The 72,089-nt window shown below is 41.6% G+C and overlaps 1 long non-coding RNA gene across 1 annotated transcript; it reads left to right on the forward strand.

The window, feature by feature from the left end:
* Nucleotides 1–13,998: 13,998 nt before the first annotated feature.
* Nucleotides 13,999–31,787, forward strand: LOC144583247 (uncharacterized). The gene is made up of 4 exons (XR_013536945.1): nucleotides 13,999–14,560; nucleotides 16,883–16,931; nucleotides 21,272–25,759; nucleotides 26,388–31,787. It is a non-coding gene; the product is annotated as an uncharacterized LOC144583247 (long non-coding RNA).
* Nucleotides 31,788–72,089: the final 40,302 nt, after the last annotated feature.

The raw sequence follows: 72,089 nt of genomic DNA on the forward strand, positions 1-72,089 counted from the left end.
CCCTATGAATGAGTGATCTCCAAAATGACCTGTCCTCAACAGCCCTGCTCAGCTCTGAAAATATTCCTATTTGTGGTAAAATTCAAGAAATGATTAGGAGTTAGGCTTAGCCTTCAGTTCTCATACATGGTCATCTGGGAGCAAATCCCTATCAGCACAATGAAATTTACTTCTGGTTTCATAAGCATAATGTTGTAATTGCAGTCTTACTGGTTTGTAAAGATACTGGCCAAAGTCCCATTGTTTAGCATAGTAAGTTACAGTTAGGATAGGCCCACTGAATCACTCGGGATGTATTATGCTAAAGCCACAGTTAGAATTGGCCTATTTGAATCAGTGGAATCTATGGAGGAGTTGACTCAAAATCCCAGTTGATTCAATGGACCTCCCCTAATTCTGTTTTTGTTTGTTTGTTTTTGGTGTAGCACGAATGTTCTAGCTCACGTGGGTATCAAAAAAGGGGGCTGAGAGAATGACATTCTTCCAAATTTCTGTTGTGGAAGAATTCATTTTAGGATATCATACTTGGCTTTTCATGTCCAGAGACATCTGCTAATTTCTGTACTTTGGGAAGTTTTCTCTTCTAATTAGGAATAACTGGAGAAAATACGGCTATAAACCATTTTTATTTCCGGATTACACGAATTAACGAACAACATAGAAATTGGAACTACCTCTTAAAAGGCCGGATTTGAATCCCTATCCTGCCTTTTAAGTAGCTAGCTGCTCTTTCCTTCTTTCCTTCCTTCCTGCTGTTGGGAGCATTTCAATTGAAGTGAGGACAAAAGAGAGGGCCTCCTTTTCATCTTCCTTTAATTGAAAGCACCTTCATTGCAACCTGAAGTCAACAGAACAAGGAAATCCAACTAACATAAATATATACACATCCTCTCAGCATATCACCCATGGACTTCACTGGACCATACACCCACATAATGACATAGAGGGGTGCACTGTTAACTCGGTGCAACTCATGAAGTCAGATCTCAGATTTGTGGAAATGGTGTAATTGGGCACTGGAAGCAGACCTTCCCCTCCCCTCCCCTTGCAACCCCTCACTTTCCACAAAATGGTACAGAGAGAGAGTTGGGGAACCTTGCTGAATAAGGTTAGATGAGGTCCAGAAAGGAACCTCAAAAGAGAGTTAACATGACAATGGTACTTTTGATTCTTCCTGTTTTGTGGTTATGATTGCAGAACAGGAGGTCTCACACTTTCAACCTTCCATTTTCCTCTCTTTTCATGTAAAATGAACAAATTTACTCTTAGAACGGCTTCAAAAGAAGAAAGTAGGCAGGTGAAGTTTCATCTTGTTCCAGGAGATGTGTAAAAAATTTTAGGGGTACTATTTTTAGAGTAGTGTATTTTTAATTGTATTTTAATTGTTTTATCTTTTTACCATTTTATTGCATTTAAATTGTCGTAAGCCACCCAGAGATCTTTGGATAGTGTGGGTGGCATATAAGATAGATAGATAAATAAGTAAGTAAGTAAGTAAGTAAGTAAGTAAGTAAGTAAGTAAGTAAGTAAGTAAGTAAGTAAGTAAGTAAGTAAGTAAGCAAGTAAGCAAGTAAGCAAGTAAGCAAGTAAGCAAGTAAGCAAATAAATAAAGGAAGCAAGGAAGCAAGCAAATAAATAAAGGAAGGAAGGAAGGAAGGAAGAGAAAGAAAGAAAGAAAGAAAGAAAGAAAGAAAGAAAAGAAGGAAGGAAGGAAGGAAGGAAGGAAGGAAGGAAGGAAGGAAGGAAGGAAGGAAGGAAGGAAGGAAGGAAGGAAGGAAGGAAGGAAGGAAGGAAGGAAGGAAGGAAGGAAGGAAGGAAGGAAGGAAGGAAGGAAGGAAGGAAGGAAGGAAGAAAGAAAGAAAGAAAGAAAGAAAGAAAGAAAGAAAGAAAGAAAGAAAGAAAGAAAGAAAGAAAGAAAGAAAGAAAGAAAGCTCTCCCGCTTAGTTATCTTATTTTTTGCTCTTGAATGGGAATTTCAAGTGGAAGTTAAATATTTATGCCATTTCTCTAGCTCAGGGAAACCTTTCAATTTATATTTTAATGTAAAGGAAGGAAGCATTTATTGTTGAGACTTCTTCCACAAAAAATTACCCAGGGATTTATAAAAGAATTTATGTTCAGGCCATTTGATACTATGTGACTTGAATTTCCTCTTCTGTGGAATATGTTACAGTTGTTCGACAAAGTTTATTCTGGATGCACTTCCTTTGGATGTGGATGACAATACCTTTTATTTTTCCTCTTACGGCAGTTTTAGTAATGCTTTGTGTATCTGCCTGTACAGAGATGTCTATCACATGATGGATAATCTGAGAACACTTTAAACGTGCTCATGGGACTGTTTAGCTCATAAAACTTTGAGCCAAATAAAATAAGGGCACAATTCCAGACACAGTCAAGCACTGTGAAATCCTGTTGATTTCAATGAGAGAATAATGTATTTGCAAAGGACTTTCAAAGTGCTTAATTTTGGCTGGGTTACTATACCCTGTGTGTCTAAGGATCATATGCTGATGATCCGATTTGGTCTAAAAGTAATCTTTTTGTTGTTCCCAGGGTGTCTCATTCGTAACCATCCCCATGGTTGTTGGGAAGGAAGAAAGCATTAACTGTGCATCTTAACACGCAAAAAAATAATTATTTAACACCCCTTTTTTCCGGTGGCAAGTACACAAGACCAATTTTGGATCTCTTTGCCTCTCCCCATCTCCTGTCTCTCTCTCTCTCTCTCTCTCTCTCTCTCTCTCTCTCTCACACACACACACACACACACACACGATGCTCCTTTGCCTGATTAAGAGTTCTGGAAAATTTGAAACATTACACTAGTTTTATGCCACTTTAAGACAATGGCTTAGTTAAATATCACTGCAGTATGTATGCTGTTCCTAATATTGCCATTTTTTTGTAGCTCTTTTGGTGTGATTTCTGAGATCAGTAACTGCTTCTGTGTGAAATTTCTTGATATTGTTCCCAAAGCCCCAATGACTACGGGGACCACTGAACTGTGTTTCATCCACAAGTGAGATGTTTCAATTGCTCTGTACTTGGTTAGTTTTTCCAGTTCTTTATTTCAACTCTGGCATCCCCTTGAAGTGCAATGTCAATGATCCAGATATTTTGTTTTTGTTCTGTTACTAGTTAGGCATCCTTCAGTCTCGAAAGACTATGGTGTCGTGCTCTGTATGGAGGACTTGGAACAGTGTCTAGTGTGGCTGAAGAGGCCAATTCGAGAGTGGCAATCTCTTCCACACTGAAGACAAATCCAATCTGTCCCCTGTCCAGCTCCCTGGTTTTGCTGCTTTTGTGACTTCCTCTTTGCCTCGGCCTGCTGAACAAGGGTCTCTTCAAATTGGGAGAGGCCGTGAAGCACTGCCTGCCTCCAGGCTGAACGGTCAGATGTCAGGGTTTCCCATCTGTTGAGGTCTATTCATAAGGCCTTCAGATCCCGCTTGCAGATATCCTTGTATCGCAGCTGTGGTCTCCCTCTGGGGCGATTTCCCTGCACTAATTCTCCATACAGGAGATCCTTTGGAATCCGACCATCAGCCATTCTCACGACGTGCCCAAGCCAACGTAGACATCGCTGTTTCAGTAATGTATACATGCTGAATATTCCAGCTCGTTCTAGGACTACTCTGTTTGGAACTTTGTCCTGCCAGGTGATGCCAAAAATCCGTCAGAGGCAACGCATATGGAAGGAGTTCAGCTTCCTCTCCTGACGTGCACAAAGGGTCCAGGACTCACTGCAGTACAGGAGTGTGCTCAGGACACAGGCTCTATAGACCTGGATCTTGGTATGTGTCGTCAGCTTCTTATTGAGCCATACTCTCTTTGTGAGTCTAGAGAACATGGTAGCTGCTTTGCCAATGCGTTTATCCAGCTCGACATCCAGGGAGAGGGTGTCAGAGATGGTTGAGCCAAGGTACACAAAGTCATGAACAACCTCCAATTCTTGTGTGGAGATGGTAATAGAAGGAGGTGAGTCCACGCCCTGGCCCATGATTTGTGTGTTCTTCACGCTGATTGTTAGTCCAAAGTCCTGACAGGCCTTACTGAAACGATTCATGAGTTGTTGGAGGTCTTCAGCAGAGTGAGCAACAATGGCTGCATCATCTGCAAAGAGGAAGTCCCGCATGCATTTCAGTTAGACTTTGGTCTTTGCTGTCAGTCTGGAGAGATTAAAGAGCTTTCCGTCTGATCTAGTCCGGAGATAGACACCTTCTGTTGCAGTTCCAAAGGCATGCCTCAGCATGACAGCAAAAAAGATCCCAAAAAGTGTTGGTGCGAGGACACAGCCCTGTTTCACTCCACTTCGGATGTCAAAGGGATCTGATGTTGAGCCGTCAAAAACTACAGTGCCTTTCATTCCCTCATGGAAGGATCTGATGATGTTAAGGAGATGAGGTGGGCATCCAATCTTGGGAAGTATTTTAAAAAGGCCATCCCTGCTAACCAAGTCAAATGCTTTTGTAAGGTCTATGAAGGCCACTAAGAGTGGCTGTTGTTGTTCCCTGCATTTCTCCTGCAACTGTCGGAGGGAGAACACCATGTCAGTGGTGGATCTATTAGCTCGAAATCCACACTGTGATTCTGGATAGACTCTGTCTGCAAGCATCTGGAGCCTCTTCAGCACCACACGGGCAAGCAGCTTCCCTACAACGCTAAGAAGAGAGATGCCACGGTAGTTATTGCAGTCGCCCCTGTCTCCTTTGTTCTTGTACAATGTAACGATGTTTGCATCCTTCATGTCCTGTGGTACTCCACCTTCCCTCCAGCAGAGGCAAAAGATTTCATACAGTTCGGTGGTGATGATCTCCTTACCACATTTCAGCACTTCAACAGGGATGTTGTCCCTTCCAGGTGCCTTGCCAGAGGCGACGGAATCCAAGGCCGCAGTTATTTCTGCTAGGGTTGGTTTGCTGTCCAGCTCTTCCAAGACAGGCAGACACTCAATGTTATTTAATGCTTCTTCGGTTACTACATTCTCTCTGGAATATAGCTCAGAGTAGTGCTGCACCCAGCGTTCCATCTGCTGTGCTCGGTCCTGGATGATCACACCTGTAGCAGACTTCAAGGGAGCAGATCTCTTCTGTAGTGGACCTAAGGCCTGCTTGATACCATCATACATTCCTTTGATGTTACCTGTGTCCGCTGCTATCTGTATCTGAGAGCAGAGCTGAAGCCAATAATCATTGGAGCATCTCCTGGCAGCCTGTTGGACTTGGCTACGAGCAGCTCGAAGAGCTTGCAGGTTGTACTCGCTAGGACAGGTTTTGTATGCTGTTAGAGCTCTTCTCTTATCCTCGATGGCTGGCATTAACTCCTCCTAATGGGCTTCGAACCAGTCAGCCATCTTTCTGGTCTTCTTGCCAAAGGTGGAAAAGGCGGTGTTATACACAGCGGTCTTGAAGTGTTCCCATCGTTCGGGTGCATTTACATTAGCTGGACCTGGAAGGGTTTCCTCAAGTGCTTGGGCAAATTCCTTCACTTTTCTTTGATCGCAAGTCTTGCTGATGTCAATACGTGGTCTTCCTTCCTTTTTCGTGTGATACAATTTTTTTGTTCGCAGTTTTACTCTACTACACACCAGGGAGTGATCAGTATCGCAATCAGCACTCTGGTAGCTGCGTGTGATCATAACACTAGGAAGGCTAGAACGTCTAGTGAGGATCAAATCGAGCTGATGCCAATGCTTGGATCTCGGATGTCTCCAGGAAACTCTGTGTTGCAGCTTCGTATTAAAGAATGTGTTGCTCACACAAAGACCATAATAACAGCAAAACTCCAGTAAGCGTTGGCCATTTTCGTTCATCTTTCCAATGCCAAAACGGCCTAGACAAGTGGGCCAAGAATTGTGATCAGCGCCAACTCTAGCATTAAAGTCTCCAAGAATGAACAGTGCCTCTCTTTCAGGGACTTTTTTGATAGTAGCTGACAGATCGTCATAGAATTTGTCTTTCACTTCTGTAGTGGCTGACAGTGTTGGTGCATATGCACTAATGAGGGTTACTGGTCCTGCTGATGAGTGGAGCTGCAGAGACATGATTCTTTCACTCCCCACAGTAGGTGGAACAATGCATCTCAGAAGGGTGTTTCTGACTGTAAAGCCAACACCATGCTCCCTGGTCTCATTCAATGGTTTTCCCTGCCAGAAGAATGAGAAGTTTTTTTCTTTGACAGATCCCGAGTCTGGCAGTCTTGTCTCTTGCAAGGCAACAATGTCCATCTGCAGCCTACTCAGTTCCATGTCAATGACAGCTGTCTTGCGCACATCGCCTATTTCTTGCAGGTCATCAGGAAAGCCGTAGTCAGGAAAGCCAGGGGTCATTGTCCGTACATTCCAGGTGCCCAGCTTTAGGGCAGAAGTTTTCTTACGATTGTTGCATGGTGCACGGTTATCGATCTGCTTGTCGGGTTTGACCCTAAACCCCACGCACCCCGTGAGGTTAACAGACCGTGGCGAGGTAGCACCTTACTGGCTGGGGGCTGCCCAGCTTAAGGCGGGCGGTATCTACCTATTGAGGTGCAATGACCTCTCCCACCGTCAGAAGTAGCCCCTGGCGTCATGCTCTACACCAATTGAGCAACGACTTATAACCGGTAACTGCTACTTCCCGTGTTGTTTCAACGCTGTACGCAAAGCTGGAGTGTCCTCTCCAGAGCACGAAGCCTGGGTAAGATAATATGGAGGATAGGCTGTTACCCAGGCAGCAAATCCCCCCTCTCCACATCGCTGAAATAGTCCAGTGGAAAGGCAAGAGCCAATACAACTGGTTCCAACGATTTCGCAGGAGTTGGCAGAACAGCACGAATTACCTCCGGGACTCCAGCTCCGGATTTTTCCTTGAGGTTGACTCCTGAAGCCTTTTCCATCAGTGGATATAGCCACAAGGCAGTGGAGGTTTGAATTCAGAGTTTTCCTTCTCCTAGATGGGCTGCCTTCCAGAGCTGACAAGCCCCACCTGCCCGGTTGTTCTGTTACTACTACTGCTATTCTGTTCTGTTACTACTACTGCTATTATTAGTAGTGGTTGCTGTGAAAGGAAAGGCAGTGTTTAGCTATTTAGAGGAGAGAAATGTTGATATGTCTTCCTCTTCTTGTTGACATTGTGACATTGCCATGGAGTCAAATCAAATGTGCTACGTTGTCTCGTGACATCATGTTCATTTTGTGATCTGTGATTGGCTTGAACATTAACACTAGACTAGAGCATCACACATACATTACCTTGGGTTTTCAAATTACAAGGGACAATGGAGCTAAACAGCAATTAAAACCAGCACAGAGAACATGGCTGAAGTGGAAAGGCATAGCTATTTGATCATTACTCCTTTCTCAGTGTGTAAAACAACAGTTTCAATGGTAAACAAACCTTAGGTTCCAAGCACCAAAGCATCATTCCCCAGGAAAGACAGGCATAATCTAATAGGAATGATTAAATGATAACTATTTATTCTGGGGAAGAGCTCAGAATTTCTGCATCCTGCATTTTACTTTAACCATGATATGCTGAATTTCTGCACTAGAGGCAGTTCATGAACTGAGCAGTGGGAGAGCCTCATCCAAATAATTTGAGGTGGGTTGCCTCTTGCTCCACTCACAAGCCGCCTGTGGTCAGCACACAATAGCAGCAACAGAGCAAACAAAGAGACTTCTGTATGCCTTCAAGAAAGCATGTTCACATCTTTCACTTTGAGAAGAATACAACATTGAACTGTGGGGAATTGAAAACAAGCCATACTGTTGAACTAATATTTTTAATTTCTTGATGAGGGAGCATGGAATGCTAGAGTGCAGAATGAGACTCAGCACAGTTACCTCTGCAAATAATTAGCCATATACTATTACCACAGCTGTTCAAAGCCAGATGTTTTTGCTTGTTTAGGGCTCTGAGTGACTTCCTTCCTTTGCAGGGAGAAGAGCCAAGTCTGTCAGGACCTATAAACTCATCCTAAAAAAGGGGAGGCAAGTTCAGAGAGACCTAAATCTGAATCTAGTCATCCAGAGATTCATAACTGAAAGGATTGGAATAAAGTAATCTGCTAGTGAAATTGGGAGTTGTTCTTTAAAGTGACCAGTGCTTTGAGTTTAAAGGGTTAGCTGTAGAAAGACCAAGGACTGCGTCAAAGGTGACAAATTTCCTACCTAGAAAAAAAAAGCTCTATGGAGGAAACAACAACAGAGAACCAACCACACCATAGACTGTAATGTATGACTGTCACAGAAACACGGTTTCCCCACCCAATGAATAGATCCATTTATTTTTGGTCAGGCCAGTTTTGCATATATTCATTTTTAATTCAGTTCGTTTACATATCCACCTCCATTACAAAATCCTCACAAAAATAGTATTTTGTATACATTACGTATACAATATTATAGTATTTAATATAGTTTGCACTTAAGTATGCATTTTCGAACACACTCCTCTAAACAATCTCTAGACTTTGGAAAAGTTAATGTTTTGGTCATTAAATTCCCAAGTCTCCCAGCCACCATGGCCACTACCATATTATTGTGGGAGTTCAAAATGATGGAGTCAAACAAACAAACAAACAAACAAAAACCCCAACAAAACACACACACACACACACACACACACGCACACACACACACACACACACAAACAAACAAACAGCTTTTCAAGGTTGGGTCACATCCTGAAGCATATTGTATTCCAAATTTTAAAAAAATGCAAAAATGTTGTGATGTGAAATGCAAGATATTGTTAAAAGACCAGGGACAGCCAAGCCAGGCGACACAATGAAATGCAACCCAAAATAATATACACTATACAGAATGAACACATTCAGCAAAGCACATAAGGTTGGATCCAGATATTGTCATAAGGTTAATTTAAAGACTCTCAGTTCTTAACCTACCAACAATCTCATAGTTTTAATAGACACATAATTAATGTTGTCTTTTTATAAATATTAACCATCCCCATATCATTTACATTTTAGATTTCTTTCATTCTAAAAATTCTTGAATCCTCTGTTTCAGACTACCCAAGTTCCTTGCAATTTTTAAAGTTATTTCTGTATGTTTCTCCTCACCACTCACACCTATGACTAACTTTAGTTCACAAGCACCATCATCATGACAAATTGTGTTACCCATATGCTTTCATAATTGTGGCCGGTGTGTAATATTATTAATAAAAAGCTTTATTTAAACAGTGTCCTCAAAAGTGCCAATCATTATGCTGCAGGTTATGTTCTGGATGTCTGCAGTTTTGAATTAATTAAGCAAACAAAACATTTTGGAAACCATGATTTTAATTGTTTCCAAGTGAAGCAAAATCTGTCAACCACTTAGATGTCTCTGACTTCCCATATGCCTGATGCATTGTATGACTAATATGAAAATACTGGGAAAGAAAGCTGACCTTGAACATTGTTACTTTCCAGACTGTATGATGGAAGGCCTTGACAGAAAACCAGTGGACGGTGAAACTTGTATGTGATAAATACAGCAAGGGATCAGAGTAGGATTGTGTCCGCTTACTACAGCCCTACTCTGAAGCAAGCCCTCTGGAACATAACATAAATACATGCAATCAGACGGCTGTCATCCATCCAGGTTCATCTCCATAATAGACACAGCAATGGAATACTCCCAGGGCTAAATGTTCAAGATTCGGAACAGAAAAAAAAATCTGAGTATCTGTTACATCTGTCGTTGGACTACAACTCCTATCTCCCATGTAGCACATCTAGCTAGAATGATGGAAACTCTAGTACAACATATCCTGAGGATGATAATTGAGGGAAAGAAGGGAGGCTGGCAGTTAAGCATTCTTAATTTTAAGCTTTCCTTACCTTACCTCAATTCTTACAATGTTGTTGTTGAGAAAATATTTCAACCATCATATAACTCCTGAAGTCCAGTGGTTTCAAGACCTTTTTGAGTTTGCCTTCTAGCCTAAATGGCCTGCAAATGCTCTCTTTAGTCTCATATCTTTTCTGAACCTGAGCCGGCTTTGTAAGATTTTATAGACCTTTTTAATTTCAGTGTATTATATGAAAAGAAATATTGTTGCCTTTGAACGGGCGGGGGGAATCTGGAAGCATTTTATAGCTGATACCTAAAAGCAACACGAAGGTCTAAAGGTATGTATTCGGTTTTATTTTATGGCACAGCGACGAAATTTGGTGCCGCTGTTTGGCCAGTAATATCAGTAATATGTTATCAAGGGGTCTAAACATTTTTATATGGTCATTTTTACTACCGATAAACTAGATCTGTTACATGTAAGAGCTTGATTTGTAGGAAGATTTATTTCAGGAATGGAGCTGAGCTCTGTTTTCTAATCTGGGAAGCTGTGCATGGAACTGAGGGCCTGGCTCAGAGGTATCGTTTCTTTTGGATTTGGACTTTAGCCCAAATTCAGAAATTTTTTTGTAGGCACCTGTGCTGCCTGTCAAATCAAGGTCAGTTTTGGGTGGTGGGCAGGCAGACAATTTAGCTGGTCTTGAGGCAATTGAGGGGGCAGAGGGCAGGAGAGCATGCTAGTGGGGCGTGATCCGGCAGGGGTTGAGGGGGCAGGTGGATGATCAGACTGGTGGGGCCAAGGGGGCAGGTGGATGATCAGGCTGGTGGTGGGGATGATCAGGATAGTGGGGGCGGGGCGCACGATCGGGCAGATGGGCAACTAAGGGGACAGGTGAGTGAGTTTTCCTGCTCCTATCAGGAGCATTCACATACTGTATATGGAATCGATCCCAGTGAATCAATTCCACACCTACCTCAAAATAAACGTGCCTCTGGCAAAGGAGCAGAAAAACCCGCTCCCTTGGCACTCTCCTTCATTCATGCACATACCTTGTGTGAACACCTAGGTTTGAGTTTTGAAAAACAGAACCTGATGCAAGAACATTTTTGTTGTTGTTGTCACTGGAACCAAGCTCTGAGTTGTACTCTGGAGGGCAGGAGGTTGTTGCATGCAACTGAGCTATCCTTCGCAAGACGAAGGACCTGTTGCTGAAGATGGTCCTGTGCTCTGTGGCCCAGGAAGCAGTTTCATGGAACTGACCTGTGTTTTTTTTGTACACTGGGAAGCTGCTCTGCAACCTGGAAAGCTGCACTGTGGGAATCGCAAGGTTCTCTGAGGCTTGCAAAGGTGTTTCAGAGGGTAGGTTCCAACAGAGGCTGCCTCCCTGTAGAGTGTCTGGAGGCAACTTCTGTCAGAATTCATCCTCCCAGGGCCTTTTGCAAGTCTCAGGGAACTTTGCAATTCCCACAGTGCAATGGAGTGCGGCCGTCGCCGGAGGAACAATGTGAGGATTGAAAAGAGGTAGAGGGGCTATTCTATTTCCTGCTATTTTGGGGCTTTTACTCTCATAATTTGGCCTAAGGGGATCCCGCCAAATTATGGAGCTGGACGTTTATTAAATATGACTAGAAGGCTCATGAGTCATGATGACACTGCTCCCTACCTTGTTCCAAATGGTACGAGAGTCCCAAGTTGACACAGGGCCCAGATGCTGCATCTATCAGCTCTCTCCCCAGTTCCTCAGTCCTGCCTATTTTGATGTTCTGCAACATATATACAAACTCTGTTCTCCTCCAGCACCACTCATCGTGAGATTTGTCTCTCTGCCCGAAAGAAGGAATAGTAATTTTCTGAGATTTCAGCTGACACCTTGAGTTTTGGCAAACTCAAACCAGATGCTACAGAGAGTTTATTGCAAGAAGTGGCAGTTTTTTAGGTGCTGAAAGCTGTCTCCTTTTAGCCTATCACAAACTTTTCCAATACTCGTTTGCCAATCTTTGGCCATCAGGAGGTGAACATTGATTAGTTTGCATTCTGATTGCTCGGGTACAATGGTGTGAGAAATTTGTGTAGCTGAAAGACCACTGCGGTTTCTTTCTTTACTTGCATTCTAACTATAGTGTCTGATTTGAATGTAAGTATATAAAACAGGGTGTTTTAAAGAAGGAGTAGGTTCTAATTCCTCACCATTAAACAGTCACCCATTGTCTTATATCTATAATCAGCTGGAATCTTGTCAGGATAGTCACTGACAGAGGCACAGAGATGATGAAGAGTAAAAACTCTCAAGAGAGTTTGTGTTTTTGACTGGCAGGATCAAAAGTTCAGACCTCCCTTCCCGGCTCTTAATGTTCATGTCTCAAGCCTTCATGCTGATGATTAGTTTATAAGAAAGAAAGTCCCAAACTCAGAGGTTTCCCTCCTCAAATGTTTTTTTTTTCAAAGTCAGTATTACCCCTGCCACAATGGCTGGATTCCTTCCAAATAAAGGAAAGGGGTTGAGGCTGACCATTTTCTTTCAAGATAAGCAAGTTTGGTCTTTTCAGTGTATATGATCTGTTTTAAATCTGCAGCCAGAAAAGATAACTGGTCTCTGCATGGGTGCTCATCCAAGTCCAGTTTCAAACAACTTTTGTTTGGAGCATCTCTTGTTTTTGAGTTACCTCGTGGAATGTTGATTTGCTTTGCTGCACAATCTCTATTGCTGCACTCTTGTGTAGTGATAATTATGTAAGTGTTCCCTTACCAAGTTCCTATTGTTTCAATAGATCTTGTCTAGCTGGGATTAACAATTGGAGTTTGGCTAAAGTATTCTGTGCTGGTTTCATTCTGTATCAAGGATGTAAGTGGAAACGGAATAGACTCAGTCTCTTCAGAACATATTAGATTCCAGCTTCTCTGAAGAATCCTGGCAATGGAGTTATTATTCTGTAACACTTCTGCCCACTTGTACCCTGTAATTTAGTCATGGCAGAATCTCCAGTCACTAGTTATATAAAGAATCCCTACTCCCCCCTTTCTCTCTCTCTCTCTCTCTCTCTTAGCTTCTGGACTGCTAACTATTCTGGAATAATAGCTATGGCCTTGTATTTTGAACCTATACTTGCTCCATTCATGCGTTGCTATGGCTGCTGAATTTAGTGTGTGAGGCGGGTATGCTGACTTAAATCATTCTCTCAGCATGATCTAAACTGCATAAATGAGACAGTTACAAATAGATTGAGGTGATCAGCTTGAAAGTTTATGTACTTCACAGTCTAAGATGTCTACATTTGGAAAGGTGATGATTTGCTGCTGAAGTATTTCAAGTACAGAAGTAATCTAAATTTTCAAAGTCTTTCTCTGAAATACATATGCATTTCTTTTTTCTTTTCTTTTTTTTTGTAACATCATTTTTGCCTTTTTGTCCCAGAAAGAAACTCCTGAGGCAACTTATAATGTTAAGATTTAAAGTATTTTTAAAAACTCAAAAACACAATGTAGACTTTTAATTTAACATAATTAAATGGAAGTACACGGTATAAGTCAATATATAAGTCAGTACATCTTTTACTTTAGGTAAAAGAACACTTCATCTGTGATCATCTAAAAAGAGGAAGAATAGCCTATGTCTGTATGAAAAAAATGTGTGTTTTTAAAAAATATTCATATATGCTGTGTAACTAGTTTTGTTATTCCCAAAGCAGAAATATTATGAAGACAGGTATAAAGAACAAGGTAGCCTGAGGTATGAAATGAGTAACTGTTTCCTTGGAATTGATTACACAGAGGCTGCTCAAGCAGCAAAATGATGTTTGAAATCCTCCGCCAGAAGACACAAAGACTTTGTCCCTTTGTCTAAGCAAGGGGGAAAGAAAAGGACAAAAATTAGCAGCTACTCTCAAAACGTAACCAAGACTCTCTTGAAAGCACGTGCAGTTCGTGCATATTGCAGCAGAAACACCACAGTAAGCAAGACAGAGATATCCTGTCTTGTGTAGCAGTAGCAATATCAGTGCCAATAACAACAGTAATAACTACAACAACTGCTACTACAACTTAAATTCAATTATTCAACAAATATCCAGTTTATGAATGTGGGATATTATGGTTGTGTATTGAAAGCACCAGGAAGTGGCTTGATACTGCTGTACAATATTGTGCCTGCTTTGCCAGCAGGAAAACAGATGCCAAGCTTTGCATAGCAAAAGGCAGCCCAAGTGTTGATAACACCAATGGCAGCAATCAAGATGGTCTACGTTGCAGGATATCCTCTTCTGCTCACTACCATTCACAAAGTGACATCAAATAAGGGAAAATCCCAGAAACCATTTTTCCCATCAGTTAACCACAGCTCACCCAAATCTATTGTCAGAGCTATTTTTCAACAAGAGAGAATTGTTGCAAAGAAAGTTAGAAAAATTTGCTTTAAAAGGAAAGTACTGTTAAAACTTTTGGTTTGAAAAGATACAGTAGTTTACTTAAGTCACTGCAAAACAGTTAGCCAGCTCCAGCAGAGCAAGGTCAATGAATTTTAAATTGTCTTGGCAACTGAATACATGTTTTGGTTGTAATTTGTGAACAGAGATAATATTGTGAGGAAATTGGATGAATTATGTTGTACTTCTCTAGGCTGATCCAGATGGCACTTATCTGTATGAGAAAGAAGATTTATTCTGCCCTGCTCCAGGCCACACCAAAGACAAACCACACTGAGCCTAGACATCCCATTCCATTCTTAATTGCTCCTCAGGAGAGATTATCACGAGGAGAAGACTGAGAGAAGTTACATTTGGAGGGTGAGGTTACTGGACAAAGGACTTGAACCATGTTGGGGGAACATGGATTTAAGATCTAGCAAAAAGCTGTTAGGAGCTAGCTATGCACGTATCTGTCTGTCTGATGATTATGATGGAATAGATGCATAGGGATAGAGACTCAGGAGAAAAGCAACTCAATCATGATTACTTAGCTGGAAAATAGTTTTAGGCAGAATTAGTTAGCTTTTATTATTTTTTGAGGGAAGATTACATAGAGCTCACTTAATTATTTGAATATGCATTGCTTATTGCTTTTGCATTGTTTTGAAACTGTACAACTACCTTTTTGAATTCTTTATACTTTTAAAACTAATTTTAATAAACCTTTTTATATTTTACTCAAGTGTGATTCTTGAGGGAAAAGGGGTTTGAGTGTCTAAAGAAGGTGCCTTGGCCAAGGTGCTATGTTCACTAATTGTATTATTTTGGGTGGCCTACTTTGTCGGGTTGGTGTGCTCAGTACAAAGTGCACAATCAAGAGAGTTTCTATATCAGGTAAAGAGACAGGTGGACAAATCTAGGTTAGAAGCTTGTCGATAGTGCTAATTCATGCACCTTCTGGGTCTCACCCAGCCTGGGGTTCAAAGGGTGGTCGTTATAGTACTACAGAAGCTCCTTCACCTAGTGGAATGCCCTCAGGATGTTCCTTACAAATATTATTATAAATAATAGGTCAATGAATGAAAAATTGTATGACCTTATAACACCATCTTTTGGAAAGTGTAAAATCCATGAAATGTAGGAATTAAGATTCCACATTATTGCATATGTAGAAGAAAGATAAGGCAGAATTTCCCAAAACTAGCAGGACTACTCAAAACATAGAAGCTTGCCAATTATTTTGTTTCTAACCTGGTCGCATATCTAGCAATTTCCTACTGTTGAAAAACCTGGGTAAGCAGATAAGAAAAATTGTTTCTGGTAAAAGTAAAGGAAAACATGTGACACATATGTGGAGATAGGACATAGGCAATCTGTGGAAAGGGAAAGCATTCAACACTTTGTGTTCTATTCCACTTTGTGCAACAGGCATTAAAGAACAACAATCAATATATAAAGTAATACATTTTACTTGATATGTTTTTATTTTTAAAAACTTTGATATTTTCCCATGCTTTTTAAGTAAGGTTAAAGATTACTGAAAGTTATAATGCTTTACTAAGAGATGTGGTCTCTGTCTTTGTTCTTATTATGCTATAAGCTCTTATATTTTTAGAACGTAACTCAAAACATTATTTTGTTGATATTTTATTATATTTGTCTTTCTGTATTTTGGATTCAATTCTGACTTAAGTATTTGCCTAATACTTAAATTCAGTTTGATAGTACTTTTCAAACACTTGAAAGACAGTCATACAGAGGAGGAGCAGGATCTGTTCTTGATCATCCCAGAGTGTAGGACATGTAATAATAGGCTCAAGTTACAGGAATCCAGATTTAGGTTGAATATCAGGAAAAATGCCTTAACTGTTAGAGCAGTATGACAATGGAACCAGTTACCTCAGGAGGTGGTGAGCACTCCATTGCTGGAAGCATTCAAGAGAAAATTGGGCAACGGTCTGTCAAATCTGCTTTGATTTGGATTCTTGCCTTGAGGGGGGTGGGTGGGTTGGACTCAATGACCTTATAGGCCTCTTCCAACTCAATTATTCTATGATTCTATGATTTTTGCCTACAGTTTTCTTCATAGCTATGAGACTTCTGGATTTTACAACAGCTCTGAAGAATGTTTTATATATGGAATACAAAGGCAATGTAGATAAATAAAGCCTTTAGAAATAGGTACCGGATTTTTCCGTGTAAAAAGAAATAGATACTGATACATTTTCCTAAAATGATTAGAGTAAAAATTGAGGGTTGTCTTTTACATGCAAGTAAGCCAAGGAGAAAACTGCACGGTTGCAAAACTGCCTACCGAATGTCTCTGCAAACCGTCTGCCTCCAGTCACGAGTGAAACTGCCAATAGCTTGTCTCTGTTTGCAGAGACAGTCACAAGCCTTGCAAATGATGCAAGCTGATGCTGAGGAGAGCATGTAGGCAGTTTCAGCCACATAACTAGCACCTTGACGGGCGGTGGGCCAAGATCCGGAGCAGCTGGCACTGGCTGCAGCAGGCTGGCCATGTTCCTAATGGCTGAGCTGTAGACAGAGGCACAGCTGGGCTTGACTGGAGGCGGATCTGGAGTGGGGTCTGGAGGCACCTCCGTGTCCGGGATTCTCCCCTCCAGTTCTGCTTCCACTGCTGCTCCAGCTGCCACCTGCCAGGTTTCTTTACTTTTCTTCTCTTCTTCTTTTTTGCAGTTTGAGTGGTGGGGCTCAATCACTGGTGTAGGCAGCACGACAGTGACTGGTAAGGATGATGCATAATATCATAGTCCTGGCATGTAAATGTTGCCTAATTACTAAATAAAATGTGTTTCTTTCTGATGTTTAAAATATGATTTCTGAATTTTGCATTAGAAAATTGGGGGGTGTCTTATACATGGAGGATTCTTATATTCAGAAAAAATACAGTAAGTTGTTGTTGTCTGAATGGAAAGATTTATACTCAGTATGGGAGTGGCGAGAGTCCCACTACCCAGAAAATTCGGGTCCTCACCTCAGCAAGGCAGGCATGCATAGGTCCCCAGTGACTGGGGCAATAGTGATGAGGAGGTGGGAGAAACCCTCGAGGCTACAGCCATGGTGGAGCTCCAACTTAAGGAAGAGCAAGACACTGCCAAGGAGGATCAATGAACAGATGCTGCCGACTGGGAGGCATGTGAGGTCCAGGAGATTAGACTAGGGAAAATGTTCTGCACTAAAGGCTGGGAGGTGATCCAGTGGTGTGACCTTGATAATGGCAACTAGTTAGACTTGCTGGTGCCACCTGAGGAGGCTGCCCTCATGCAACAGGATGAGGTACATCAACAAGAGTTGTGATGAGTGTAGAACCAGTGACAGGCCCACCACCACCACCGTAAGCAGCAGGAACACCCTCTTCCAACCAAACCACTCCGTGCCACCACAGCCAGCAAGAGATCTGTGTTGCAGCCATGGCATGATCTCCACCACGTACCCCAGGGAAGCTAGCCAGGTGCACCTGGCATTTGGATCTGGGGGAATTTCTGGGGAGTCCTACGGCTTGACAAGAGAGGGAGCCTATGCCACCCACCTACAGGGGCAGTGGACTATGTGCATATAACACACTTGCGGCACACCCTGCTTAGCCCATCTGTGAGGGGCCTCAATATGCTGGATTAGGAAGAGCTCTGGTAACCCCCCTGGGGTCTGTAGACTAGAGTGTCTACAGACTAGCAGGGAAAAGACTGGGAGTGAAGACAACTACCCAGATCCCTGAAGGCATTTGGGTATGTTGGACCTGTTGGCCCCATAAGTTGGATGGCTTGTTTAAATAGCAGGCTCTTTTTCTGCAACAAGTTTTATGAAAGTATACCATCTCCCAAGATGCTCCTTTGTCATTTCTTGGTATGCTCTTGATCTTCTAGATACATTTTCATTTTACTAATGAAGTCTTTTTCTGATTTATTTATGAAATTATTTACGCAAGCTTTCAGCTTTATCTTTACATGAGTGTATTTTACCCCAAAATAGCAACTCCTTAAGTCCTAGAAGGAGTGATTTATCTTGTCCATAACTTTTAATTTCCAAGATTTCTCTGGGTTTTTCTTGCTTCCCTTGAAACTTCCTTTGGTTGCCCCAAAGCTAGGTGTTCCTCTTGGCGTCTGCAGCTGGTCCAATTTTAGCTCTACTGCCAAATGCAATTTTGAAGTAGGAATTTATCTGACATCTCCTGAGGCCTTCGCTTGTCTGATTGTAATTCACATTTTACCCAGTTGTGCAGCAGGCCTGTCAGCAAGATGTGGAGGGAAAAAATGAGTATATCTACAGATCTGTTTATATATGACCTCCTATAGTTTCCTTCCTGTGATACAAGTTCCAGATTCTGAAGATACGTAATCACCACCATATATGGTGCTTTGGCCTTTCACCAACTGCACATACTGCAGAAGAAACCATGGATGAAGAAATTCAAACAACATCTCAGGGGAAGAATATGCACATTATCTGCAAAGTGTCTGTTCTCAACTCACATGCCAAGCTAAGCCAAGCTATGGTTTGTCACATAAACCACAAACTGTTACTTATACCATGGACAGATGACCAAGCAGACCATAAACTGCTGCTCCCATGTCTGGTCTCTTTCTCTCCCCTTACATTTGTCAGCTCCCATTTGAGAACAGACTATTTAGGAAACAAGCTGATGTCAAGTTGCAGTTCTGGGTTCAAAAGTAACAAGCCAGGAATTAAACAAACCAGAATTGATAAGGCTGCAACAAACCTTGGTTTCCAATTGCCATTTGCAGACACAGATACATGTCCATATAGAAAATATGGAGGCCTTAGATACAGTCTCTCTCCTATTTATCTTCCTGCCCTTTCACCCATCCCCAGAAAGATTAGGACCACACACACCAGAAAGACTACTGTTAATGACGGTTAACGGCCCATGACAATGTGTGGAGAAGGACTGCAGAACTGGGGCTATCCCTCACCTCCAGTCCTTTGTCCATCTAACGAGCTTATTCAGAGCAGGGGGAAGTGAAACCAATGTGGAGGATGTTTCAGGGATCTCCTCAACTCTCCACAGCCTGAAGGAGCTACTTGGATGAGTAGCAAAAAATTTCAACCTAATAAGAAAGAAGTCCAGTTGCCATGACTTAACTTCTAGATAACTTCACCCGGATGAGTGATAATCTTCACAGATATCTTGCTCAAGATGTTTGCTTTTAGTTTATCTTTTGCTTTGCTATCCACACCTCACCTTACTTATTAAGACATGTGAAAATAGTAAAAGTGAACACATATTTCCATCTTGAGCACAGTCCTGACGGTCATCTGACAGTCAAACTAGAGATTACAGAGAATGTCTGTTCTCTGTGATTAACAATTTTCTTTCCAACAACAGGATTTTTCCAAAGATGCCATTTTATAGTAATTGGAATTCAAAAGCAAACCCTTCCACTGGCCAGTCACAAAATTAGTTATGAGACAGATATGACAAAAGACATCTTTCATACTCTAGATACATGCTAAACATTTCATCTCGTTTGACCCTCTGAGATCCAAAAGTTACATATCATCTATCTATCTATCTATCTATCTATCTATCTATCTATCTATCTATCTATCTATCTATCTATCTATCTATCTATCTATCTATCTATCTATCTATCTATCTATCTATCTATCTATCTATCTATCTATCTATCTATCTATCTATCTATGTATCTATCTATCTGTCTATCTATCTATCTATCTATCTATCTATCTATCCATCCATCCATCCATCCATCCATCCATCCATCCATCCATCCATCCATCCATCCATCCATCCATCCATCCATCCATCCATCCATCCCTCTATACACCATACATTTGCATAGAAAATTTAAGCATTTGGCAGTTGATATGTTGATATAACTGAAGCTCCCAATTTTATCCCATGCAGAAACTGAAACAATCACTTTCAGGTTGTTGCTGCTGCTTTATTTGTGGGTTGGTTAGGTCAGGTAGCCCATTCTTCAGCAGTCGTAGGATCAAGGTGCTTCCATAAAGGCCAAGAATAGACAGGGTACGATCTGGGAATGCATGATCTCAGGAACCAGTGGCCAAAATCTAATGGGAGAAAGTACACACACAATTACACAGCAGTTTCCCCCTCCTCTTTAATCTCTTTTGCATGCCTGGTTGTATGACTGGCTGTATGCCCAGTCTTGTAGCCAGTGCAAGATTGGGTGCATGAAGATGAGCCCGCAGGGTGGGAACGTCCTGTACAGTCACCCTTGTGCGATCATGTAAGCAATCCAAATTCTGGCCAGTGTGGACTACCAGATCAAATGTTAGACTCAGCAGTGTGAGCTGGGGTTTAGATCTCAATATAGCCTTGATGCTCAGTGGGTGAACTTGAAGCAGCCACATGTCCTCTCAGGCCCATGTACCTCACAGAGCTGATGTGATGATAAAGGGAAAAAGCTATGTACACAGCTGTGAGCTTCTGAGAAAAACACAGAAGTATGAGGGGAAAAGAGGAACAGGGATGGTAAGGGATCTGGAAACCAGTTCTGTGGAGAAGGGTTGAAACAACTGGGTATGTAGAAAATTTGGGAGAATAACAATATAAATATCTGGAAGGCAGTTCTTGCAGAAGATAAGGTAGATGCTCCACAGGGCAGACTCAAAATCAACTGACAGAAATTTTAACAAAACAGATTTTGGTTCAACCTCTGTAAATTTAACCCAAATCTGTTTTGTTGCCATTTCCATCAACTGGAACCTCTTTAAGTTGAAGATCTTTTACAGTTAGGAATTCTTCAGCAGTGCAACACACTGTCTCAGGAGACAGTGGGCTTTCGTTACTTACAGCTTGGTCAGCAGCTGTAGTTCCATCCTGTTCTCCTGATCCAAAGCCAGGAGTTAGACTAAAATAAATAAATCAAACAAGATCCCTTCTAATTCTATGATTCTGTGAAAGGTGCAGCTTATTGGTTTTTCATGTTGGGTTATCCTACAGAAAAAGCTTTACTGGCCAGACAGGCCAATAAATTTTTGGCTGTTTTGCAATATACAAAAAAGGTCCTTCTTTATCTAATTGTCATTTTGTTCACTTCTTTTCCCCCTGATCCTCAGTGTGCTTCAAATTAGAAGGTAGGAAACAAGAAATCAGCCCAAGAAGAAATACTTTGGTGAGTGCAAAGCAGCTTACATATATTTCACATCTGCCTCTTCCCAATACTTTGATTTATCCCTTCAGCACAGCAGGTTTTCCCCCCTCATGTATTACTTTTTACTTGCCAGAAGTGCTTATATAAACAAATGAGAAATATCAAACCTGCTGAAGCATAGTCTGCTGCCAAACTCACCTTCTTTATTCAACCACCTATGAGAATAATAAATTTGAGCTCATAAAAGTCTTTGGCATCATTGTAGGACGGTGGCCATTATGTAAGAGCTATGGTTTCATCTGACAGTAAAATGGGATCTTTAGATCTTGCCCCTGACATGCAGGCCTGAACTCTGCATGATTTCAGTTCGATCATTTAAAAAGTCCCTGTTTAAAGTATGTGGGATATTGCTTCTTTATCCTGGATTCACAGTGCAAGGAAATGGTCCCACGTTGCCTTGCAAAACCATGCCTGAGTTGCCAGCATGAAAAGCAGTGCCAAGATTTACATGGCAAGGGCCAGCCTGACAATACCAATAGCAGCAGTCAAAATGATCTACAGGATCCCCTTCTGTGCTCCCTGTGGCTCACAGATAGACATGAAGTAAGGGAAAATCTCAGAGCCTGACACAATCGTCTTGTCTACGGTGTCTCATACAAACATTACACACTTGTCGTAGGTGTTCTTTTCAATAGCCTTGGCTGTGACACTTCACTCTCTTTCTCTCTGTGGCTTTCCTCCTCCGTTTTCCACCTTTCTCATTCCTGGTGACTTTCCTCCCCTCTCTTTGTGGCTCCTGACTTTCCTTCCCTCTCCTAGCTCTCTCCCCTTTGGCTCCTCTTCCCCCTCTCTCTTGATCCTTTATCTATTGCTTCTCTCTCTTCCCCCCCCCCCACACACTTCCCATGGCTGCTCTATAGCATCTCTCCCCCCAGCTTTTCCTTTTCTCTCTTTCCACAGTTCCTGTCTCTATCTCTCTCTTTATGGCTCCTCTCTCTGTATATTCAATGATACTTATTCACAAAGCTATAATCCGAATCTACCCTCTTGACCAGAAGTGAGCCCTGTTCATCTCAACAAAACCTCGGTACTTCGTTTCCTGAGACACTGGCAAGATGTTTGGGCAATTGCTAAACAATACTTCAAAAAGCATGGGCAGCCAGAGTCCATGAAATACTGAATAATTCAGAAAATATTTCCTATGTAAAACAAGCATATTAAAGATCACAGACCTTACAAATAATAGGATGGATGGATCAACTTCAATTTAGGATAAAGCATGAGAGAGGGGAAGCATTTTATTTTCAGGAAGAAGAGGCAAGCAGTTAAAATGTGTGGAATTGACTACTTACTGCAATAAGAAAGTAGCCAAATAATTCACTGGAGTTTTTTTAAATTAGTAATTTAAAAGTACTGCCTAAATATCTCCCAATCTGGTAGATTTGGTGTCTACTATTAGTCTGCCCAATGTGATCTGACTTTAAGAACTGGTTCGACAGTGGACTGTCTCCTCATATCAGTAAGGCCTTCTGGAGGGCTATGTTAACTGGTGACACACTCTCAGAGGTGTGTTCCTGTACATCTGTAATGTAACAGTCTAACACAACACAGCAATACTATTAAACCGGTTTCTTTTTCTGCTTATTTTATCTCCTCCTTCCCTGAGAAGTCATGCCATAAGCTATGTTTAATTATGTTTTTAAAACCACCTCATATTTGATGAAATAGGAATCATTAATTACAAGGGCAAGTGGGGGTATAAATTACTCTCTTTTTAATAGAAAAGGGATCACATTTCCATTAGCACAATACTGAGGAATAACTGCTACTTGTTATAAAGAAAGATCAGTCAAATAAGAGGAATACAGCGTGGTGGGAGTGTTTAAACGAACGATCAAAGATCCTCTGCGTCTAGCTATCTATGTGCTGCATCTTATTATTAGGACAAACTTTCCATATCATTCCCACAAACAGTAATATTTATTTTTTTAAAAATGTCCATGAAGTTGCCTTCTTCAAAGGGACCACATCCAATTTTAAGGACACCTCTTCTAATTCAGTTTACAATGCCATCCAAAGTGGGAGTTTATGTTAAGGCAGGAAAGAAGGAGATGCACGTAAAACTGCAACTAGACCCTATAACCACACCCTATAACCACACCTACAAGCTCATCCTAAGGCTTAATGCAAAGCTAGGTATCTGTAGTTAGCTTGGGTGCCACTTTTCTGTCTTCAGATCTTCTGGGGATTGTTCAGCCTGGCCAAACTTTACAAAATTAACAAGAATTTTAACAGAAAGTGGCTAGAAATGCCCTTATCTTGAGTTGATTTGTGTGTCTGTGTATTGTATACAAACAGTGTGATGTACTTACCGGTAATATGTGATCCATAGTGGATAAAGAGGTGGACTAGGGCTCTGGATTTAAATTCCTGTTCAACCAAGGATATTTACAGGAGTGGAGCAGGGTTGTCATTGCTAAAACCACTAAATATTTAACTTACCTTGGAAACCCTACTAGGGTCACCATAAGTTGAATGTAAGTGCTTCTTTATTAATGTCAGAGATTGCCAATATAGAAATCAAACACACTAGGTAATTGGAAGCAGGAAATGGCGGAGCTATATTTTATCTGTCAAAACAAGACCAGGAGCAGATCATGAAATGTTTATATCCAACATTAGAATAAAGCTGAGAAAGAACATTAAAAGATTTGTAGTGCCAAAATATAATTTAAACATTCTAATGAATATAAAGTCCAGAGAAGGAACAGATTTGCATTACTAAACTCAACTGACCATGAACCAGAAGAACTATGGACTGAAACCAGAGATATCATCAGGGGAAAAGGAGAAAAGGTAATTCCTGGAGCGAAAAGAAAAGAAAAACCTAGATGGGAAAAACGCTGAACATAGTAAAGGACAGGTGAGAAACAGAAGTAAAACATGAGAGAAATAGGATCAGAACGATGAATGCAGTTTTTCAGTAGCTGTCAGATAGAGGCGTAGAGAAATGATTCAATTGAAATGTGGTGCTGGAGGAGAGCTTTGTGGATACCCTGGAGTACCAGGAAGATGAAACGTGGGTCCTAGATCAAATCAAGCCTGAGCTATCTATGGAGGCAAAAGTGTTGAAACTGAGGCTGTTCTACTTTGGGCATATCATGAGAAGGCGAGATTTTCTGAATGTTGAGAAAGCTGAGAGGTAGCAGGAAAAAAGGAAGACCAAGTATGAGATGAATTGACTTCCTAATGGGAGCCACAGGCTTGAGTTTACAAGAGCTGAGCAGTGCTATTAAGGATCGGACATGTTGGAGAGCTCTCATGTATAGGCCTGCCACGTCTCAGACATGACAGCATGGGATAACAACGACATCTTGATCCCTCAGCCCCCAAGGAGGGTCCTTGTATCTGGCAAATTCAAATCCAGCTCCTTTCTGCCGTCACAATGTCCAAATATGGGGTCTTCAATCAGTTTTGGGTGCAGGGAAGGCTGAATGATTAGGGCACATAGTGGCTCTGCCTCGCTCCCCATCTTCTTCCTCTCTGGAAAGAGTGAAAGAAGCCCCTACCGGAGAATGAAGGGTGACAGTGTAGAAGCCAACACTGAACCATTGTAGGACAATACTCTTCACTTCAGTTAGCTGTTAATTCATAAGGAGTTGTACTGCAGTATCACTGCAAGAGATGACAGGAAAGAAATACATGCAGAATTAGTTGGCACCACCCACTGTTGACTTTGGCGATTCTTTCATTAGTCACTCTGCCAGTCCTGGGGGGCACCAGCTGCCACGGTTAAGAGTTGCCACCTATGGTCTTCTACAGAGATTAATCCTTCATTTGATGAGCTGCCAAAGAGCAGTCTTCCTTTTGAAGGTATTATCTATTAGTCTCCACTAAAGAAGTTTCCCTCGCTTCACTTTCCAAGAAGCCAGCAGAGCTATAGCTACCCAGTTCTATTCTCTTCCAGCCTAACAGGTTGGTGGTTAGGATTTTATCTGTCTATTGCTTTATTGTAATGTTTTGTTGTTGTTTTTATGTATCCTGAAATGTACATTGAATTGTGTATTTTTACAGAAAACAGACTAAAATGTTTTAAGAAATGAATTAATTTGTAAAAGAAACAAACAAGTGGAACATATTGACTATTCAAAATTTACTTCAGAAATTCCCCCCCCCCCCTTTTTTTGCAGGCTGTGTGGGGACAACAGTGGTGGGAAATACAGTTACTAGAGCTCAGACTAGGAGCCTAAGAATTGGGTTCTTTCTTGAGGTTTCTGGCTTTGGTACTAAAAGTCTCAGGGAATGGGTTGCTGGTAACCTGCAACTTTTGCACATTCTCACAACCTCAGGATCTTCTGTACAATGGCACAGAATCTGCCCTGTCCCTAAGTTGTTTGTAGCTGCACGACACTGCCGAAGTGCCTTGGGTCCCCTTCACAGAGAATAAAACACAGTAAGTAAAATAGATAAGTGTTCCAACTTGTTTTATGGGGTACAACTCCTCATTCTTTTGGATTACTTTTGCTTTCCTTGGCACACATTGGCAGACTCAAAACCATGATGGTCACTTTACTAGTGCTGGAAAAGATAATGTAAGAGAGAATGAACACTCAGTGCAACTGAATGAAGAATCTCCACTGCCAACAAATGGGTCATGCCACCAAATGTGAAATGTGCCCCAGTGATTATAGGCAGATGTGCTGGTAGCATGGAAACAACCTGTGGGAAGCCTCACTGTTTGGACTGTGGGCATTTGATTCTGAAAAAACACATAGAATGGCTGATCGGGTGTGAGGTGGATTTGGCTATCAAGGGTCTATTGAGGTCACTGGGGAGGAGTGTTGTGCCATTTGGCTTGTTCCTCCCATCCAAACAGCAAACAACCTCTTGTAGCTCAATCAGTTAAGTGCTTCCCCTCATCATCTGCAGAGAGTCATGGGAAGTGGAATTATTTTATTTATGTTGCTTCTCTCTTTGTCAGTACAGTTCCATTTTCTCTTTTCCCCCTCTTTGCCTCCCTTCCCTCACATCCTTCTTCCACGTTTTCTCTCCTGTCTTGGAATCTGCAACCCTGATGGCAGAAGCTACTGGATCCTGCAGTCTCCAGGTGAAGTGTGCCAAAGAGAATGCATGCCCATCTGCTGAGTCAGAAAGATGCACAGCAGCTCTTAAAAGGGAAGGATGAATTGTTCTAACTAAAAACACTTATGGCTGTGGTCTTCTCTTTTGTCCGAACTGTGCCCTCAGCAATCCATTTGCCATATCTCTATGTCATTGTGGATACTCTCTAGTTTTCTGGACAAAAAAATAAAATAAATCTGAGACAAACCTTGTCACTTTGGAGTTAGCTTGTTTTTAAAAAGATAACTAGTTTAAGCAAAGCAAAAGCATGCTGTTTATATACCACCCCATAACGCTTCAAGCACTTTCTGGGTGTTTTACAAGTTAATTATCCAGGCTACACATTGTCTCCCCAGCGTTAGCTGGGTACTCATTTTACCGACCTCGGAAGGATAGAAAGCTGAGTCAACTTTGAGCCAGCTACCTGGGATTTGAACCCCGGGAGCACAGTTGTAGCTGCAGTACAGCAGTTTAACCACTGTACCACGAGGTGCTTCGTGGTTCAATTTATTGTGTTTTTTAATCCTTCAGCACCTATATGAGTGTATCCTAAGCTATATGCGTGAAACAAACGCTAATAGCCACGTTACGTTAAAAATCACGATGTCAGCTTTGGAACATTGTTTACTTCGTTCTCCCCTGCTTCCTGCCCCCAGTGGCACTAATGTCTGCAGCTCGGTAATAGAGCACACCTGGCTCTTTCTGTCTGGGTCTACTGTAGAAATCTTTAGAGAAACACATGAGTTGCCTGTTTTAATAGCACACAAAGTCAATTTGTAGGCCTTTGGGCCAAAGTTCAAAAATGTGTAACAATAAAAGGACCATGATTTACAGACCATTTCATAGACTGAGATGATTAATTGCTTGATGTGTTTGTTGATCCTCTTTTTTGACAGCCAAAACCCACATCTTATGGTTTAAGGGCCAGACAGAGAAAATAATTTATTGAAAGTGGCTTGATTAGAATTTTTCTTCTTCTTTTAAATAAGTACAGAGGTGGTAATAGACAGGTCCTGGTTTGCACTAACTTCTTTCCTGGATTATTCTAAATGCTCAATGACAACTGGCTTGCAAATGCAGTGTATAAAGTGGAATGGGGAATTATATGTAAGCTGCTTTGAATTCTTTGGAACAAAGCTGGAATAGACATGTAGCTGGCTTAGGAGCACAGGGTATGTTTTGTGTGTAAAAGATTCTACGTTCAACCCCTCTCTTTTCCACATGGGTCTGAGAAAGATGCTAAGACTGCTGGAATCCCTTAGTCAGAAGATGTGAGATGTAGTCCAAAAGAATACATTTCCCAAACCCTATTAAAAGAAATCCTAAAGAGTGAATAAGTTGCCTTATTTCCTTTGCTTCAAGGGACTGTGTGTCTGTGCTACTACACTTGAATGGAATAATGGGGAAATATTTTGCATCTGGTGGCTTAAAACACACAAAATAGGTAAGCACAGGTAACAATAAAACATGAAATAGGCATTTTATGGAACCCAGAACGCCATCCCACTGCTTTAAAGTCAATAAATTCATTCACCTTAAAAACAATTTTACACAGTTTGCATCCATCCTGTCATGGTCCTTAACCAGAGGCTACATCAAGGGGGAGGAGTAAAATCATCCACTAAGACTTTATCCTCAATTACAGTTACTTGTGTTTTTTTTTTACTGGTGTGGATATGGATATTGAAAGTATCCATGTTAAAAAGATAAACCCAAGCTTAAATTGTTTTTGGAAAAAAAACAACAACTCTGTCCTCAGTTGACTTGACATAGCTCCAGGTAGTGAAAATGTGAGTAACAGGCTCAGCTTAAAAGGTTCTGTGACTGAGGAGAAGACCATGGTGATACCCCACAATTCCTTGGTGGATGGAGCAGTGAGGGCTTCATTGAGCCTGCTGAATGCACCACCTCCCCCACTACACTTGAGAGCAACATCTAGTGTGGGAAGTGCAGGGCCAGGCCTGGGTACACACAGATCTGTTCTCTAAGACCACCATAGGTCCTCACCCTTGGAATCTGGTGTCTGAAACAGCTGCCTCACCCTCCCATTTAAGGGAAGGAGCAGTTCTAACAAATAGCTTCAATTAGCAATAGATCTCTTTTGACTGAACCATGCACAATGGACTCCTCCCTGTTTCGCAGTCCTTACCAGCCCCTGTCGTGTTTGCACTGCTCTATTTTGATGGTGCAATATAAGCAAGGAAAGTTTGATTTACCTTTGAACCAAGGCACACAGGTAGTGTGTACCGTGTTTTGAAGTGGGATACACAATTTAGGGTGAAAATAAGAGGCATGTTCCCCACACATGGCACAGCCTGTGGAGGTTTCTGCCATTGCCATGCCAAGACATTTTTTGCAGCAAAATGGCTAACCAGCTAGTTGGACAGGTGGGAGGTTGGGGTGGGTGACCGCACCTCAACCAGATGTCCTTGCTCTACGTGGCCCAAAGGCTGTTTACTTGAGATATATGTAGAACATAGATGTTAGGCAGTGAATAGCAAGCACTTTGGTCACAAAGTTCAGTGCTCTTCAGATGATGATAACAAAACCCATGACAGTATGTAGTCAATTTGTGGACTAGCACAGGCAAATCGTTCTTGCTGTATCCATTATCCCAAATGTGGTAAAATGATAGCCAATTTACAGTTAATTTTAAGTTTGTTTGAAAGCCATTTGGAACAAAAATATGACAGTATCGTCCCTATTTATCTAGTGTTACAAAGGTAGATAATGGAACAGGTTTCATGACCCTAGAAGTCAAGCAAAATTGAATGTATGAGAGGGAAGTGGAAAACAGAAAATGGTAACAAGAAGTCCAAGTCACCAGTTCTGAAGATTTAGAAATAAATTTAGGGATAATGAACAATTAGACTGTGCATTCAGTGGAGAGCGTGCTGCCTCAACTCTTTCAAGAAGAATAATTTGGAGAGTATTTGTGTCAGAGATATATTTATAACTTGAAGAGCAACATGTCCTTGCCTCAGCAGTGCATTGATGGCTGCCAGCTTGCTCTCCATTAGCGACAAAAAGTGAAGTGTTGTGAAATGATGAAGATTTCACCTTGAGATTTTGTAAAGGTGCAAGATGTACGTGTTCTAAATCAAGCTTTGGGGAATGGGGCTAATGGAAAAGAAATAGATTGTATGCTGAAAACAATTTGTTCTGAGAAATGAGGAAAATTATTCTTTGTAATGTTAGGGAACATTGAGGTGGAAAAGTGGAATTTCTTTTGAAAGGGTCACATAACTTTTTCTCACGGAAGGATCTACAGCATTCAGTGCTTTGCCGAAGGAACTACACCATCTCCTTGAGGTTTCCAGAACCTTCCTTGACTGGAAGCATGACATTATCAACTTTTAAATTGTTCTAGTATACATTTGGGGCAGAGCAAGAAATCTCCAGATGCGTTGTAAAGGCAACGTACAATTGCAGACAGTTCATGGAAATGTCATATTAGTAAAGATAGTGGGAGATATAATGGATTTTTTTTTACACTGATCCTAAACACATTTTCTCCTGAAGTTATAAATTTTGAAGGAACCATGTCAACATGGTTAGGGTTGCACTGTTACGATTCGGTTACAATTTCTGTGTGAAGAGAATTTTTCCTTCTAGCGAATACACCTGTTAGTCCATGAGAACGGAGGTAATCTACTTGTCAAGTGGGAAGGGCTTGCACCTTAGGCCACATTAAGAAATCTGAGGCCTTAACCTTGGTCACGTTTAATTTATTTATTTATTCAATTTTTACCCCGCCCCTCTAGACAATGTCTACTCGGGGCGGCTTACATGGATAAGTTTAAGAAGCCACATACTATTATTCCCATCATTACTAAATGAATGTTATGTGAAAATCTGCATACGGCTTTGTCATTGCTGCTGCTGCTGTATGTAGAGGCCCTTCATAATACAGGGCCATAAAGCATACTTTGTGGAAACATTTTGCACTTGCACTTGTCCGCACTCCTTCCAGCCCTTCTGGGGCAGCCTGTGGTGACCCCCTCCACCAAATAGCTTCCTTTCAACATGGCGTCTCTTAGGGACTGATGAAATGCTTGTTCAAATATTTAGTTTGGACCCAGATCTCTTCTGTTAGCTTCAAATGGCTTTTCCCCATGCTGCTAATTGCTGCATTACATCTGGGATCTATCACGGCTATCCATGAGCATGTGCTTTTGCATTCCAAGTACATTTTGTTCATGGAGGCGGCAGCGGCTTTATTCAGTTACCCGAGAGGCATACTGACCTTTTTCATGGTCTTTTGGAAAGATAGCTATGTGCATTCAAAGGAAGCTAAATTTTTTGAGGGGAAAAAAATGCAGGGCACATTCTTTTAAATCAGGTTTTGAATGCTCTCAGGTCATTGATCCATAAACAGTATTCTCAGTAGATAGAGTGTATTAAGCTTTGGTGGTGTATAGTGATTACAAGCCAAAATGTCAGAGACCCTTTGGAGCTAAGTGTAAAATGGCTTCCTCTTTCTCCCTGACTGGACATTGCATATGTGCCACAAGAGGATGTTCTCCACATTGCTGGTGATCTTGTCTTCACTACCATGGGAAGAATTCAAATAATTTTAACCAAAGAGAATCACATGAGGTATCAGTTTGAAGTCTGGGCTAAGACCTTGAAGAATTAGGTTCTAATTCCCACACAAAAAATATTATTGGGTGACCTTGGGCCAGTCACACTGTCTCTTGGCCTGACTGAATTCACCAGATTGTTATGAGGAGAAGCTGGGGAGGAGAGCCATCTGTGCCACCTTGATATACATGGAGCACATACAAAAAAGGTAAGTTCAAGAGGAAAGAGAGTGAAACTGAGATTCCTACCATAAAAGCTCCTCTCTCGGGAAACTTTCCAGAGATTCAGAGAAGATTTTAACCCCATAATAATGTCTTCTTGTTCACCATATCACGGGTGTGAGTAGTAGTCCTTCAGTTACATGGAAGATAATTAAAATATAGGCTTTGTGCACAGACAGCTCGTGACCAGAGCAAGGGGAGTGCCATTCCTGATTTGAGAAACAGGGCACTCCTTTCCCTTGTTCATGAATCACCCTTGGTTGGAGGACAAATGAGAAAATGACTGCAAGCTGGCCCCTGGACATTTCTGACACCACTACAGGAGAGTAGCAGATCTTTGCCCATACTGAACGGAACTGTTCACTTCCTCACACTGGTTCTCAGTCACTGTATGCGTACCCTAAATAGGACAAAGAAGTGATCCAGGTGAGATACCTCCTTCCATCCTCCGACCCTCTCTCAATCTTCTGTCTGAGGACACCTGGAACAGAATAAAATATGATTACAATAATAAAAGATATATTAAAACATGTAACATACTTAACATGCCAAAAAGAGCAAAAGAAATACACCACCATAAAAGTGCTGGAGACACAGATAAAATCCAAAAGTATCCAAAAGCCCACCAAAACGATTCCATCCTACATATCCTTTTGAGATCCCTGCAAAGACCATTTTATTTTTCAGGGGCTCAGAGAGGGAATTTCAGTGCATAGGGACATCAACATGAAAAGATCTATTCGTGACATGTTTCCATACTGCTAACACAAACATTCACAGGCCCTCAGTTTTCCTGTCCTACTGCAAGTCTGATGTGCCATCTTTTACCAACTCTACTTGCCATGGTGTGCTTGGAGTAACTTTGGTCACTCTTGATTATCATATTTTTAAATCCTCTATCCCCGTCAAGTGGTTCTTGAACCGGGGTCCCCAGATGCTCTTGGACTGCAATTCCCAGAAGCCTCCACTACTTGGTGTGCTGGCCAGGATTTCTGGGAGTTGCAGTCCAAGAACATCTGGGGACTCATGTTTAAGAACCACTGCCGTTGCCCACCATTGCTCCAAAAATAGAGTAACACAATGCCTGTAGAGATACAGTTGTTCTTCTCAAAAAAAGCAGGCTTTGTATTTCTTTCATGGCAGGTTTGGTAGAGGAACTGGTGAGATGCAAGATAGCAAAGGCTGAGAATTTCTGCTTTGTCAGATACAACCCAATAGCCTTCCAAGATTAGCACCAGCAAATTGTGCCTTACAGACAATGCTGGCTTTTATTTGTCTATGCTAACAGGCCCATGATTATATCACAAATACTGAACCACACTGGGCAGAATCAATATGCAGATAGCTTGCTAATTAAAACAACATTTTAACATTAATTAAAATGGAGATATTGCAATTTACATATAAATAAGTTGGCCTCTATAGTTTTAATGAGTCAGTCAGCCAGTTAACACAGAAGGATGCAAAGAGTGAATGAAATCAGAGCCCCTCTGTTGCTTTATCTGTTTCAGTTTTGGTGCTGGGGAAATGAGACAGCTAGCTGCAATTTACATGCATATTTAGCTTATATCCAGTTGGCATTCCCAGGCACAGCAGGCTCATAGCACTGATTGCAGAAGAGTAGTCAATAATAATTTAAATACAAGCAGTACAATGGATCTGATCTAGCTATGATCAGCGGTTAGATCTGGGCTCTTTAAAATAATGAAAGGTGTTGGAAAAGATGTGATAGAGATTTTAGTCAATGACTAAGTATGCACAATACAAACAATGTGGTCTGTTCAACCATGACTTGTTGTGATGGGTGAACCTACCTCTACTAATAATCTATGGTTTGTTAACCATAATGTGAACCATGGTTTGTTGCTAACTTACAGCATTAACTATGATTTCTTTAAACCATAAATTGTTGTGACATCTAACCTTGTAACCATGGCTTATATCTGACCTTTTCCCTGTAAAGGAGAAAATGACAAATAGAAAGAAACTAGAGCTTTAAACCAATTTGTTAATTTTAATTGATACTTGTTTACTTGATTGACCCTAGTGTCAGTAATTTCATTTCAAAAATAATTTAATCATTTCAGTGTGCCATTTAAGTTTTCCCTTGCTAAACATTGTTGATTGTTGCAATGCTCTTTGCCTAAGAGGCAAACAATTGGGCAGTTTTTGATCTGCTGTTCATTTGATATGCTAATTCCCATGGTTTCTAAATGAAAGAGTGGACTTAAATTCTTGTTAGTTTTAACATGATTTGGACTATACTGTTACCCATCACACATGCATACCTGCTATATATTTGAGACATATCTCTCTCTGTGTTTTCTTAGAAATCCATTGCTAAATTAAGAAATTGCATTTTCTTGTTTCCTGGACACTCCCATTGTATGGCTTAATTCATAGTATTATCTTTTACAGGTATTCATGACATTCCCACCTGCTTACTGCAGATAAAAATATTGCCCATGCATTAATTCTTTTAAATACGATGCCTATAGAAATTGGACTAAAGGGTTACTGCATGTGTTCCACTCCTGCCTATTTCTTCCATTCTAAAGAATCTACTAAAAAACTGTAGCACAATAATATACACATATAATATAATCAAAAGTAATTCCATCCAGTTTAATGGGGCTTAGTCATAGGTAGGGAAATGGACAAGGACAATTTGTGTATTTGTTTCATTGTGGATTCTTGGGAGGGGGGGGCTCTTTCATGTTCCTCTTTTCCATATATTGGTCTTTTTGTTTTTCACAAATCATACCAAATTTCTAAAGAATCTGTAAAGATTACTTTTTTAAAAAAAGCAGAGGAAAGGCAACAGAGAATCAGTTTGCTCAGAAGCAGGCAACAGTACCACAAATAACAAGAGCCACCAACAGTACAATGAACAACGTTCACCAAATGAATCAGTGCTCCCAAACCCTTCAAAATATAATATTTAACAAAATAAATACACAGTAAGTTTCTGAGTAACAGTTTTAAGGGTTGTTTTAAAAGGATCCAAGAGGAAGACACAGAGGTCATTAGACAGCACAATACAAGATGAATGGCACCAGGAGCTTACACACCTACAAAGAACAACTGGAGAAAAGAAAGAGCACTTTTCAGAGGTTCCAACAAATTCAGGCTCTTTTACGGGTTCAATAGAGCCATCCCCCAAGTGTTCTGTTTGGTTCATGACAGCAGCCGTTGTGATATGATTGGATGAAAAATTTCCTGGGTGATTTCACTGAAAAATAGTGGAAAAAGTTAAAACTAGTGACTAAACATTTAAAAACCCTGAAACTTTTGCTTATACTTCTTTGGTTAACACAAACAATTCATTTTAAGAAGCTGTATTATGGCAATTGACAAAAGAACATTAAAAAGAAGAAAATGAATCTATTTTGTGGGTTTTTAAAATGATTACACAAAAGTCTCATCCTTACTCCTAGGTAAATGGGTATATTGCTACAGCTTTTGTTCAGCCCAGATGATCCAGCAGATAAAATATTCAAGTCTCTGAGGTGTTTTTTGTGCATCCAGATAGCCCTATTTTTAGAAGCGGGAATTGGACAGAGCTAGAAAAAGACATCAAGATGTGTGATAATAAGGAAGACACTGAATGAAATCCTGTTGCACATTTATGCAAAAGGTGTAATTTTTTGAGGCAAACTGCAGTTAAGAAATCTCCATAGACATTATCTGTTGCATACGTAACAACCTGATCCAAAGTGTTATGCCACTGTGTGACTGCACAGTGAGGTTTTAGCCACTTTCTCAATGCATCTGGAAAAAACAGATCCTTTTGAGAAATGATGATTAATGTATCCCAAATAGCTATGGGAGTTTGCTCATTTTAGGCCATAATTATTTCATGCCAATCGATGATCTCAAAATGTCTCTTTTTAAGAAAATACTAAAAGGAACTTGGCTATATCTTTTTTGCACATTCCAAAAGTCCAGTTTTTAGAAACATGAGTGAAACAGTACTTTAAAAAAGGCTGTCAGAGTATGCGATAATAAGGAAGGGGGTACCTCAGTGCATGTCCAGAGCAGAAATCCAAAATGACAGGTTTATTTAATTTCATTAGTCTTACAGTACAAAATTAGGATATTTACAATTTTGCCATCCCTGGCTGATAATTGCTCTGGGATTTGCAGCACCCATGAAAAAAGGTACCAGATTGCAGAACATAGTTTTAAAATGATGAAAAGAGCACCTTTGAAGAAGCCAATAACAAATCTGTCTCTAGTAATCAATGGTGACAGCCCGTATGTTATTCTTTGTAAACCCCATTGTTTATTTGAGACCAAAAAGTGAACAAATTAAATGAATCTACCTACAACTGCCACCAATAACAAAATAATCTCTGCATTTCCAGGACTTAACATTAACAAATTAACATTAACATTAACAAATCAGTTATAACATTCCAAGCACTGGGGCTTACTAACTAGGAATGGGGAAAAACAAACCATGGTCTGTTTATTTACCATGCAATTCATGGCATAAAAAACAAACCATGGTTAACACAGGTGCTTACACATGTTCATATGTCCTTAGCTTTTTTCATGTTCACAAACCCTATGACTGTCATTTTTGTAAAAAATACAGTACCACAGGAAGGAGTAGTAGAAAAGTCCACAGAAATAATGAAGTGGGCTTCATATGTCTACAAAATGTTCCCTATGTCTTATGACATTGAAGACCAGTTGTTTATTCTTTATGAGTATCTGCTGGAGATCTCATTAGAATACATATTTTTTCTTCAAGTTACAAAAGTGATGAACATTTTTGTTTACTCAGGTTGTTGGATAAGAAACATAGTTGTTTTGTAAAATTCAAGTGACAATTACATACATGATATATACCCCCTCCTAAATGCCGTAGAAGAAAATCTGATGTGTCAGCATGTCAGCAGCCAAAGTTAGATAGGTATCTCCTGAGGCTGCCATGGTGAATGTAGAATTACAATGATATTCATCTATCAGCAAAAAAAGAGAAGTTATCCAGTATTTCCTGTTAGAGCTCTTGTACCTTTCCACTCTGTTGCTGAACTTGATAAGAAGGCAGTTAGCTTACATTTCTGGCAGTAGATCAGAGTGATGGTGGGGAGCCATTGTACGCAATGATGATATGTCACTGAGGAATCTGACCGTGGATTTTCTAGGCCAGAAACCCAGCAGGACACCAGTGAGGCAAATTAAACTAGTCTACCGCACATCAATTTTATTACATATTTTTCTCCAGGCAACTACCATGGGGAACATATACAGGGTAGTGTCAATGTTTTTGGTCATAAGAAAAACAGAAAACAAACCCAATATGTTGTGAATCAAATCAGATGAAATAAGACATTTCATTTATTCATTTATTCATTTTTAGCATTAAAAAGCTTGAAGCTTTTTGGCAATAGCCAAAATGTATGGTAAACTTTCCCAACTTGGTGCCTTCTGGAGATGTTGGACTACAACAGCCATCACTGGCTGGGTTGATGGAGTTGTAATTAAAAACTTGTAGATAGCATCAGACCAGAGAAGATGGGTACAGAGCATTAATGTCCTATCTTTCTTATACTTATGAGTGATTGCTAGAAAGGAGATTTATTTATTTATTTACCTTTTATCCTGCTTTTCGTGATATACTGATGGTGCTCTCCCATGGTTAGCCTCACAACAACAGTCCTGTGAGGTAGGTCAAGGTGGGCAATAGCAACTGGCACAAGATATTCCATTAAAGTTTGTGATTTGAATCTAGGTCTTCCCAATTCTAATCTAACCAATGCATATCATGTTCATGTATTAGTGAAATCATCCCATTTACTGTTCATGTATCCTTGCAGATAATTCAAAAACTGCTTCACTTACATTACCCTAGCAATCTGTTCAACAGCCCTGAGAAGTAGACTGGTCTATGTATCTCTGAGGTTGAAGGATCTCAGTTTACCCAATAGCCAAAATCATCGTGCATACCTACGTGAATAGTATAACTTTTGGAGGCAAATCTCCCTAAGTAGACTATGTCTAGATGGGCGGCATATAAATGCAATAAATAAATAAAATAAAATAAATACGTTAAGAAATCACTGTAGACATTATCAGCATGCAACTGATGATATCTATGATCTTAACTTGGGCAATTCACCCCCAAACATTATGCCATTTGTGCTGTATTTGGGTTACTAGGGAAGAGGATTTGGACCACTGAGTTTATAGCAGTTTGCAAGTTCCTAGTTTTTCTTGCAATACAAAGTGGGACTCAGAGTAAGCCAACATAACAATAACCATGCACTAGGTACTCAGTGTGGTATAGTGGACAGAGTGATGGACCAGGATACTTGGGTTCAAATTCCCACTCAGTCATGAAAACTCGCTGGAGGTGTGGAACTTGTAAAACTATTCCTTAAATATCTCACTTTTCCTGAAAGCCCTATTAGGGTTTGCACTCACACTCCTTATGTACTCATGGTTGAATTTGGACCTGATTAGGGATGACTGGTGAAAACTTCATTTCTGCTCCTTTTCGATACCCATTTAAACAAGACTTGGTAATCAGGAGTTTTGGAGCTTCATGTCACGTTCCCAGGGGTTTTAACAGGCAAAAGTCCAATAAACCAGTCCAATATCAGAAGTCCACTAGGTGCAAAACAGATACCAAAATGCCAGAGCTAAAACACAAACCGTAGTCAGAAGTCCGAGTCCAAAGCCGAGGGTCCAGAAGACAGGGTCTAAGATGAGCAGAAGTGTGGATGCGAGCCAGAGAAATTGACTTGTTGCTTCCACAAGCTTCCCAGCCATCTGGGAGCTGATTATATAGCAAAACAGTCATTGAACTGCTGGAAGCCTTTTCATCCTGTCAAATCTCAGGACTAGCTGACCGGATGTTTCTGTGGGCATCATTCAGGCAATCCTCTGACCTTTGCGTTATAAGTCTTTGCTGAAGTCTAGCCCTCACCCTGTCTACTGGGTGAGGAGAATCTGGTGGTGAATCAGCTGTCTGTGCTTGCAACCGCTCAACATTCTCCTCAGCTACAGTTAACCCCTCCAGTTCCGGATCTTCGGCTGAACTCATGACAATGTCACCAATATGTGGATGACACCCATCTCTACCTCTCCTTCCATCCTTCTGCAGAGGATGCTGTCCCGTTTGTTGAATGCTGCTTAGATGCCATGCTGTGGTGGATGAGGGATAATAGACTGGAGATGAACCCGGGCAAGACACAGATCCTGCAGGTGGGTGCCCCTAGTGTTTGTGGATTGAGTGCCTCCCTCTCCTTTGGGGTGGCTACTCTCTCTGCTAAGGATGGGGTTCGCAGCTTGGATGTATTACTGGAGCCCTGTTAATGGAGTCTCAGATAGCATCTGTGGTCCGTTCTGCCTACTTCTACCTCAGGCGGATTGCCCAGCTGTGTCCCTACCTTGACACTGGGTCTCTCACCATGCTGGTTCATGCACCGGTAGACTCGAGAATAGATTTCTGTAATGCTCTCTATGTGGGGCTGCCCAAGTGGTTACGGAAACTTAAGCAGGTCCAGAGCACAGTGGCCAGACTACTGAGTGGTGTTAAGAAACACCAACATGTTTCTCCCACCCTAGCTCTGCTGCACTGGTTACCCATCCGTTTCTGTGCCAGCTTCAAGGTGATGGTGTTATAAAGTCCTAAATGGTTTGAGACATCAATACCTGACAAAATCCCTCCTCCCAATGAGATCTGCCCATCCCATATGATCTTCCCAGGATGGGTGTGGGTGGTTGAGAGGATTGACCCCGAGAGGGGCCCAGAAAGAGAGAACCAGAAACTTCTTGGCAGTCGCTCCTTAGCTTTGGAACAACCTCCCACCCAGTTTATTGGACTTTTGCCTGTTAAAACCCCTGGCCCCTTTACCAGGAATTTTTAAGCAACTGTTAAAAGCGTGACTTTTCCAACAGGCCTTCCCAGACCTTACAACACCTTAATTACAGAATCTAATTACAGTGAGTGGTCTCAACATTTATACTATCAGCCCTGCTGTCTTGCTCATATATTATATTATATTATATTATATTATATTATATTATATTATATTATATTATATTATATTATATTATATTATATTATATTATATTATAATTTAATTTAATTTAATTTAATTTAATTTAATTTAATTTAATTTAATTTAAATTATTGGTTGTTTTATCTTTATTTTGATTTTATATTATTATGTTCATTGTTTGGAATTGTGTATGTTTTATTTGTTTAATATGCAAACCGCTCAGAGTGGCCTAGTAGCCAGATGGGTAGTATAGAAGCTGAATAAATAAATAAAAATACATTTTAAAGGTGGCACAGCTCTTTTGTTTTTATAGTTGTGATTTAATCAAAAATGCAATTGTAGCCACAATATTAATGATTAGGTTCTATTGCTTGACGTTTCATGATACAATCATATAGAGGTTATCCTATGGGGGGGGAAACGTTTAGGGCTATGATGCCAGGGCACCCTTACTGATAGGTCCCCGAGGGAGCCAAGATTTAGATGGCACTCATAAGAAAAATTATGTGGCTGATAAATTCCATGGCAAAATTCTGGCGAAGTTCATGGGAATCTATGGGTTACATTTGTCTTCCTTATACTCTGCTAATGGCTTCCAATTGTAACACGGCTTCTGTTTGGTGATTTTCTTCTTTCAGTTGTTCTGTCTGCTTCCCACTGGGTTTAGCCCAAACAAACCTTGAAATAGTCAAGAGAAGGTGCTTTTCTGTAGGCATTTACCAGACAGATCCCAATATGTGCCTGCAGGTGGGCAGGTGCAATTTTGCCTCTGCAAGACTTTGTCCTTTGACCATACCCTTAATGGGCTTGAAGTCATTGCTAGAAACATTGACCTTAAAGCAATTCTGCACTTTACTCTTTCTGCTGAGTGGAGCTGCCATTTGGAATTAGTGATACTTGATCTGCCATGGGATCCAGGGAACCCCACCCATTCTTGAGCAGGAATATTTTGCCTCGACTTATGAAGGCAACCCACAATGGCTTTATATGTAAAGAGTCCAGCCTCCATTAAAGCAGAATCCTTTAAAAATTCTGGTTGCTTCAACAGGGTGGCCACATACATTCCTTCTCTGGCATAAGCCTTTTTGAATTCTATACCTTTATTTCCAGGTAAGAGTGTATAGGATTTCTGTCTGCCCTCATCTATGATGTGAAGACAATTTGATTTGAAAATAGTAATACCCAACAAAGATACCTATATGATAAACAGCACAGAAGTCAGAATGGTTAACTAAATGGAATTCATTGCAAATTCCAGAACCTGCATGGAGAGCAGGTAATTTACCTCAATGTTGCCCCTAAGATGTCACTACAGGATCGCCCCCAACAACGAAAGCTACTTGAATGTAAAATAGAAAAACAGGGGTGCCTTGTGACGTGTACCTGGAAGTTGAGATGTAGCATCTGGATCTCACCTGGATGACTGAGAATCTTCAGAGATAAAATGCAACATGTACTTAGCTGCAACGAAACCACAGTCAGAACACAGAAACACTGACTTCTGAGCCATTGTGGTTTTGTGCCTCTGGCTTGTCATCTGACACGCCCTATTCTCATTCTCCTCTTTTTGTTTTTTTTGTACTCTTCTGATATCACCAACATGCCACCCACAATCTAATGCCCCTCAGATAATTTAGATGACAACACCCGTTAGCCACAGTCTGCACAATAAATAAGCAGAGGTGATGGGATCTGGAGTCCTGCAATACTTCAAGAGCACTAAGGTGGGGAAGGGTGCCCTTCCTACTCACCATGTACACCATTATGATATCGACAGGAATTCCAGTTAAATGTGTGGGAATTAAGGAATCAATGTAGCAAAATTATTAGGATCTCCACAGATATCAATCTTTGATTTTCCTCCAGTTAAGGATAAAATCTGTCAATTCGGGCCTCAATTTGTGGCTTGTGGTACACTTTTAAAGTCAGTTCTGTGTTTCTAATGATCTGGAGCAACATTTCCAGTTTCTAGTATCTTTGGGCAATTTGTACACCATGCTGGACTGCTTACTGTTCAGCAAGCTGGTCTGAGCATCAGCATCAGTTTGGTAGTGGGTGTATTACCACAATCATCTTTTTGGCCATATGCCATCACTGTCCTAGACTTTTAAGCCAGTTTCCTCAGCAAAGTTGTAGGATGTAAGCTGATTCACTGTTATACAAGCATGTATACTCTGGAGATGTTAAGCATTAATACAAGGCAATGCTTCTTTCACAGCCAAAATGGCCGAGGCAGCCCTTCCTGGTAGATCAGAGGTGGGCCATATGTAGCTCAAACCATTTTTGTGGCACCATCACTCCGATTTGGGTCTTGCAAAAAATGAGAGAACCCAGAAGGCTCCAGACAAGCCAGAGTAAAAAGGGCACCACCTCCCTTTTTTAAAAACAGGTTTCACTTGGAAAGTCTGGTGCTAGAGGGAGGGCTGGGGAGAGAGTGAGGAGAGGAATGGGCTCTACAGTTTGCAGCGTTGTCTTCTCTGTCATTCTTCTGAGTCCTGGGGGGGGGATATTTGCTGTGAATGGGTCTACTTTGTGATAGTAGTGCAACAAATTAGAATGTGGGACAAGATCTTCTCTGTGTGGAATCTGGAAGGTCCCTTTGGTCCCATCTCCAGGGGTGGGCACATCTATACACTCGTAAATGTTGACAAATTTTAATTTTGCAAAAATGACCTGAGGAGGAATTCTCACCCACCCTTTCCCATCCATACCATCTGCCCTAGCCCTCTGTTACCTAGCTGAGAGACTTTTATTCTGGCAGGCTGACGAGTTTTTAATGGAGTAGTTCACAAGTGTATATCCACCTGCTGTGCGTGATCCATCATTTTATTGTTCTGTTGGGTCAGATCCAGATTTAGGGTTGGAGAACTGGACTGTTGGGAGGTGACTTTCTCACCTTCCTGGAACACACTTCCAGCCCCTGAAAATGCTACGCAAAGGACGGGAGACCTTGCTGAATCCGGGGGGGGGGGCTCTCCCTGAAAATGGGTGGAGATCTCCTTTGGAGCTGAGCTCTATTTGTTGCAGATTTCTCAACTTTTTCTGCAATCGTTGCAGGTTGTTTTCTGGTTGTTTTAAAATTGATAGGAACCCAACTTGAGCATTCTGATTCTAATCGAAGCAGATGACAGAGAGGTTCATATGTAAACCATTAAATATGTCTCTGTGAAATTCAAAGTGACAAGTGCTTCTCTAGACACAGAAGCCTTGATCCAACGAGAGTGGATCCTTTGAATCAGTGAGACTTAATTCTATGGGCCTGCTCTGGTTAGAAATAACCGTTAGATTTAGGCCGGTAAATATAAAACGAAGACTTGCAGACAACAGTGTTAACGTTTCTGTCTATTATTGCTGAACGAATACTGCGTGCGTTGGATTAACAAACCCAAGTGACAAGTGGTTTAGTTACAAGTTAGTTGTGAAGACTTTGTAGCCAGGTTTCATGTCAATTGTAATGGCTCAGACCCAAAGTCACCAACTGGGAGAAGTTGGCTGATTTCACGTATACTTGAGGGGGATCTCTTTTCTCTTAGGTTCCCCCAGAAAGAAAGGTAGATTTGCAGGGAAGCGGCACTCCTGGAAGGGCCCCATGGGACCATTTCTTCTCCAAGGAATAGCAGTGCTTTCCCATTTGCAAACCTGTAGTATCGGACACTGTCCTGTATTTCCATCAGCAAAAATTCAGGTAACCAAAGGCCACCACACAGAGGACAGGCATGCCAACTGTATTCCACTGCTTTCTTTTTCCAAGGCTAGTAGTGAAAGTGTGACGACCGCGATTCTAATGTTGCCATCTTGCCTGCAAGCTAGGAAAATGGAGTAGAATTCTAATTACAACTAGATCAGATAACATCAAGTGCTGAAGGTATCTTTATTTCTGTTTGACTGACTAAAAACACTGGTTCTGGGTTTAGCATACTTCTGCTTTATTTGAATATCATTCGCTGGTAAGGCATGAAGAAAAATACTTTTGAAATCCTAGTTTAGCAAGGAAGCATTGCAGATACTGTGTAAGTGGCATCATATTTCACTTCACAGCAGGAAGGCAAGAATCAGAGGTTTCTTATCTGAAATCCATGCAAACTAGATGAATCTCTGCTGTGGCTTCAGGGGATTAGTCAAAGTGAACAACAGAGGTCTTTCAGTCTTCTCTCAGAAGTAGTGAGAGCTAATACAGTCATTGAATCCGAGTTCAGCCTTTGCAATACATTTCTCACTCCAGAATAGGAATTTAATTCTCTCATTCCTCATGTGAGAGAAGTAGCAAAAAAGTCATTTTATTGAAAACTCAAAGCAGTTGCTTCCTGAAAAGAGAACACTGTCATATGTTGATTTTTAATTGGGAATTATAATTTTTCCCTCCTCCTTTTTTGCTTTGTAAGAGATGAAATATATATATATATATCAAAGTCCTACTGATCTGCTGGAAAAATAAAATGCTGGCTTGTCAACATGAGTCTATATGCTGTTCCCTAATCAAGTATGTAAAGGGTTGCCAACTATTGTCTGCGGGATGTCTCGATTGGTGAAACTGAACACATTTGATGACAGTCTTCTCACATCAACAGCACTGATCGTCTTGAATTCTGTTGCTGATGGAACAGCATTATGCTTTGTGTTTCAGTTTGGTTTTGGGAACTGTGAATAAGATTGGGTCCAGTGGCAAGTATCCTGCTGCCTAAAAGTTCAGTGGAGAAATATGTAAGCATATTACAGTCGTGCCTCGCTGGATGATTACCCCACTCTACGATGAATCCGCTTTATGTTGACGTTTTTGCAATCGCTTTTGCGATTGCAAAATGATGTTTTAAATGGGTTTTTTTCGCTGTGCGATGATTGGTTCCCCCCCCCCTCTCTCTCTATATATAGAGAGGAGTAAATCAGAACTTGGCAGGACTCTAGAAAGGAAGGAGCACTCCAACAAGAGGAGACTATCATTTTCTGTTTTTTGTTTGTTTGTTTGTTTAAATTGTGTAACTTTTGATGCCATGATGATATATTGTGGCCAGAGTCCTACTGATTGGTTACACCAATGTAAGTGTAATGGTGTAAACGGTGTAAACTGTGGTGGCAAATTGTTGCTTGTTAATGAGTTCCGACTTGTATCCCTCATTGTATACCAATTCATGGAACTGGCATGCAGTGAGGGATACATGATGATTTATTAACAAATGGCAATTCACTTCTCCTAACTATGGCATTGCATTTACACTGGTGTAACTAACCAATGGTATTTTGGCTCTAGACCACAAGACTCTGCTTAAAACACAAGTGGGCAACGTTGTTGTTATTTAAAACCAATAAGGCAGAAACGGGAAGTGAGCAGACTGAGACCAAGATCTAGAAGTGAACAGGTTATTTCTGCCCACCCCACTCCATGCCTGAATAGGGCTGATGTTTCCCTCAGTTGTAGACACAGCAGTGCGCCGGTAGAGCTGCACACATGCCTTTAATTGAAGGGACATGAGAGGGAAAGCCCATTGCTACAATCCTTTTTTCTTCCCACTTTATTTTCGAGTCCATGTATTCAATATACAGCATATAGAACATATGGTTTCACACTGAGAAACGTGTTTGATGGCGAAGGAACAGAGGGGCTTCTTGCTGGTTTCTCCAAGGCTAGTGGACTTCTCCCTGTTATTCTTCTGCTGATGGCATGATATGTGAATGTGTGCCACAGCGTTATTATTTTGCTTTTGTTTTTGCATGGATATGCTGGCATAGAATAACATGGCTACTTCTTGAAAGACTATAACAAATATGCTTTTGTTTTATTTGCAATAAGATCGCCAACATATAGTGTTGGTTTCTAATAGAGAACACTGTATTCACATAAAAATTTTGGATTTGTTGCATAGAAAACTGGAGGGCCGCGGGGCAGAGATGGGGACGCATATAAAAACGGATCAGTTTTTCTGACGAATATAGTTGATTTGTCATATATTCGTCGATCCGTATTTGTAAAGTATTAAATCAGGATGAATATGGCTTGATGACTATTTCCTTGGTTTTATTCGTCAATCCGTTCATATTCGTCTATATTTGTTACCCCTTTTGGGAGCCTCTTTGAGTTTGCTGGTGCCAATTCAAAGCTCTGGCCAATCAGGACAAAGATCCTGGATTGACATGTCTGGCAGCCAATAGCGCTGCTGAATGGTGTATCTACTTCTACAGACGCTTCATATAAGCTTTTCACGTCTGGCCATTCCCCACTTCTGTTTGTGCTCTCCAGAGTGAGAACAGTTGCTGCTCGATGGCTTGCTGGTGCTCTTGCGGTTTTGCTTTTGCGGCAGCAAAGCAAAGACTTATATTTTTCTGAAGGAAAAGGCAGCAGGAAAACAGGCTCTTTTAGCTGCATCGGGCACTGAGGTAGTTGGCAGCCGGAAAGCAGGCTTTTGGACCCCATAGGTTAATCTAACTGTGGTTAATCTACCACAGAGTCTGATCCTTTAGCTTCTGGCAACCTCCTTATTGGATTGGCCAAATGTCAGCAGAAAATTGACATGGACGGGGCTTTTGGAGCCTGATCAGGACCACAAACTGAAGCCAGGCGATGGGGCAATGGGGTGGCATCTGGACAGGCTTGGCTGTGGCTCAGCCCAGCCCTCTTGGCATGGGGCATGCCTGCACAGACTTTGGGTGGGGCAGAGCCTGACCTAAGAGGCTTTCAGAAGTTGTAGAAATGCATCTGAGGAAGCTTCCCTGCAAATTTGGTGTCTCTAGGTCATTGGGGCCCAGTGTTATAGCTGTTTAAAGTACAGACAAATCAACGGGTTGATTCGTCGATTCATATAAGAATACAGTGATCACCCGAAATGGCCCCCCGCAGCGTTTTCGCGACCTCGGTAAGCAAGGGGAGGGCGCGAAAACACTGACGGAGGCCATTTCGGGTCATCTGGCGGACAGTTTGGATCTGCCGATCAGCTGATCGGCGGCTCCAAAATGGCCGCCGGACGCCCCAATCGTCGCAAAGCGAGTGCGTCGATTGGGGCAGCTCCGTATAGCGATCCCCAAAAAGGGATCGCTATACGGATTCTTCATTGTACGGTGCACTCGTTAAGCGAGGCACCACTGTATTCGTATATTTGTATTCGTTGATCTGCTAAACTTGATGAATAATGGATCAAAGTGAACCACCATTTTTTTTTATTTGTCCCCAACTCTACTCTGGGAAATTTAAGATCTTTTTCTCATTCTTGTATTTGATCAGTTACAACAGCATTCTTTTTACTGTTAAGTAGTTATGGAATACTTACAGCTCTAATGAAAATTCTAACTTATATAGAAGATGAAGGATTTCACTACCCTTAACATGTATAAAGGACAGAATCTATTGTGCAGTGCTTTTTAATCATCTTGAGTCACAATTTGTCACCTGTTAATACCGGAACTGTTAGAATCTATCAGTTACTTTGAAATGATCAAAAACAGCTGTGCTTGACATTTTGTCTAGCGAGCTTAATTGACTGATTAATCCATAGTGAACTAGATGAGTCTGATCATTTAGCTTCTGGCAACCTCCTTATTGGATTGGCCAAATGTCAGCAGAAAATTGAAATGGACAAGCTGACAAAATCGCTCTCAGACATGGATCTTAGAAAACAGGCTCCGGTTGGGAAATGGAGTTTATGTTGATTCTGTAACAGTTTTTCCAGTGTTTTGTATAAACAACAACAGCACAATAAAGGCCAAATGTAACCCTTGGGCCTGCACCAATATCTAGGGGTATGCTGTTGTTCAGTTTTGACCGGAGCTCCCCAGGGTTGGTGTCTGAGTAACTGTGTTCCCTTGACACACATGACAATAGCCTGATACACAAACCCGTGTCCCAAAATCCAGCTAGGGTAAGGAAGCTGTGCTTCCTTGATCCCTAGAATCATCTCAGGGAAGGAGCAGGCTCTTGTCTCAGTAAGTAATAGAGACAGCGTGCATTTGGATATGCAGATCTTGCAGCCTCCAGGTGGATCACAGAAGAGGGTTCCAGCAGGTGCACCAGGAAAGATGCAGCAACCAGAATGTGCCTCAGAAAATAATCTCCTGGAAGTGGCTCCTCAGCCCAACCAGGTGTGATTTCAGCAAAGTGATTTCTGCTAGTAGCAAAGCCATCCTTTATTTCAGCTCAATCTCTTCTCTTCTTAATAGCAGGGAAAAAGAAAAGGAGTCCCATTACCCCCTTCTCTTTCTCTTTGTCCAACTAGAGGTCCTATAGAGGTCACTTACCTTTGGGGTTAGAGATGGGCACTTTGCATTCATATTAGAAATGAAACCTGGTACCACAGGTGGTACTGATTTCTGTCCCCCACACCCAGAACCAGCTGCCCCCCTTACCAGGCTCTGCACAGCACAGAGGTCTGCCTTCAGCCCTGGCACATCACTTCGGGAAGGAGCCTGGCTGGCCGTCACCTACTCACCACGCAGATGAACGCTCATTAAATGAGCAAAGACACTCTGTGCCCCAGTGGTTGGCTATGCAGGGAGGTGGTGCTGGCCGGCCACTCTCCTTCCTAGACTGGTGCACCAGAGCTGAAGCCAACACCCCTGTGTTGTGAAGAGCTCAGTACGTGGGCCAGCCAGTCTGGTCATGGGGGACAGCAATTGGTACTACCTGCACTAATATGAATACAAAGCACCCATCTCTATTTGGAGTTGAACCCAACCATACTCTTACAGGGCAAGCATGCTGACACAAAAACACAAGTCACCTAATCCTATTATGCTCTTTAATGTATTTTCCGTGTATAAGATGACTCCATGTATAAGATGCCCCCCCTTTTCTAACCCAAAATTAAGAAATCAGTATTTTAAACATAAAGCAGAACACATTTTTATGTAGTCATTAGGTAACATTTACATACCAGTACTGTCATATTATGCATCACAGGTTAACTTTATTCAGCGTCTGGGCTCAGAATGCTTGGATGTTATGAGTCCCTGTTGCAGCTGAGCACTGTTGCAATTGGTTTGTTCAGCATCAGCTGACATCAGTTACATAAGGCTTGTGATTGGAGGAAGCCTGTTTGCAGAGGCAAGGTATGGGCCATTTTTCTCTCTCCTCGGCTTACTTCCATGTATAAGACGACCCTCCATATTTTGTCTAACGACTTTAGGAAAAAATAGTGTCTTATACATGGAAAAATATGGTATCCCATCAGTTATAACAAAATATAACAACTCTGTCAAAATGCAAATAATCATGGCATGCTGGGTTCAAACACTAGGTTCTCCAGTCCCTTTCTATTCCCACCATTTGGTGAGATGTATCCTTTTCTCTGCAGTTTTTCCACAATCTTTGGATGGGTTGTGTAAAGTTTGCATCGTGCAGAGGTGGACCGAAGCTCCATGGAAGTTTATACAGAATAAAACTGTCTGCCTGAATTAGCTTTTGCTCTTATAAATGGCATCACTTTCTTGATTTTGGAGGCATGTATTCTCAAAGAAGGGAGGTCGAGGCCGTTGGGACGTGGAAGGCAGCCAGCGATACAGAAAGGGAAGACTCTTGTACAACCATGAAAGAGGGAAAGGAATAGGCTGCTGGTGGTCCTTCAACCATCCTCCAATTCAGCCTGGATGTCCTTATTCTCCCCCCCCCCCCCAAGTTGAAAGTGTTGCTGCTGAATGCCAGCTTGATGAAGCAGGCCTGATCCTGGATGAAGAGGCTGACCAGTGTTTACTGTGCATTACAGTGATACATCTAGATGAGGCATGCGTGAGGTTCTCTGTGCATCAGAACGCTAAACCTTAGTGGCAGGGAGGCAGACTTGCAGTGGTCTATCATGATTCCATGCCAGATGCCCTTTCCCACATTGATTTGAGGTCAGCCAAAGTACCAGAAATGGAGGAAGTGAGGGAACAATGCTGAAACGATGGAGGACAGAACTGTGTGTGTCACATGGGCTGTTCTAGACCCCACTCCCTTAATTAAAAGGAAGACACCACTTGTTGAAGTAAGTATCGACTGTCAAGTCTGATCGTCTTTGTACATCGAATGGGAGCAGACCCTCGCATATTTGCTTCAGAAGGACAAATAATTTGACCCAGCTGAAGGCAACTTCCTGTGATTTCCCTGTTTGAAAAAAATCTTCTTTCCAATTACTCAAATATCTGCTCGTTATAGCAGCCTATATTTATATGCTTTGACTTTATCCCCTCTCTCCCTTTTCCCCCTTTTATTACTCACAGTACTACATGCCTGTGGTGTTTCCCTCTCATCACATGTAAGTTGGGTGTGTGGGAGCGAAACAAGATTGTTAGAAAATTGCAGAACAAAACAGGGTCACTTCTTTGCTGGTTTCTTCCTGACCGTTGGACAAAATCAGATATTTGACCTTCATTTGTGTTTCAAAATGGCAGTTGTTAATGGGCACTGGAGGGAGGATTTGATTCATGCGTTCAAAGGAGGCTACTTTTTATGGAGGCAGATGAAGTGGGGGCACAAAAGACCTTGTACTTCAAGAGCCTTACCTCACTCTCACCTTGAGACAACATCTACTGAAAGCATTTTCATCTCTGCATCTTGTCATTGGCATAAGCTTCTCTTGCATAATCTTTATGCTTAACAAGGGCAAGCTCTCCATGGGGGTAACACAGAGCTTGACTACAAACGGCCACTTCAACAGAAATCAATAGAGAATGACAGGAAATATTTATACTGCAAGTTAAGCCTTTCGGTCCAGCCCCTTTCTTATAATCGCAACATTTTCAGCCTTCAAAAAATAAACTGCTCATGCCAAATTTACTGAAATGTTAAATAAAACAAAAAAACATGTGCAATCACCTTCCATATTTCCAAATAGTTTATAGGCTAGTAATAAGAAGGAAAACTGATAACAGTAGTTACAGGACTTCTGTTCAGCCACCCTTGAGATCTGTTATTATGTGGTGCCCTCTTCCAACCCTTGGCAATTTTCTTTATGCTCCCTAGAGGCCAAAAACAGGAGGGTGGTGGAGGAGGGGCGGACATGGCCTGCAATGCAGGCAGTTAGGTTTGTTGACCGGAATAACATAGTTTCTTCTGTCTCGGTGACATGCTCCACTAACTCCTCTTAAGAGTTTTTTTTTTACAGTGGAAATTTTGCCACAAGCACGATTCATGCTGGGAGGATATCCTTGAAGATTTACTTAGCCTCAGACTTTGAGGCGATCAGTCTTCATTAGATCATGTAATTTCCTCTTTGTTCCTTTAGGGGTGATGTGCTAACGTGAGGAACTGAACGTGAAGTTCTACATGCTCTAATGCTGTGCCTTGCCCTGAGTCCCTTTCTTTTACTAGTTTTGGCTCTTCCATTGCCACAGTTCCAGCATCTTCTCAACAAAGGATACTCACTGACAGAGGAGTTCAAACCTATGATTCCTCCCTAAGTGAAGACTAAATAACCTACTAGGAGTCTGTAATATCTATTTTTGACCAGACAAACAAGAGAGTTATGTGCCTTTCAAGCTTGCTTACTTGGCTCACTTACTGGGGAGTAAATCTCATTGAACTCAGTAGGCTTGCTTCTGAGTAAACCAGTAGAGGAGATGAGTAACCCAGTACAGGAGATGAGTAACCCTAACATTTATTTATTTATTTATTTATTTATTTATTTATTTATTTATTTATTTATTTATTTATTTATTTATTTATTTATATCCCACCTTTCTCCTTAAAAGGACCCAAGGCGGCTTACAACAATCAAAAGATCAATACTTAAAAGCGAAGCACAATGAGTATACTAATGTTTAAAAAGAATTGGAACAAGCATTGTATTAAAAATGGTCAATACAGTCAATACTAAAAAGACATTTAAAAACAACAGCACAACAATTCATTTAATTATTATTTTTTTAAAAAAAAACACCTCTCTGGCTGCCAGTCACTAAGAAACCTTGCCTGTAAAGAAAGGTATTTGCCTGCTTGCATATGTCCGGGAGACACATGAACTACATGAACTACCAGAAATGCAAAGAAAACAAAATAAACCCTGTCAACTTGCCCACAATGAGAGGGATTGCAGAAGAATTGCAGGTGAATTAGGTGGGCCTCTGGGCTGAAGCAAGAACTCTTTAATTATCGATAACCTTTTTCTGTCTCTGAAGTTGCTGCTCTTGTGCAAGTCTAATTTACTCAACAGAATTTTTGCTTTCCTTCTTTTGTCATTCTTCTTCATGGGCTGGCTGCAGAGCTGGCTGCAGAACCTGAGGCTGGGAGTTTGATTCCCACACTGTGTCTCCTGTGAGTAGAGCCAGCCTGTGTGGCCTTGGGCAAGCTGCCCAGTCCCAGGGCGTCTCCAGAAGAAGAGAACGGTAAACCATTTCTGAGCATTGTCTACCTGGAAAACCCTGAAAAGGGTTGCCATAAGTCAGAATTCACTTGCTGACACATGACTGTATTATTACAGCTCAAGTACAAAATGGATTTCCCCCCTCATTTTGGGATCTTTTATTGAAGAATTTGTATAGCCCATTCTAAACAAGATAGGTTCAATAGGATAAAAGTTCCTCCCAACCATGAGTTATACAAAATATTTATGCAACATTTGAACTTGGGTGGAAAGGCTTCCCTCTACATCAAAAAAAACTAACATTTTTTTCTCAGGGCGCTCTGTTCTCTTGCATCTGTTTTTAATCAAAAATATTATGGCATCTCTTCCAAAAGCTGTTGAGTAACATGGAATGCAGAAATGAGTGTTATCTGAAAAGAGGATCAAGGAGAGAATGCCAAAGGATGTTCTTACAAAGCTTCTACCAGAATGATATTCAAACTGTTCAAGTTCTCGCCATTTATAAATTAGTTGGGGAAAATGTATAAAGCAAATCACTGCAACTGTCTTATTTTCGTTCTGGTCAACAATATAATTTGGTAAAAATCTGAATCCTAATATGCTACTTTAAATATGCAATGCGGGACTGAAAAGCCTTTGGCTTTCCAGATGTGTTGTCCGGCAACTTTAACCTGCTCTGCCTAACATAGTCGATGGCAACGGACTGTGTGAGTCATGATCCAAAACATCTGTGGGGCTCAGTTTAACCCATCCAAGATATAGCTGGAATTATCTTTATTACCATATTTTTCCATGTAAAAGATGATACTTTTTCCTAAAATAGAGTAAAAACTGAGGGTCATCTTTTACATGGAAGTAAGCAGAGGAGAAAAACGTGCAGTTGCGAAATTGCCTACCATGTGTCTCTGCAAACCGTCTGCCTCCAATCATGAGTGAAACTGCCAATAGCTTGTCTCTGTTTGCAGAGACAGTCACAAGCCTTATGCAAATGATGCAAGCTGATGCTGAGGAGAGCGTGTAGGCAGCTGCAGCCGCACAACTAGCACCTCGACAGGTGGTGGGCCAGGATCTGGAGCAGCTGGCACTGGCTGCAGCAGGCTGGCCATGTTCCTAATGGCTGAGCTGCAGACAGTGGCACAGCTGGGCTTGACTGGAGGCGGATGTGGAGTGGGGTCTGGAGGCACCCCCGTGTCCGGGATTCTCCCCTCCAGTTCTACTTCCACTGCCGCTTCAGCCACCACCACTCGCCGGGTTATTGGGTTTCTTTTGCGGTTTGAGCACTTGGGCTCAGCCATCACTGGTGTAGGCAGCGTGACAGCAACCGGTAAGGGTGACGCATAGTATCATAGCACTGGCATGTAAACGTTGCCTAATTACTAAATAAATTGCATTCCTTTCTAATGTTTAAAATATTGATTTCTGGATTTTGGGTTAGAAAATTGGGGGGTGTCTTACACATGTGGGGTTCTTATACATGGAAAAATACGGTAATCACCAGCTTAGAGTCAGATTTGTAGCTAGCTACCAGATTAAAAGTGGCCCCAAACCTCTCACATGTCTTTTGAGTTCATCTGAAATCTCACAGAAGAAATTATTAGAGGGGCAAAAAACCCCAAAACAATAAGAAACTAACAAAAGCTGGGAGGAGAGACATGTTTGTTTGTCATGGAAGAGTCCAGTGGCACCTTGAGGAACTACAAGTTATATTGGCATGAAGGTTCATGGACTGCAGACCACCATCGCATGCATCTTGAAAGTGGTCACTAGACTGCTTGGCCAAAATCCAAAATACAGAATATTCTCAAGTAATCCATCTCTAAATAGTGAGTCAATACTTACAGAAATCCCATTGATTCTATAGGTCTATTCCAGTTGGGATTATCAGTTGCATCCAAACCCTTGCTGTTTATTGAAAGAAAACATAAGTTTCCCACATAGCCTGAAGCAAAAAATGGGTGGGGAGGGGCAGAAAATTGCTCATCTGGTCTAGATAAGAGTGGGGAACTTCAACCCATTTGGTGAATCAATTTTCTGCCCATGGAATCCCTTCAGAAGAAATGAAGAAGCATCTCAATTATGAAAAAACCCAACAAGTGAAATTGGTTTTGGGGCAGGGGGAATGTTGTTTTGTGCATTAAACTGTGTAAGAGGTGCTGTAAGGTAAATGTAAAGATACCCTTTGACACGTAGTCCAGTTGTGTCCAACTCTAGGGCACGGTGCTCATCCCCATTTCCAGAGTCAGTGTAGAGCCAGCATTTGTCCAAAGACAATTTCCGTGGTCACATGGACAGCGTGACTAGACATGGAATGCTATTACCTGCCCACCGAGGTGGTACCTATTTATCTACTCACAATTTTACATGCTTTCAAACGGCTAGGTTGGCAGGAGCTAGGATAAGCGACAGGAGCTCATTCCATCACGTGGATTCGATCTTAAGCTGGTCTTCCAACCTTGCAGCACAGAGGCTTCTGTGGTTTAACCCTCAAATTACTGCTCCTGGGACCTTTCAGGAGATAGAATTCACTTTCTATGGGTAAGGAAATATGGGGAAGGTTTGAGGGCCACAAAATCAGCCTTGGGGCCCTGCACACAAACTCAGATCTAGAGTTTCCCCACCCATATGACCTCTCCCACAACTAAGATATTTCCATCTCTTTCATATAGGCCTGTGTGAGCACACACTATGTGATGCATGGTGGGGTTGCTTCAGAAGTATATTTTTAGCAAGTTCCCATGCAAGCAGATATAATCCACACCTCTAAGGCTAAAGTGAAAGCTGCAACATTAATATTCTTCAGATTTTGCACTTTTCTGACTTGGTGCCACTGTTCCCTTGTTAAAAAAAAAAGACACACACACACAGAGAGAGAGAGAGAGAGAGAGAGAGAGAGAAGGACCAGAATCCTGTTCTTCCTGAACTGTGCACAAAATAGTCTATGCAGATGGAACTTCCAGATTTCTAGGATTCCCACTTCATCCCAGAATCCCAGGCAAAATTCTGGAAGTGGGTGAGGAAAAGCAAAAGGCATTTTATCCTGTAGTTTTCCTCAGAGACACTAAAATGAAATGGGAAGGACGATACTTGTGATGCCATTTTGTTCTAACCAATCCACCTGTCAGTCAATCAGTGCAGCTCAGGTAGATTTGTAGCTTTTTTTTGTCCTTAGTGTGTGTGTGTGTGTGTGTGTGTGTGTGTGTGTGTGTGTGTGTGTGTGTGTGTGTGTGTGTGTGTGTGTGTGTGTGTGTGTGTGTGTGTGTGTGTGTGTGTGTGTTGATAGCCGGGATCTGCACACAGCTTCGTGTTTTTTTTCCAACCCACGTTAAGTATTCAGAGTTTTAAAATGTGATGCTGCCTGGAAAGCCCACAGAAGCAGGATTATTATTATTATTTTTTTACACATTACAAAAAAAATATTTTCCCTGTTTGCTCCAGTCCTTATTTTTTCTGTCAGTGGCTGGCACCTTGATGAAGACAGCTGTCAACTCAAGACTAATCATGCTCCTTCCAGCTGGAGCAGCCAGGTCTGACTTATGGAATGTCAGTCAGTTGCCAGATCTGTCAAAATGCCACTCAGATCCCAGTTAACTAGAGCCAGGGCCGTTAGCTTACCTGACAGAAAAGACTCATAATATGCCACCTGGAATGGTGTCTTTGAGCAACTAAATTATGCAGAGAGTTAATATTGTTGACAGAAGAGGAACGATGCTCCCCCCCCCTGTGCAAAAAACTGTCCTGCTTTTCAGAAATATATTGTGATCAATAAAGGTCTGACCTTGGAAGGAGATGAAATCTACAGCTCTCAGGTTTATTTCTCTGCCATCCATCATTGTTATGAATTCCCCTTCTAGGCATACTGTAAGTAATGAGGAAATCTGCAGAACTTTCAAATCTGTAGTATTCACACCAAAGCTTTTCTTTTTCTGCTTAAGCTGAGGTTGCACCGAATGCATGGTACGTAAAGCCTACCAGCTCAGATGGGGTCCAGGTTCTGCTGTGGAGAAAAGGGCTTCTTTCATCAGTGGGAAGATCCATCAGAACTGATCCACTTGGTGAAGTGAGAAGGAAGGGCTCTCACCGATTCTCTGTTTTCTCTCTAGTTTCCTGAATCTGCTCATATCTGCTGTGGAGGGCTGGGGCTGGCAAAGGGATGGCAGAACCAGCAAAAATCAATTTCTTTGTGTTTGACAGGAGTTTTCAGAGCAGAAATGCTCTTGGGGACACCTCTACCTTGTAGAAGTTCTATGAACCCTACCAAATCATTCCAGGCATGTTTAGTACAATGGGTTGGATCTGGAATATGTTAGCTGAAATTCGGTCCCATTGACAAGAAAGAAAACAAGCGAGCTGCATCTTAAATCCCATTGATTTGAATGGGAACTTTGTTCAAGTAATTCGGTCTTTATCCAACACACATTAGACTGTGGGATATGACTACAGTCTGCAGGTTCAAAGGTATACGCATCAAACATGCAGGTGGCACCTCCTACTTCTGACATCCTATGTTCCAGAAGTATAATGATGGGGTGCTGGAGAAAATTAAGGATATGCGTGTTTATATTGCATAGCAGCCCTGTAGCCAAGCTTTCTTGTTAAGTGAGACCGCCTCAATTCTAGGTTGGGCATTTCAGGGGAGATACATACTGTAGTGCTAGTCAACTCTCCTGCTCCCCATTTATTGGCGGGGAGGATGTGAAGGCTGGATCAGGGGAACCGAAACGTGGTAACCAGGCAGAGTATGTGTTAACTTACATAATGAGCTACATGAAGGCCATGTTAGCAGAAGGTTTAGTCTGAACACCAGAAATTAGATGACTGGGATGGTCTGTGTTTCATAAGAACCAAATACAGTGAACAAAAAGATACCAAAGGTGTAAAACAACAAAAAAGTTGATGTTATAATTAATAAGTTGGAAACTAATATGGAGCACAAGTATGCAGACATATTCATGGAAATATGCTTTCTCAGCTGTCCTGTAGCTTCCATCCCATAAAGCAAGATTCCTTCTGAGTTGAACATGATATGAGACAACAAGAAGAAAGTCTTAAATTATTGAAAATCCCCTCTTGCTACTGATATCATCACCCCTTTGCAGATGCAATATACACAACAGCATTTGGGCCTATATATGTTAATTACTCTGGCTTTATCCCCAGTCTTAGCTACAGTTAGAACTAAAAAAAGTTTTCTTTCTCAGCATAACTTGTCTCAGCCCAACCATCTAATTGCTGTTAACAGAATGTCTACTTAATCAGCACTTTGCCTGAACATTACTAGTACAACTATCATTCTCAAAGCTCTTTGCCAGTTTAATTGTCATCCTCTTCTTCCAATCTCATGTGGTCCCTAACTCTCCACCTGGACTCTAAACATATAACCTGCGGTCTATTTATAATCCATGTGTCTGAGGAAGTAGGCTGTGATCCCTGAAAGCTCACAACCAGTCTTTAAGGTACCCAATAACTGGAAATTAAGAAGTTAGGTCTGAAGTGCATAACAGTGTTCCTGTTCTTTAAGGGCTATCTTGTTCTTCATTTGATGAATAAGAAAAAGAGGAAGAAAATAGCCTATACTCACTGAGTAAGTGCTTTGAAAAAGGGCAACTTAGGGTAGACATTAGCCAGAATCCTATTTATGCCAGTGTAACTACAGTGGAACAAATGACAGTGGCAAATTTGTGCCATTTCAGATATGTTGTTGTAAATAAAGAATAGGATTCTGGCCATCTTTTCAAGTCATTTTACCCTAACACTTTATTCCATCGTGTAACTGTCCTTATGTTCAGTACTACTGTGTCAATATGTTCAGTGAGACTGACATCCAGTTAATGAGCATATGACAACAGCTGACGGCCATTTTGACTAATCAAACTTTGCCTCAGGGTGAGATGATAAGTGATGTTAAATGTGGGTGAGCATTTAATATGTAATTTAAAGATTCTTCTTTACATAGTAGCTGAGCAGTATGTGCATCAAGTAGAAATGAACATGAAACACTGGTTTGGCAGTTTGTGCCGGTTCATTTAGCAATTGAACACATGTTCAGCACATCCCAGTCTCGCCTTCTCTGATGGAAACCCACTCAGAGGCATAGCCTGGAGAAGGCAAAACAGGGAAGCTGGGATGCGGCCTCTGAGCAGGCGCCCTCTGGTGGAGGGCACAAACCTCCGGACTGGCAGTCTCTCATATCAAGTATAGCGGAACTGGTACTGTGGCATGTTCTGAGGATTAAAAAAAAAACCTTTACTGCCACAATAAAAAAAGGTAAAGGTACCCCCTGGACATTTTAGTCAGTCGTGTTTGACTCTAGGGGGCGGTGCTCATCCCCGTTTCCAAGCCGTAGAGCCAGCGTTTGTCCGAAGACAGTTTCCGTTGTCACGTGGCCAGCGCGACTTAGACCCGGAACGCAGTTTACATTCCTACCGAGATGGTACCTATTTATCTACTCGCATTTACATGCTTTCGAACTGCTAGGCTCGCGAGGAACTGGGACAAAGCGACAGGGGTTCACTCCATCGCGTGGATTCGATCTTACGACTGCTGGTCTTCTGACCCTGCAGCACACAAAGGTTTCTGCGGTTTAGCCCGCAGCGCCACCACGTCCCTATGGGGCAGTCCACAATGCAGTCCAGCAAAAATTGCGTCTTCCTCCAAACCTTGCATTAGCTCCCCAAAGGGAGCCTCTAGTTCTTCAACACACCACATGTTATAGCCTGCTTTTCTTCGGTAAAGAGGGAACCCAAGATGGCTAACCACAGCAGCATTCAAGCAAAATGAATGGAATCAAAACATTAAAAAGAAGGTAAAACACACAACTAAAAGACCCATCAACAACAACAACAAAGGAAGAAGAAAATACCCCTCCCGACACAATTAATCAAACAGTTAACGACAAGTCCACCTCACCCTTAATCCAGCCCAGAAACTCAAGTTCCTTCTGAAGCAAAAGGTCTTTGCCTACAAGGACAACAGAGAATGATGAACCACATGCTAAGAAATTATCAGTTATTGCCTTGAGTCTACCCTGCTTTAGTGCATTCCATGACAGATTTGTGACTTTGGGAGGCCTATTGACTATAAAAATGTTCATAAAAAACTCCAACTTCTTGTTTTCCATTCACCTACAACAACCTTTCCATATCCAGCTGTACCACAAATAACCGAAGGCATAGAAAGCTGTGATCCAACCATGCAGGGAATGCAATATTTCCTGAGTAAATGCATTGTAATGAAAAAATTTTATGTGTCCGTGTGCTTTTAATATATTTACATAACTAATTTCTTCATTTTTGCCATATGGTAAAAAGCCACAAAATCTATGAAGGTATTTGGCAGTCTCGCTGCTCTATAGGGATTTCCTCTTCTCTGTGAGAAAATCTTTTGATGCTTTAGGGACCAGGTACATAGAAACTTCACACTGATTTCTTTGGATGTGAAATATTTCTTTAGCACACACCATATGGTAAAGATATCATCATGCCATACAGGAATTTAGAATATTTCTTGGAGCCCTCTCCAACCATAAGGTTGGGTGAGATTAGAATCAGATGGGCAGTGTGACCCAGACTTGAACATACACTGGTTGTTGTGGGTCTGGATGGGGCAGAAGTCCCTTGTGCTGGTAGAACCGCCTCTGCACCAGTAGGACCCCTATGTGGTGGCTGATCTCAGACTACTGTCCTGGCTCTGAGTAGCCAGGAGAAGACTGGAAGAAGTGGAGAGAAGGGGCAGGGCAATGTAGAAGATGAGTTATGCCCAATCTAGACCTCCTCTAGCCCAGGGACACAGCTCACTGTGTCAGCTCACAGTTAGGTTATGGAAAAGGCACTTCCGAGTAATTTCCAACATCCACGGCTTGTAGGGTGCTGCTTGTATTCATCACCACTTGAGCAAAAGGCAGGAGAAAAAGGGTGTGTTACCTCCCTCCCATGCCTCCAACATCATCCCTTCACATCATTACCACCAGTACTGCCACCACAAGCTTTCCACACTGCTGTTTTCACCTCCTTACTTGTGAATAATCCGAGAAAATCTTACAGGTGAGTAAACCATTGATCCAAAGACCTCTCTGGCCCCTTCTCATGGGAGAAAAAACACTGATCAGTGTGAATGGATGGATCGCTCAAGTGAGAGTTAAAACAGAATGTACTAAAGATAACAACCTTTCGAGTGTGAACCAGACCACTCCAACCTCCCCCTGTCTGGACATCTCGGTTTGGTTGTGTTTCTCCAAATCCCACTTGGATTCCCTTGTCCCAGTCCTTTGTTGTATCTGTTTTTGAGACTTCATTTTTTCCCCTTTCTTCTAAGAAATTCATATACCGTACCTTTTTCTCTACAGATTTTCTCTGTAATATGCTTCATTATTTACATACTTCTTTTCCAGTGTATGGATTTTGTATGCATTTTCCCTGTCAAGGAAAGCATGTTTGTGTGTCGTCTTCAATGGTATGCATCTCTAGCTATTTGCATTTTAAAGGCAAGTACCTGGTCCGGCGCGCCTTTGATTCCCCTGAAAAGCATCGCAAGTCTTGCAGATGTGTGAATTGATGAAGCAAAATGTGCTTCGGCTCACCAGGAGTCTTGGAAAGAATCCCAGAACTGCTAATATACTTCACCATTCCTAGCACAGCTGTCCCATGAGGATTTTCACAGTCCCAAGGATCTGTAATGGTAGGAAACACAAAGGGGACACTAAACACTTTGCTGCTGCTTCTTGTGAGATACATTCCGCATCCATGAAAGACTTAAAGCATCTGCATCGAATGCACATTCATTATTCTACTCCTATCCTGCCCCTCCCTTATCAAAATAATAATAATAATAATAATAATAATAATAATAATAATAATAATAATAATAATAATAAGAATAAGAATAAGAATAAGAATAAGAATAAGAATAAGAATAAGAATAAGAATAATAATAATAATAATAATAATAATAATAAGAAGAAGAAGAAGAAGAAGAAGAAGAAGAAGAAGAAGAAGAAGAAGAAGAAGAAGAAGAAGAAGAAGAAAGCTTTTTAGAAGATCTATGAAGGTAGAGAAGAGAATGTCAGGACTATAAAATGGAAAGAAAGACATCTCCGCCTCCAGGAATGTTTAGCCCATTCTCCCATCACACAGAAAACTGGGTTACCTGGAAGTCCCTTAATAGCCTATGAACCCAAATGAACGTAAGAAACTGGAGGTTTTACACTGACATAGTATTTTCTGAGTGTGGAGAAGAACAGGCAACTCTACACCGATATTGACATATTGCATGCCCCTCAACATGTACAATGGAAGATGTGGTGTCAGCTGCTCTAAATAGTCTGGATGTTCCTCATTATTGGCTGAAAAATATCAGATGTGTGTATTAATTGTTCTGTGGTGCTTCTGACATGAATAAAGAAAAGTAAGCACCACGCAACTGTCACAGGAAAGACTCCCATCACTTGTTTCCAAAGCTGCACCTGTGGGTGGGGAAGGCAGGTAATAATGCCACCCATTATGTCATTGGTTTAAATTGAAAATAAGGACCAATTATATATTAGTTCCAAAACATTATGTCTGCACATATGTGGACACTTCTGATAACGCTATCTAATTTTGGGGGATTCCATTTAACTTGGCCATGGAACCTCACTGAGGGAGTGGAACTTGTAAAACCATTCCTTAAATATCTCACTTACTGTGACAGCCCTATTAGAGGCACTGCAACTTGGTTCCAACTTGACGGCACAAAACACTATATTAACAAATAGATTTTGGTGATGAAAATATAATTTTTATATTTTCCCTAGGAAGTATCTTCTAAACAATTCCAGGGTTTTGAACTTTGCATTTCTCCCTGCTTCACCTTCCATTCTTTCTTTCCTAAGGATAACATTTCCCCTCATTTTGTGTAGACAGGAAGTGTCTGAATGCAATATTTAACATCTCTGTCTCTAGAGACTTCACATGATTGAAGACAGAAGCTTCATGTTGACAGCTTAATGCATCTTACATTATGGTGCCCCGGCATATGTGTCTGTGTAGGTTTGAATCCCAGACCAGGCCTTCTAACCCATGTCCCGAATATATCTTCCTCCATCTTTTATTTTATTTTATTTTTAAAGATACAGGACCCATGCAATACTTAAATTAAGAGATGGTCGTATCCTGGGCTGTTAAGAAAGAGAGACAGATGTTTGGTTTTGACTGATGCAAGTTCATTTTTTCTCAACATACAACGGTTACAGGATTATTCTTAAAAGCACAACTCCTCAGCACCTAAACCTGTGCCTTTGAGATTTAGTGAACCTTTTACAGCATACCTTTTTAATATTCTGGTCAAATTTATTCTAAGCTGCTGAATAACTAATAATAAGAAAATTTGGGAACCTTAATTATATTATGAAAAGTAAATCTGTGCAGTTGGTTTAAAAGGTGAGGGAAGGGAAAGGAAATGGGGGAGAAAGCTAATAACATTTTAAAGTTCTATAATGAGAACTTGCTGTGTGGAAAAGATGTTGATGTCATTAGTAAAGTCCGTGAAGACCCCAGGTTGCATATGTAATAGTTCATCCTTCAGCGCCACCTAATTTGCACAGCACTATCATATGAGCTGCTCTAATACTGTACCAAGTACCATGAAAGGGCTATGACAAAGCACCCTGTTTTAATTCTAATTTACATATACAGCTGTTGGGGATAGAATTTTAAGCAAGGTACTTTCACCAGATCAAACTCACCCTTCTGTTTGAAGACAGTTCAGAGTGTATGCAGAGACGACGTCATCTGCATTCGTAAAAAAAAAAAAAAGGAGTGGAAAAGACTATTTAGGGACACAGAACAGATTTTTTTAAAAAAACACCCAACTCCTGACCGATTTTAGCTGGGGGAGGGTCTTTTCTGGATATGTTTGAACCAGCAGGAGAGATCTACTTCTGGTTTCATAAGTGGTGTTTTGTGCATCTGGATTTTGATACTTGCATCAAATCCCATTGAATAGGACCAGAGTGTATTCTGACAGATAACAATGTGTGCCTCCATCCTTATTACCGGTAACTGTGATCCAGGCTTGGCACTTAAGCACACCATCCTGCCAGAAAGTCCCAGTGAGATCTACTTTTGTGCAGATATACATAGGATTATATATGCGAGTGTGCATGAATAGAGCTGGCTTGTATTTTCATTAAATTGTTTTTTTTTTAAATGTCTATAATTCTAGGGTTGATGGTAGTGTTAAAAATAGAGAAGAACTGTAAATGCAGCATTACTTAACTATGCATGAAATAATCCATACTTTCTACTTCCGCATGACATGTTCACCTTGCAAAATTTCTTATTCTGTTAAACTCTTGATTCTTCATTTCCTCTACGATAGGTCAATGTGTTCATGTCATTGTGCTATTGTCATTCAAGACCCGAATCCCATTGGTAGTTGCAGCTTGAACAGACCTACTGAATCAATGGGATTTACATAATTCTGCTTAGAGATGGGACGACTCACCATTTTGGCAAGTTGTCCCACTTTGTGAGTCCTCAAAAGTTGTTGCCTCCACGAAGCCATGAATAATGAAGTTATTCATTGATTTGTGTGTGTGTGTGTGTGTGGGGTTATTAAAAAAAGGGAGGCAACCTGGATTCCCTTAAGGTAGGCTAAGGGAATCCAGGTTGCCCTATGCAAAGATGGCAGCTGCAGCTTCCCTACCCTAAATGATGCCACATCCGCCATATTTGCAAAGGGCAGCCAGTCTCCCTTTTTACATGCCGTGGCTGGGAGACCAGATGGAGACCTCAGTGGCGGTGATTCAGGTAAGGAGGTGTCGGTGGGGGTGGGATGGGGTTAAGGTAGGGAGATGAATGGGGTGGGCTATCAGGGTGGCTGCCTGTGGGGATGGTGGCTGCCTATCAGCCACCAATCAGCTGATTGGCGTAATTTTTTTTAAATACGAAGGACAAATCAAAACGGGTAAATATTCATCCCTTTGTATTCAGGTGGGTCTCTGGAATCCACAATATGAAGGGATGAATATTTAACAAATCGGGAGATTATTGACACTGTTGTTGTTTACCTCAGAACTAACTACTGCTTTGCATTCCATCCCAATATTTTTGTATATTTCTGTATATTTATATATTTTAGATGCTTTATTTGTGGCTGGTCTTCTGACAGATAAAATAAAGTTTTATCTATTTATATTTGTCCCCATCTCTAATTCTGCTTTCACATATGTCTACTCAAGTTAGAACTAACAATTTAATTTAAACTCAAATGTATATAATGAGGACAAGGAATACTATATGGAGTCTCTCCATGTCTGTTTCATAATATGAATGAATTTGCTCTTCATGTTTCTATCTACTTTGATTTCCAGGTGAATATCTAGTAATTGCTATTGTGGTTTAAAAAACAAAACTCTGTTCCTTTTAAAAAAGGCATGTAAAACCTTCACATCTCCTTCACGCAGGGCCTAACCCTCCATGATCTAATTACTACTTTCTCTGTTAAACTTCAACTCCAGCCTGCACCTTGAGAATGTTTAAAAATGTTTCCAAGAAGAAGGAAATCATGCTAAGATAAGTCATGTGAATGTATTGATGCTCTGGGAAGGGTAACAAAGCCATATACTATGCAGAATGCCACTCTTCAGATTGCTTAAGCCACAAAGCCCCAGTGATCCATAGGAAAATGAGGGCAGGAATATGGAGGAAGAAGAGCTGGTTGTTCAACCCCATTGCCCTGCCTATCAAACCTGATGTGCTTTCAGCTAATGGGAATGAATAAGCCTAACCTCTTCCTACTTCTAAGGCATTTACGCCAAACGGAAAGAAAAGCAAATAGAATCAGAACGATCAGCTCAGTCAGATTAGAGCGGAAATCTCAAAACTCTTAAGTAGTCTGCCAGATCTCGTCAAAATGGAAGCCCTATTCAAACATTACTCATCTGGATCCCACACTTAGAGGGGAGGACGTAGCCTTTCCCCTCTCCATTGTTGCTTTCTCCACTTGGTGTGTTTATGGAGGAGAGGCTTCTGGTCACATGTAGGCTCCCTATATGAGGCAAACATCCTGAATAACTGGGGTTCTTGTGCATGTGGAGAGAGTGTACACGTGCACAAGGACCTCTCCTCTAAAGAAAGAACTTTCTCTGTGTGGAGATATTGATCATCAAGAGTGGAGAGGATGAGAGTTCTGCCTTCTATCTGTGTAAGGGAGAAGCAGGTAACTAATGGCTGAATCAGGCTGTACTGCCTTTGTGACTAACAGCAAGATCCTATACTTGTCTAATCTTAGGCATAAACCCTACTGTGTTCTTGCGTGCAGTTTATGCCCCCCCCCCCGTATGCACTTGTAGGCTAAAACATTTTCCAATCCATTGTGCTGTCTGCTGCTTATGAGCGCTTACAAGAGGCACATACTGTAGGAGACCTACTGTTGGTTCAGCCTTGTTATATTACCTCTTCACCAAACCAGGAGAGATGAAAGCCAGTCTGACCTAATATTATGTTGATTCCAAAGTAATTGCATTTGTTATTTGGAGGATCTGTTGTAAATCAAGTTGTGGCAGTTATGTGGCCATTTCACAGAAGCAATTTCAGAGCTCATTAAATGTATCATATGTTGCTTACACTTTACATTAACCCCTCTAATGCCTCAAGACAGATGACATACATTCAGTGAAGAGGCAATTTTATTGCCCTGCATGCCGAAGGCAATCCAGGGTAACTAAATTCAGGCAATGGATGGCTTCATTGCATAAGGCAGTGTACCGTATGAACAGCTAGAGCTGGCTGAAGATTTTCCACATTTGGTATTGGTCATTCAGAATGCTTAGGTCAAGTAGACATTTACATTTTTCAACCTCGCTTAATATTGCGGTTTCCCTCATTGCTGCTTCTTGAAATATCATTTCCCTGTTTCCAATTAATCTTCCTTCCACATGGGATCCCACCAAATCAGAGACTGCATAATGAGTAGAATAATGTCATCAATTCATACTGTTTGTCCAACCAATAAAGCCAGTCAGGGCATATGAAAGTGAGATCAAGTTAAACAAGCCATTTTTTTTTTGCATGGAATGCCACAAATCATTAAGGAAGGGCAGATTTGTGAATGTTGCTGAAAACTGCTAAAAATATTCATTAAAAGCCAATAGTCCTGGTCAGTTTTAATAAAACAATTGGACTTAAGGAGCAGGGCAGGATGAGGAGAGAAATGCCTATTTGACTTTAGGAACATAATACAACAAAACAAACCAGTCGTTCTTCTGTTCCAGAGTACTATTTGGACTACAGCTCCCAGCATGCTGAGAGATTCTGGTCTCTGTAATACAAAAACAGTTTCTCCAGTCTCTGGTCTGTTCTATAATGTGGCATATGGAATGGTCATTGCCAGGTGTTTAAGAGGAAGGTGGGAGAAAATTAAAAAAACAGGATAGGGAAATACTATACTGTAGGGTAACATTTCTTCTCTTCTCATCTGGCAATCAGTTTCTGCCTTGAAGCACGAAGCTCAAACTTTTTATTTAAATCTGACCTAGCAAGCTGGGTAACTGCTCAGGACAATCTTACTGATGTGAATGTCTAATCCCTTTATAAAATTGCTCAGCTATGTGTTTGAGAGAATTCATGTGAGAAAGATGTGACAGGGTATCAAATGAGAGCTTGGGCATTTGAGAAACAACATGCTTTTGAGGGAGATAATTCATAGCCATTTAATATATTCATTGTTCTAAGCTATAGTATGGGTGATGTAAAAAAGAAACAAACAAATACTGGTTAGAGACAACTTGTGAAGTGTAAGAGATATGCTAGGATCTGAGAAATCCTACTAGTTTTGTCAACATTTTGTTTTCTTTTGTGTTATTCAAATGTGTCTTCCCAGCAGAAGCCTATGTAACTGCCTCGATATCTTCCTCTTGGAAATCTCTTATGGCAACTCTAGCTGTGTGGAGCAAAGATAGGGCTGTATCATGTTCCAGACACAAGGAAAACTGAAAGGCAGTGTAAAAGTTCAGGCAAAGAAGAACCCTAGGCAATTCTCTATATGATACCAAAGGAGCATATCACAGATTGCAGCTATCCCAAAAGCAGTAGTCCTAAAATACTATTGTAGGAAAAAATCTAGAGATAGCACAAGGTATAATTAGGTATGAGACTGCCAGATTTTCTGGACTACAAATAAAACAATTCTCCATTTTGGGAGTTCTACCTCTCTTACAAAACCTACGTAGAAGGGATGCATGTGGGAGAAAGGCCGAAACTGAAAGGCTTCAAGGCCTAGCTAGCCCAAGCTTCCTGTTCCTGTCACAGTGCTATCTGGGAGCTTTGTTTCTGAGCAGGAAGGGTAGGGAGAGCTAGGGCTAGCTAAGCTTCAAAGCCTTCCACTTCAGGCCTTTCTCCCATCTTGGTTTTGTAAGGCATCTCTTAAAGTGAGCAGAAGTCCTGGAATGAAGAATTATGATACAGTCGTGCCCTGCTTAACAATTACCCCGTATAACGACGAATCCGCTTCATGACAATGTTTTTGCGATTGCAATTGCAATCGCAAAACGATGTTTTAATGCGTTTTTTTTCTTCGCGACTATCGGTTCCCTGCTTCGGGAACTGATTCTTCGCATTACGAAGATCAAAATAGCTGATTGTTGGGTTTTCAAAACGGCCACCAGCTGCTCAAAATGGCTCCCCGCTGTTTTTAGGAGGCATTTTTCACTGCACAAGCACCCGAAAATGGCCGCCCTATGGAGGATCTTCGCTGGACGGTGAGTTATTCAGCCCACTGAAATGCATTGAACGGTTTTCAATGCATTCCAATGGGCTTTTTTATTTTGCTTGATGACGTTTTCGCTCTACTGTGATTTTGCTGGAACGAATTAACATCGTCAAGCGAGGCACCACTGTATTTGTAACCTAAACATCTCATCTCTAAATCTAAATATGCAGCAAGATCCTAAGTCCACCAGTGATCCATTCTTAAAGGGATCCTATCTGATTCTGCAGTTGTCGCCTCTGGTAGATGTAGGGTGCAGGATCAGAGCCACTCCCAGGAAGAACTATATTTTGCACTGCATGCCACAAATCATTAAGGGAAGGCATAAAGAGTCAGCTGGATTGCTGGGGTTGATCTTACATGGATGCTTTCGGAAAAACGGAATTTCTCAAAGCACTAAATCTCTGAGGTCCTCATTTCCTTCACTTGACCATCAAGGGTCTGACCTCTTGGTCATACTGATACAGTCCTAGATTGTGATAATCAACACTTCAGAAGCTCCAGAGTTCTTGAGAGCTTCCATGAGCCTCTGTGGCATCCCAGAGTAGCAAATGGAAAACTCATGGAGGGAGAAAGGCATGTACCCATACACATAGGCACACACATACAAGAAACGAGCAGAAAGGCAGGAGATGACAATATTTAATCATTTGGAGAGGTCCATTTAGTGGAAGACTGGTCAGACAGATGGCAGGGGGGCATGGAAGACCATTGTCTTAAGTGCCATTGCAATCTGAACACAGTTCAGAATCAGAATATATGCCATGTTCTTCCTATCATCATAGAAGGCATTTTCTCTATTATGGCACACATACATCTTATGAACTGAGAGATGACTGTTCATAATGAGAGCTGCAGGCAGGCTAAAAGATGAACTGATGAAAACTGGAATATCAGGGCTCTACTTCATGTGGAGAGTATCCACCAATGAGGAAGCTCTCTTGCTTCAGACTCATTGGCCTCTAGACAGAGAAGCGTGGTGAAACTGGGGACAGAAAAGAGTGGGGAGAGAGTATCGAAGATATACCCTATGTGGAAGGGTTGGAGAAGATCCTTACAGATAGGAATATACTGCAGATGTTTAGCTTTCCATAGAAGTATCCCATGTTGCCTGTCTATGCATTCTATTCACATAATGTTTAATGCCTCTCTTTCAATTTCACATTTCTTCTTCCACCCCAACTCTGCGTCCCTCCCCTACACCCCACTCCCAACTCCCAACTTCTTCTTGGTTTGATGCAGACTGCTGGGCTGCAAAAAAATTCATTAGACAATTCTTCCGCTCACTTCAACCCAACCCTTCCCCCGACAGGCTGAACCTCTATTTCTCGCTCAGGAAAGCCTGCACCTCCTTCCTAGAATCCAAGAAACACTCTGCGGCTCAACAAAGCTGGAACCTACTATATCACGCAATCCAAACCAATAACCATAAACAATTCTGGGCCCTGGTCTCCCGCTCATCTCCTTTTGCTGCTCCCTGCCCGTCGACTCTCATACCAGCTTCTGCTTGGGTGGAGCATTTCTCTACAACCTTTACTTCCTCTCGCTCTACTCTAACCAATTCTGCCCCTCCTCCCAACCTCCCACCCTGGCCCCCGGTTACCCCAGAAGAAATTACTGAGCTGATTTCTTCCCTGAAACCCCGGAAAGCCCCTGGCCCAGATGGTATCCTCCCCGAATTTCTACTCAACAACCCCTCATGGTGGTCCCCCTTCCTTTCTAACCTCTTTACTCTTATCAATAATTCCGGCCTTATCCCCTCTCCCTGGCTTTCCTCAACTATCGTTCCAATTTTCAAAAAAGGTGACCCCTCCCTCCCAAACAATTACAGACCCATCAGTCTCCTATCCTTTATAGGAAAACTATACTCCAAATATCTCCTTTCGAAACTCACCTCTTGGTCCTCTGCCATTGGACTTCCCGGTAAAGAACAGATTGGCTTCCGCCCAGGCGCCTCCACCCTGGACCATACTCTCACACTCTCCTTCCTGATTAGCAAATACACTAAACACTATGGTGCCAAAATGTACTCAGCCTTTATCAATCTCAAAGGCGCATTTGATTCGGTCAATAGAGACTTACTCTGGAGGAAACTTTCTAACTGGGGGATTGATCAACGCCTCCTGTTTCTAATACAGCGTTTACATTCCTCCAATACATGCCGAATCAGGATCGACCGTGCTGGCACCCTGACAGATAATATCCCTGTCACCAAGGGTGTACGCCAGGGATGTATCCTAGCCCCTCTCCTATTCAACCTCTTCCTCGCTGACCTCCCTTCCTCCCTAACTGGCACTGACTTCCCCCCCCTGCTCTAAACAACTTGTCTACCCCTCTTCTTATGTATGCGGATGACGCCCTTCTCCTCTCTATCACTAAATTGGGCCTCCGCAAGCTCCTCCTCTCCTTTCAACAATACTGTTCCAGCAACGACCTAACCATAAATTCAGAGAAAACCAAAATACTGGTTTTTGGCAAATCCTGGGCCCCGTCTCCCTGGAGAATTGGTAACTCCACATACCAACAGGTCCAGACCTTCAGATACTTGGGGATTCTTTTCCATTTTCGGCACTCATGGAGCCCACACCGCACCTCCGCAATCGCTTCTTCCTCTCTCTCCCTCAGTGCAATTTCCCGTTTTCACTTTCATTCTGGTAATCAGTATGTACCTCCTGCCACCAAAATTTTATACTCCAAGACAATTTCCCAGTTACTTTATGGAGTCCCAATTTGGATCGAGGCAGCAAACTCTGAAATCGATAAGGTGGCTGCCTCCTTTCTTAGGAAAATCCTCGGGATCCCTAATCTTATCAGACTTTCCACCATTACTCTAGAACTGGGTATCCACTTACGCTCTACCCTAGCCTGGACCACCACCTTCAAGTTCTGGCTCAGAACTCACCTCCTAACCCCCTCTGACTCGATCCTACAAGATTTATTAAAGGACCCCTACACTTCTACGTCGTTTCACTTCATAGAAGCCAAACTATTGTCATTATCTCTCTCTGTCGAAACTCTTGCCGACATGAACCTCAACTCAGCATATCAAATCATTAGATCCAACCTTTATGACCTTGAACATGCAACCCTATTCTCCCAATTGAACCCCACCTGCTCTCCTCTTGCTTTTGGCCTATCCCCCTCCCTTGGCCGCCCCTCCAATTATTTTAACCAATTGTCCAACCCTCAAAAAAGACGAGCTTTTATGCTCGCTAGGCTGAATATCTTTCCATCTGCAGCCCATCTTGGGAGATTCACTCGAATCCCCCGCCCCAACAGATTGTGTCACTCTTGTGCATCCGAACCCGACTCCTTGGACCACATCTTACTCCGGTGCCCATCCCACAACATCCCCCGTAAGCGGCTACTAGGCCCACTCCTCTCTTCCCTCTCCCCTTTTTTCCCCGACCTTATCCCCATACTCCTGAGTGATTTCTCGCCTTTTATCACCAGTCAAGTTGCTGACTTTCTTCTAACTGTTATGAAGACCTCCCCTCCCCCCCTCCCCCTCCCCTAAACCCTCTGTAAATCTCTCTGAACCTAGCCTACTATAATCCCAACCTCACCCTTCCCCCCACCCGGTATTGGAATGTAACTATCCTGTGTACTCCCTGTACCCTGTAATGCCAATAAAGGTTTCTGCATGTGTGTGTGTGTAGAAGTATCCCATGTTGCCTGTCTATGCATTCTATTCACATAATGTTTAATGCCTCTCTTTCAATTTCACATTTCTTCTTCCACCCCAAGCTTCTCAGTTGAATTATTTAGTACTCCAGATCTTGTGAGTGTTCATTAAAGCCAAAATAGTCAGCCAAGAATTTTATTTATTTCACAGCGTGCAGTGTTGTAACTGGTTTTTTAAATGGCCTTTTTCTCTATGTAATGCCGTGAGATATCACTTCAAAGACCGATATCTCTGATATCTACAGCTTCACTTCAAAGGTTTACACCGAGTAATAAAAATAGCCTTAGGTTCTCCAAAGGCAAATAGCAGTTTCAGACCAAGCTCCATATAAGAGAACAGAATCCCTACTTTTTCAGGGCTCTTTCTTTATTGAATCTTTATTTGATGGGTGGTTTGAGGATTGTTATTCTTTTGACGAAGCTGGCTGGATAGTTCAGTGAGTTAGGTCTCTGGCTGCGGAGCCAGAGTCTGGGAGTTCGATTCTCCACTGTGCCTCCTGTGAGTAGAGCCAGCTTGTGTGGCCTTGGGCAAGCTGCACAGTCCCAGGGCGACTTAGAAGAAGGGAAGGAATGGTAAACCACTCCTGGGCATGCTCCGCCTGAAAAATCCTGGAAAGAGGCTGCTATAAGTCAGAATTGACTTGACAGCACATGATGATGATGATTTAAATGAGGCACTCCAAACATGTCTCAAGGCATCACATCACATCTCAAAGTGTTACATCCATGATGTTTCCACATTTAGAAGTGCTACATTTCTTGCCAAATGTTGTGGCACGCGCCGGCCCTGTCATTAGACAGACTGAGGTGGATAGTTGTTGGCAAGTGAAGGGAGGCATTGGAAGACAGAGGTGTGCATCAGCCCTGTGGCCCAGCCTGCATGGCCTACAGCAACCCTTGGGCCCTAGGCATAGCAGAACAATGCATTCCTTTGCCAGTGTCAAAGTAAGTTTTACTTGCCACGCTAGTCAATTGCTGCAGATGTGATTTATCTTTCATTTCAGGCAATGCAATGATTTGGGCGGGCCCTCTGTGTAGAACAGTGGTATCCTTTGGGAGTTTTACCCAATAGATTTAGAAGGCGCTCTCAGACTATGATTCCTATGTCTGACAAAGCGAGCACCCCATTCCAAACCTTTGCTTACAGGAAACGG

The sequence above is a fragment of the Pogona vitticeps genome, chromosome 1, assembly GCF_051106095.1.
Source record: "Pogona vitticeps strain Pit_001003342236 chromosome 1, PviZW2.1, whole genome shotgun sequence".
Taxonomy (NCBI): domain Eukaryota; kingdom Metazoa; phylum Chordata; class Lepidosauria; order Squamata; family Agamidae; genus Pogona; species Pogona vitticeps.